This window comes from Myotis lucifugus, unplaced genomic scaffold, assembly GCF_000147115.1.
Source record: "Myotis lucifugus unplaced genomic scaffold, Myoluc2.0 scaffold_0, whole genome shotgun sequence".
Classification (NCBI taxonomy): Eukaryota; Metazoa; Chordata; class Mammalia; order Chiroptera; family Vespertilionidae; genus Myotis; species Myotis lucifugus.
The window spans coordinates 5,327,135-5,399,223 of record NW_005871048.1 but is presented as its reverse complement, the minus strand read 5'-3'; positions in this window follow the sequence as shown (position 1 = coordinate 5,399,223).

Below are 72,089 nucleotides of genomic sequence, written 5' to 3'. Positions count from 1 at the left end.
TTCTGGAAAATATTAAGCTAAAATAAGACAAAATATAGCCAAAGCCAAGTAATGTTTACCAAGAGAATGTGTTCAAGCTAGAAAGTCCCTGCATGGGGTGGCATATTGGGAGGAGAGGGTTGATGTAAAAGTGTGTGACTGGGTCATCTGGCCTTTGAAATGGACACCAATCAGGTTAGCAGCAGCCAGACTCTAAACATCACCCCTCCCACCTGCAAAATCCCATGTGAAAGAGGCAGGCGCACCTTCTTACAAGTTAGGAGCTGAAATCTTATTCCCTAAAGACACAGAACACTATTTTGGTCACTACTACACAAAAATCCTCCTTTAGGACATATCCATGATAAAGGAACAAGAACATTAATTTTTAAAAAGTGCTTACCCTTCTCTCAAGATTTTATTAATTTACTAGTGGCCTGGTGCATGAAATTCATGCAGGGGGGGGGGGTGGTCCTGTACCCTCTCCAATCTGGAACCCTTGGGGGATGTCCGACTGCAGGTTTAGGCCAGATCCTGTTGGCTCCTAACGGCTCACCTGCCTGCCTGCCTGATTGCCCCTAACCACTCTGCCTGCCAGCCTTCTTGCCCCCTACTGCCCCCCCACTGGCCTGCTCGCCCCCAACTGTCCCCCACTGCTGGCCTGCTCGCCCCCAACTGCCCAGATATTTTAATTAAACATTAAAATCTTGGCATAAACAACTCATCCCTCTCAGGCTCCTAGAAGATATGCTGTCCTTCCTTCCCCTTGGGTAACTGCAATCCCAAAACAAAACTTGGAGATGTGGAGGCATATCAGATGTTTAGGTTTTTGCCCCCACTTGTAAAGCCTAGCTTGCCCATAGCTTGCTATTACTGGCAACTGGAAACTTCGCTATCTGGTTAAAATATATCTTTTCTAAAAAGAACTGTACTTGGAAATCAAATTACCAACCTTTTGATAATACATTATGATAGAAAATTATTATCCAAATGGGATAATAATACTTCACTTATTTATGTAAGTCAAAAAATAAGATTCTTTTGTCAATAATAACTTTAGTAAAGGAGCTTTTTTATTGTTTGAAAATTTGGTGGGAGGTTTAGTAAGTCAATTACTAGTGGTAGCCACTTCCCACCATTCCTTCCCTCTCCTGTGATATCATCCTATATAATAAAAGCCTAATATGCTAAGAATCCAGTCATCTGGTCATCCGTTAAACCAATCAAAGCGTAACATGCTAATGATATACTAAGGCTGCTCAACTGCGGGCTATGACGTGCACTGACCACCAGGGGGCAGACACTCAGACTGGTAGGTTAGCTTGCTGCTAGAGTTTGGCCGATTAGGACTGAGCGAGATAGGCCAAACACTCCCTGGAGCCCTCCCGTTGTCCCTCCCTGACTGGCCAACCTCCCGCGTCCCTCCCTGGCCCTGAATGTGCACTGGTGGGATCCTTTGGTCTGGCCTGTGCCCTTATACAATCTGGGACCCCTCGGGGATGTCAGAGAGCCAGTTTCAACCCGATCCTGCAGGCCAGGCCGAGGGACCCCACTTGTGCATGAATTCGTGCACCGGGCCTCTAGTTACATATATACTGGATTCACTTAACTTCTGTAGAAAGAAGCATCCTTATAATAAAATCATTAAACCATAATGACAGATAAAATGAGAAAGTTGCAGAAGGAAACAGGTGTTTGAAAGACATTTATGAAGCTTTGTAGAAAGGTTGGTGGCAGTTGCTACGTTACAATTAGCTAGAGGGTCTTATTATGCCTCCAATTTAATACCTAGTCATATGTTTCTCTCAGTCATGCACAGGCAAAAAAGAAAAGTGGGGCAATGGAGCCTGGGAAGTTCTGGGAGTGGTTTTATCTGAAAGGCTGTATACATGTATGTGTGTGTGTGTGTGTGTGTCTGCTTTGAGTGAGTACCTCCAGTATGGACAAGCCAGACAGTGAGACCTGATAACTACATGCACATCAGGGTGTATGTTTTCTTAGTTTCAGCATTAGGGAATAGAGAGCATGTATTCCACTAGCTCCTGCCCCGTGATGTCATTTAGGCTTTAAATCATTCCCTTTACATTTTTATTTGAAAGCAGAGGAGCCTAAGAATGATAATGCATCAATGACTTCACCATTAGACTTTAGGGATTTGGCTGCTATAATGCCATATGCCTTTTCCAAAGAATGAAGTGGGTTTTTTCTCTTCTTTTCTTTTTACTTGGATAGTTCCATTAAACTGGGGCTGCTTTATTGAAAGGGATTCAAGTTTTTTTTGTGTTTTTCTTTTAAAGAAACAGTACTTAGGGACATAAGATTATCACAATAAGAGGCTGATTTCCCCTAAAGATAGAATGGCGATGAGATGAAAAAAGAAACAGTGGTGATGTAGAGAATAAAAAGCTCAAGTTAAAAGGGCAAAACTAGCCCATGCTTCTTAAGATGAAAGTGACTGTAGGAGGATTGCTATTTTGACCTAATGGGAACTGCAAAGGGAACAATGAGGTTACCTGACCCCTCACTAGTTTGTAAATGACTACTTTCTTAGAGAACAATTCCATTTTCAGCAGTTGTCTACAAATTACATTCTCAAAAACACACATACAACACACACACACACACACACACACACACACACACACAGTGGCTGTACCTCTCTTCTTTTCTAAATCCAGAAATACTTGATTTCCTCTCAAGTGCTGTTTCAATGGTTTTAGAAGAAGTTAATTCAAAATAATCCTACATTATTCAGCCAAAGGTTTTGCCTTTCTCTTTAATTATCCTTGTGCAAGCTCCTATCAAAGCATGTCTAATGTAGGCATTTGTCTTTCCTTTGCTGCTTTATGCAAATTTTAAAAAGACATGCGGGTACAGAAACTTGAGCCACTATTTTGTCTCTTTAGGGACCCACTTGGGGAGAGATAAAAAACTGTTCATGCATTACAAATGCCAGCCGAAGCAGATTTTAACCACGCAGCCCTGTCAGAGATCCCTCTTACTTTTGTAAAGCAAACAGCTTTCCGTCTTGCCTGTCACCATTTGATCAATGTCTTGATGACAACACAATAGCGTTATGAAAACAGTACAAGGAAATATGAAGATGATTAACACAAATGAGAACTCGGCAACCTGAAAAGTGGGGTAAAGTAAGAGGATGGGGGGAGAGGAAGAAAGGAAACCAAATGGATGCTGCTCCCTATACCATTTGATTGGCTTTATTGATTCCTCACCCTCTCATCACTTCTACCTCCAAAACAGTCAGCCAACTCAAGACTTAATTATTTTCTTTCTAAGAAAAAGAGAGGGAGAGAGCGAGAGAAAAGAGGCTGAATCTGTTCAGAAGGGAAGCAGTCCTTGCTGCTCATGGTTTTTAAAGCACTTAAGGGTCATTAGTCTAACACTGCAGCAAATGTATTATTCATTTTGCCATAGCCCAATTTCTCAGCTAAGAATTTTGCAAGAAAACGATACACAGTTCAGTAGAGAGGTGATTGATCAAGCCAGAAGGAACAGAATTTGGGCATCCTGATAAAATTTTTTCTCAGTCTTCTCAGTTAGCATAAATCAATTTTATTTATGTAGTAACACTTGAATACTAACTACCCAATGCCATCCGTCAGGACAAAATTGATGACTATACCTTTAGGTTAATATTACTTGAACATTTCATTCTGAATAATTTATACACATTTCTGTCTGACTGTCAATTTGAGATTGTTTATTTGGTTTCAGCAAGTGTAGCTGAACCACGGCTTTTATTAGGAAAAGGTTCTCATCTCTGTTTATTTTGTGCATTAAAGGAGCTTGTCCTATTTATGGGGCCTTGATATTATTCCATAGGCATTGAAACATGGAACAATGCTGGACCTAATCTAGGATTGCCTATAGCTTCTTTTTTAAGGACCTTTTTCCCCAAATGCTTTGTAGTTTTCAGTGGTGAAAACATCTAGGATTATACATAACCAGACAAAAAACAGAGGTGAGCAGATATTTAATAACAACACATACATGTTGTTTGTGAAGAGGGTGTGAGTACATAGCATTAACAGCCCCGATTACCATTTTCACTCTTCGGCAAATAATCTAATCTGTCCACCAAGACTGCTGCTAACACCACTCTCTCCTTTGGGGTGACTTTCAATGTGTGTATTATTATTCATCTCATAAAGAATGTGATGCATTTTATAATCACTCTATTTACTTTTTCTGTAGTTTTATGGTAATCACCTTCCTGCTGGGCAGATAACACGAAAATGTGTGCATGTTAAGACTGTGACTGAAATGAATGGTCGATTATGAAATGCTAGTAAGTTTTATGCAATAAGAAGACAGAAAGTCTTCTTCAACATAATTACTGAGGATCTTGACCTCAGGCAACTTTGTGTCAGATGGTGATCCTTCTTATCAGAAATGCACCCATAATATCAGTACTGTGTGAATGCAGCTCACAGGTTTTGCCTAATTGTGTGTTTTTACAATAAACAAAGAGAGTCTTCCATTTAATTAGAAAGATTCCGCTAGATAAGTTCTCTCTTGTTCTCCACCTTCTCCCCACTCTCTTTTACACACACATTCCTCTACTTTTGGGAAACTTTCTCTCAACAATTATCAGAGAGTTCAGTCTCATGAGAATGTCTGACAGTCAATGGGAAGAAGCAGCATCTTACAAAAGGCAATGCCTTCAATAGTAGAGGAAAAGAATCAAAACACGGCATGAATTCCAAATAAATCACTCTCCAGTGTGATTTATAGGAACAGCATTTCTTCTGTATTCAGAGCCCTCATTAGCAGAAACCAGCAGAGCTGCTGGACTTTATAGATGTGCACAGACACACCAAACACACACACACACACACACACACACACACACACACACACACACTTTTGGAAATGAATCAGGGCTGCCATTAGGAGGCAGGCCTCAGATATGTCTCAGATGCAATTATGATGTTAAAGGAATCATAAAATCTACCCATGAAAGACACATGTATTTAGGCACTGATTAAATAGTAGCCAGTGCTTAGCTCTGCTTGGACAGTCACATGTGTATGTAGCTTTATCTCTTAAACTAGAGGCCCAATGCATAAAATTCATGCACTTTTAGGGTCCCTAGTGGCTGCCGGCTGCTGGCCAGGTACTCCTTCCCTTCCCTTAGCCAGCCCCGTCCCTGGCCGAACTCCTGGCCAAACTCCTGGTCAAGCATACTACACTTTTATTATATAGGATACTTTGAATCATTTATTCAACTCAATAACTACTTGTTGAACTCCAATTGTTTGGAAGACACTGTTCTAAAAACCATACAGTTGCCAAGCAGAGTAAGTCTGAATCCCTAAATGACCTTTAAGAAAGGTTGAGAGTACAGTATTATGATAAATATATTGTATAAATAAAACAAAGCCAAATTTCATAAGAACAACATAAAATACTTTTGAATTACTATCGCTTGATATATTTTAGTGGAAACATTTATTTTTGTTGTACTATATCCATTATGCATAATGCTATGTGTTGTTTACATAACAAGATTTTAATTAAGAAATTTTAAAAACTACTTTGTATATTCTGTATTGCTATGCAAGGATTATCAGTTATTAGTGTGACATGAGCTTATTGGCCAAGGGAAGAAAGGTACTGTGCTGTGCATTTTTAAGGGCTCAATTGAGACAGACTCCTAAAGCATCGTGCTAAAACTATACCAGCTGGCCCCAGCAGGTTTGGCTCAGTGGATAGAGCATCAGCCTGCGGACTGAAGGGTCCCAGGTTCGATTCCAGTCAAGGGCACATGCCTGGGTTGCAGGTTCGATCCCCAGTAGGGGGTGTGCAGGAGGCAGCCGATCAATGATTCTCTCTCATCATTGATGTTTCTCTCTCTCTCTCCCTCTCCCTTCTTATCTGAAATCAATAAAAATATATTTAAAACAAACAAACAAAAACACTATACCAGCTGTACATAACATCTAATAAGTTCAAACACTCTGTTGTTATTTATTGTTTAAAAGGTGAGTTTCATTACTTTTTGCATAGATCAGTTATCCACTCACTACCTATGCAATCTAAATCTTATTAATATTATAATATCATATCAGTAAAAATCTATTTATTGTTAATATTAGCAATATTGCTTCATGGCATTAATTTGCCTCTGTCTTGTTAAATTAAACATGCCTAAAAAAAGCATACAATTATTATTAATAGGTGTGATTATACATTTATTGCTTGTATAGTTTTACTAAAGGGATAGCCCTATATACAATACTTGTTAATGTTCAACAATATTCTTTTTTAAATTATGTTTTTATTTATTTTTAGAGAGAGAAGAAGGGGAAGGGAGAGGGAGAGGGAGAGAGAGAGAGAGAGAGAGAGAGAGAGAGAGACAGACAGACATTGATGAGAAAGAAACATTGACTGGCTGCCTCCTACACACCCCCTCCTGGGGATGGAGTCCAATCAAAAAATGGGCCAAGGACCTAAATAGAATCTTTTCAAAAGAGGACACACTCAGAAAGCCAAGAGACACATGAAAACATGCTCAAAGTTACTAATCATCTGAGAGATGCAAATCAAAATGACAATGAGGTAACACCTCACACCTGTTAGAATGGCTGTCATCAACAAATCAACAAATGACAAGTGCTGGAGAGGATGCGGTGATAAAGAACCCTCATGCACTGCTGGTGAGAATGCAGACTGGTGCAGCCACCGTGGAGAACAGTATGGCATTTCCTCAAAAATTTAAAAATGGAACTGCCATTTGACCCAGTAATACCACTTCTAGGAATATATCCCAAGAAAACAGAAACACCAATCAGAAAGGATATATGCACCCCTATGTTCATAGCAGCACAATTTACAATAGCTAAGATTTGGAAACAGCCTAAATGCCCATCAGCAGATGAGTGGATTAGAAAACTATGGTACATCTACATAATGGAATACTACACTGCTATAAAAAAGGAATTCTTACCATTTCCAGCCGCATGGATGGAACTGGAGAGCATTATGCTAAGTGAAATAAGCCAGGCAGTAAAAGAAAAATACTACATGATCTCACTCATTTATGGATAATAAAGAACATTATAACCTGATGAACAAAAAGATAGATACAGAGGCAGAGAAGCATCAAACAAACTGTCAAATTACAGCGGGAAGCCTGGGGAGTGTGTGTGTGTGGGGGGTAAGAGATCAACCGAAGGACTTATATGCATGCATATAAGCATAACCAATGGATACAAGACATTGGTGGTGGTGGGGGGGAGCGGTGAGGGCATGTGCCGGGGGGTAGGGGAGGCCGGGGGAAGGTCAATGGGGGAAAAAAGGAGACATATGTACTATTTGTAATACTTTAAACAATAAAATAAAATTTTAAAAAAGAGGTGTTTATTGAGTTTCTCAAAACTAAAATATTGCTGATATAAATATGGTTAATGTTTTCAGATGAATCTATATTGCAGAGACATATGGGTTTATTTATGGACTAGTGAATATCAAGGTAAACTAATGACACAAGTCGCTGAGGGTGACCATTTTCAACTTTTTGTTGCTGGGTGGGCTTGGCATGGGACTGCTATAGGGTTCTTTGGCTACCATGTGTTCTTGCAGCCTGGGGAGTGCTGAGAACAAGAGCACAAATCTTAAATTTCACACTCATTGTCCAAGGATCTTCAAAGCTTCTCAGGGTTATGTAAATGCTTACAATAAACCTATGAGATATGCCACCACTTCCATGTTATAGGACGAGAAATTGAAGCTCAGAAGCTACATATGTAATAAACAGTGCACCCTGAATTAGAATCTAGACTCCTCTAAATGACAGGGCTTTGGTCTAGCCAGCGCAGAGAGCTGCATCCTAATTGAGAAAAAATCCAGAATTTTTCAGGTTGCATCCCAATTAGAGACTACAGTGGGGCCTTGACTTACGAGTTTAATTCGTTCCGTGACGGAGCTCGTAACTCAAATTACTCGTATGTCAAATCAAAAGTGAACGAGTGAGACACGTGATGCTGGGCTGATGTTGTGGCGTTCACTGTGACGTTCGCTGCGCCAACTTGCAGTGGGGTATCTAAAGCTGGCTCATAACCCGAATTTTAGCTCGCAACTCAAAGCAAAAAATCGGCCAAGAGATGGCTCGTATCTCGAAAAACTCATTAGTCGGGACATTCGTAAGTCAAGGCCCCACTGTATTCCTATATTGGTCCACCATTAAAATGAACACCTGAGAATGGTTTGTTAGGGGCAAAATATATAATAAAAAAGGAATTAGGTAGGCTTTAATTTTGTCCTATATAATAAAGAGGCAATATGAAAATTGACCATCACTCCAACAAACAAGATGGCTGCCCCCACGTGGTCAAAGATGGCCACCACAAGATGGCCAGCAGGGGAGGGAAGTTGTGGGCAATTAGGCCAGCAGGGGAGGGTAGTTGGGAGGAACCAGGCTGCAGCAGTTGGGAGGGACCAGGCTTGCAGGGGAGCGCAGTTGGGGGGGACCAGGCCTATAGGGGAGGGCAGTTAGGGGCAACCAGGCTGGCAAGGGAGGGCAGTTAGGGGCAATCAGGCCAGCAAAGGAGCAGTTAGGCATTGATCAGGCTGGGAGGGGAGTGGTTAAGGGCAATCAAGCAGGCAGGCAGGCGAGCAGTTGGGAGCCAGCAGTCCTGAATTGTGAGAGAGATGTCCCAGATTGGAGAGGGTGCAGGCTTGGCTGATGGACACCCCCCTTCCCCTGCGCATGAATTTTGTGCACTGGGTCTCTAGTAAGCAATAAGTGGCCTAATTGATTGTACTGTCCATCAATTGAAGTGGCCATATAATGTTAAAACTAGAGGGGATTGGGAATATAATGAAACCCACCCCTTCTTATAAGTGGTTCCCACAGTCATCTTAAAATAAAACTGTGAGAAATCATGTTTATTTGCTTTTCCCATATTTCTTTTTGCCAGTGCCGATTTAGAAAAAGAAAATACTGTCTCGTTAAACTTTTACAAATGAGTAAGAGAAAACAGAAAGATATCTGGCATTTTACATTAATCTGGGAGACATTCATATTGTTAAAATGTGAAATCCTTCAAGCATAAAGTAACCAATCTAAGATGATTTGTAAGGTCTAATAATTTCTGGCAGTGGGAGGTACTGCTCATCTTGTCTACTCTCTCTGGGTATGAGAATTCGCTTTACACTTCTCCCTTTGAAATACCTGAGAGAGCTATCTTCAACACTACCTAAAGGAATTCTTTAACAGGTGTTTTTTTTTTAAGACAATACATATGAAAGAAACTATATACAGTTCACCTAGCATAGTAAACTAATATGTCTTCAGTTACATATGAACTAATATGTATATGTTTATTGAATTATATTCCACAAATAAATTTGTTTAACGTTCTATTATTCACCTCTTCCCATACATTCAGTTTTTCATTAATTTAGCATGTATTCAACATATTTGTTATGTATCTACTAGGCACCAGAGAGACAATGATGAATAATACATCTGATCTACATTTATTAAAATATACTATTATGGAGAATTCTTAAAACAATCAGCAGCACCATGTAGAAATGACACAGCTGGAAATAGGACAGACAGCAAAACGTGATAACTAATTTTAAGTAAAATATACCTAAGCACCTTGTCCTTGGTAAGATATAACCTGCATCTTTGCACTGAGGGAAAACTTGAAACACCTGGAAAATCCCTACATAAAGACCCTTGGTTTAGACATGCTTGTTTGCTCATTTGGTATACATGTCTCTTTTACTAAATTGGGCAGAAAATTATTACTTTGCAATTAATAAGTCCAAAAAAAGTTATCAGTGGATGTTAACACAAATCCATAATTTCCACAGTAATGGAGTTGTCAGAGAGAGACACACAACCTTCTCACTCCCCAACTCCACCACCTAGCTGGAATAGTCTTAGCTTTACTACAGGCTACGGAGAAATTGTCCTTTATGCTAGTTTTGGAGTAAAGGGCTTTGTGGAGAACATTTAGTAAGTTATATTAGGCATAAATTATAGAAATATCCTCTCCCCATGAGAGTTTTGAACATAATAGCACCCTTCACACCTCTCTCCATCAACCTAATGCTTTCGGTTGCCATGTCTTTTCTGAAGTCACTTTTATACAAAAGCTTCACCATTAAAAAAAAATGTAATCATACCATAGACATTTTGTCAATTAAATTTTAATATCATTGTTGTCTTTTTATATCAGCACATATAAATCAATGTCATTATTTTAATGGTGAAATGTTATTATTAGAAATATTTGAATGTATTTAACCCCCACTGATATATTTATAATTTTTCCAATTCTTTGCCAATGTGAGTGGTTTCTGAATACACAAGTGATGTCACCTGAATAGCCTTGTGGATATGCTCATAGTGCATGGTTTTCCATAGAGGAGGTTGTTAGAAGAAAAATTTCTGGGTCAGGATCTCCAACTGTTAATAGATACCACTGATTTTCTTTTAAAATGGCTCTGTTAATTGTATCTATAGAGATGTGGAGCTGCCTGTTGTCTCACATTATCATTAGCTCATGATTCCATCAATCAATATGATAGTGGTCATTAACTCATTATTGTTTTAATTTGCATTTCAGTGATTACTAGAAACAATGGCACTTCCCTATCCTTATATTTCTGTTTTTAGCTATATGTTAGAAGCTAACAGAAACCATATATTTAACAATAACAATAATGATAAACATATAAAATTTATAGAACATGAGGCACTATTCTAAGATAGATACAGATATTAATTTAGAATATGTAAAAATATAATATATATCCAATTAAATGTGTATATTTTATAGGAGGCAATATATAAATATGTAATATATATGTATAGGTAAACATATATAATAACATATAGTCACATAGTCCTCACAATAGTTGGATGAAGTTGGTATTATTTTTTAAAATATATTTTTATTGATTTCAGAGAGGAAGGGAGAGGGAGAGAGAGATGGAAACATCAATGATGAGAGAGAATCATTGATCTGCTGCCTCCTGCATGCCCCCCACTGGAAATCGAGCCCGCAACCCAGGCATGTGCCCTTGACTCAGAATCGAATCCGGGACCCTTCAGGCCAACGCTCTATCCACTGAGCCAAACCAGCCAGGGCTGAAGTTGGTATTATTATCCAATATTACAGATGAGAAACCCAGGTAGAGAGAGTTAAATAACAGACTCCACATCAAAAGCTAGTAGCAGCAGATTCTGGATCTGAGCTCAATCAGGTTGGCTGTCAAGTTCATACTTAGCCACTATTCACTGTTTTTAAATCTGCTGTCTTGATGATGACATTTGTTTTAATTTTAAAAGCCATTACATTATCACATGTAAGATACTGTAGTGCTGTGTGATAGGAAGAGAAGCCAGAAACTTAAAGATCAAAACCTTCCAAGCTGCATTTTCAATCAGATGCATACAGATTTCTGTTGAACTCAAGCTGAGAACATTTGGAATATCTCATAAATTAAAAAGGTGGGCTGCATTCTTAATTAAGTGATTATTATGGGAAGTATTTATCAATGTCTCGGACGTAAGCTGTCTGTATCCTTATTGATAGAATGCCAATGTAAGTCATTATTGGCTAAAGGAGTGACATCATTCAGCAATGATTACAAAACCTTGCGGTGCAGCCTTGGCCTTGAACCTGATTGAAATGACAGATGTTAAAATGGCATTATTCTGATTACTCTGGGATATGCATGTGAAAGAGGTCAGGAGTCCAGACAATTTTAACTTTCATCATCATTAGTGGGTTTATAGAAATGCCTTCAGACATATTCAAAAGAATTAACATGGGTCTGCATGAATTCCCTCAACTTTAGATTATATTGGCTTTTTTTTGTCTTTGGCAAGAAAATGGGTAGGACAGTAGGTATAGGGTGGGGAATGTAATTCCAAATGCAGATCCAAAATACTTTATTTTTTTAAAATATATTTTATTGATTTTTCAGAGAGAGGAAGGGAGAGGGGTAGAGAGTTAGAAACATCGATGAGAGAGGAACATCGATCAGCTGCCTTCTGCATACCTCCTACTGGGGATGTGCCCGCAACCAAGGTACATGCCCATGGCCAGAATTGAATCTGGGACCTTTCAGTCCGCAGGCCAATGCTCTATCCACTGAGCCAAACCGGTTAGGGCCAAAATACTTTATATTTTGAAAAAATTTTAGCTTGGAAAGTGGCAAGCTGCTACTTGTGGAGTCCAAAGGCAGCACTCTAATCACTTTACAGTTTTTGTTGTTGTTTGTAATTCAAGAGCACAGAATAAATAATTATCATTCTTAATTCACAACATATTCTTATTGTATGAGCCTGGACATGGCTGGCTTTTACCTATTTGATGGGTTATTTACTTTTAATAATAAAATAAGCACCAATAACTCCACTATTCAAAACAAAAGCGAATTTCTGGACAATAACAATAACAAAAAATAGCTATGTGATCTCCTAGCTCATTACCCTAACTCCCTGAAACCAAGGTAAACATCACCTTGAACTCTTTGATCATCAGTCCCTCAATTTCCCATTATATGATTTTTATTCCAACCTTATTTCTTAAAAAAATAGTATTTTTATATTTTGGTTTTCACATTATGAACAAATATGGTGTATGTAATCTTTTGGAACTTGTTTTACCTAACATATTACTAAAATATGTTTTTATTTTTTCTATTGAACATATACTTCTTGTCATCATATTGTAGTATATCACTATATTATAAAATGAATTTATTACAAGGTTGTTTCCTTGTAAATAGCAAGAAAACAGCTCTTCCAATGATAACTTCAAGTCCAACAAATAAATCAAATCTGTATAATGCTAGCTGTCTGTTTTTTCCAATAACTCAGTAAGGGAGATATTATTTTGCCCAAGTTAGAGGTGAAGAACTGAGGTTAAGATAATTCAAGTGACTTGCTCATGGTTACCCAGTGAGTAAATAGCAAAAATTAGTATTTTAACTTGTATTTTCCTGGTACTAATGCTTGTATTTCTTCAATTGAAGTATCCCCCAGTGTGTCCAGGGTAGTTTTTACTTCTGGAACTACAGTTACCACTGCTAACATTTATTGAAAGTTTTTAAAAAATATACCAACACTGTGACAAGTCCTTTGCATGCAGTATCTTATGTCATCCTTATTAAATTATTTAACACTAAATTTCTAATATTGATTTTATACTATCCCATTATACACATAAAGAAATTATAGCTTGTAGAGGTCTAAGTCACATAGCTAATATTTCACTGAATCAAAAATCATGCAGGAGCATCAAAGCTGGTGCCCTGGGCACCCCACCTCACTGCCTTCCACCTGACCAGATGAACATACAGTGGGCGAGGAACTCCTCTGGGGAAATTGCAGACATTTCCTTCAAAATACCGGCCATGTAATTGCCTGGCAATGAGTTGTTATCATAGACCTTGTCACGGGTCACATTTTTCTGCAATGTATACTTTTCCTCCAGAGCGATAAAAATATCTTGTGTTTTAATGTCCTTGATTTCCTTAATCCAGGATAGTCCTTTTTCAGAAATATTGCTACTATTTCCTCTGAAGGGCAGAAAGAAACTGCTTTCTGAGAGAGGATCATTTCTGGCATGATTGTCAAAATACTGCTGAAAAGAAATACGCAAAAATTTGCTTTGAGAGAAGGTGTGCTTGTTTGACTGAATTGAGAGGCATACATAACCACCTGCTTTTCTCCTTCCCTCCCGCCCTCCCTCCCTCCCTCCCTTCCTCCCTCCCTCCCTCCCTCCCTCCTTTCATCCATCCCTAGCTCACTCAATCACTCACCATGCTTTTTTTTTTCATTTATGTAAAACTTAGTGGGTGACTACTATGTGCTAAGCATTGAATTTAAATAAAAAGATAACTATAGTGTGGTCACTGTTTGTAAAAAGTATACAGGAAAACAAAGAGAGGTAAGTATAAGAACAAGTAAATACATTGAAGTCTTGTTACCCAATGTGTGGGTCACCTTGTTAAAAATGCAGATGGCAGGCACCACCCCAGACCTACTGAATCACAATCTGAATTTATCAAGTGTGCATCTGTGTGCTCACTAAAGCTTGAGCAACCCTGCAAGATATTGTCATAGATGTGGAGCCAGCCAGTATCATCATGGGATACAAAGGTAGCAGAGGTCACTGCTCAGGAGTGAGAGCAGGTTTCTCAGAAATGCTTCATAGGGGAGGAGCTAGGTCTTATGACAGCGGTGGGCAACCCCTGGCACACATGCCAAACATGGCACGCCAGTAACTTTTGCTGGCACGCGAAACCCTCTCTTATAATCTTCCATTTACAATTTTTTCTTAATATCGACTTTTTTATTTTTCAGATAAATTCAGTGTAGGTGCATCTTAGATAAATAAATAATTTTACATAACAAGTTATCTTAAAGACCATAGACATGGATTGACGAGAGAGGGGAAGAGCAATTTCTATGCCTCTGCCTTAACTCTCCCTGCCTTCCTAGATCCGACCAGTGTTTTGGTTTCATCCACATATGCTTGTGAATCTTAGTTGTCAGTGATGAATTTTGTTAAATCTCATAATAGGAGTAGCCTGATGGATGAAAGTAGTAGCTTGTGCATATCTCTGAAGGTCACGAAATATAAACCTGATGTAAAATCTCTGTCATCAGTGATGCAACAGCAAAAGTCCCACTGATAATATCAAACGGAGGCATAAAGTTTTCTGTCAGACTATCAGTGTACATGTATACATTAAAAAATAAATGTATTTTTCATCATCATATACTGTGTTTTTGTCGTTCAAATGAATTTTATCTTCAAGGTTCTTCAAATACATACACCTTAAGAGATATCAAGTAGGCGTAACATGTTCTCAAAAAATTAGGGTTGGCACGCAGAAGAATTTTGAGTCAGAGATTTTGCTGGTTTTGGCACACACTCACAAAAAGGTTGCCCACCCCTGTCTTATGACATGTATTGATGTCATAAGGGAGACAAGAAGTAAAGGTAATATAGGGAGAAGGGAAGCATGAACTGTGACCTGGCTAGAGGCCTGACACAATGTAGTGCTCCTGGGAACCACAGGGAAGTCAGTGTGGGTGAGGGCAATCCCAACACAATATTAGAACCTATGTGTGGGTGAGCCTGGCCAATCAGTAGGTCAGTTAAGAAATTGGGAGTCAATTTTATGGGCCAGTGATTTAGCCCTGGCTGAAAATGAGAATAACTTTGAACACTTAATACAGATACCTAAACTCCATCCTCAGAGATTCTAATTTAATTGGTCTGGGTGAGATTATTTTTTTAAGTTCCCCAGATAATTCAGATGGGCAGAGTGGGCTGAGACGATTGTTTAGGGCACTGGGAAGCCTATGGCAGGTTTTAAATAGGAGAGTAGGGTGACCTGATCACTTTGTTGGTGTCCAGAAGTCTATTTAAGAGACCGTTCAGTGATAGTGTGAGTATAAGCCAGGGGAAATAAAAAGAAACCAGGTAGATGACATCACTGCAGGTAGTGGGCTGGGGCCACTCAACAAAGAGCGACCGGGCCAGTGGCAAGCTGGAGAGTATATGCCCACCTGAATGCATTACATCCAAATTTTAAAATGAACTTGTCTATGAGCCAGATCTAGCTAGAGGGTCACCAGTTTATCTCCCCTGGATAATAAAGCAGTAATAAAATTAAAATGTTCAGGAATTAGAATCAATGGTTTTTTGTGTAGCATATGAGAAAAAACAAATAAGTTAAATGAATACTGCTCCCATTCACAAAAAATAGGACACCGAATAAGGAGAGAAATTCTAGGGAGACATGAAAGTTTACTTTATGGTATGTTGAGTTTGAGGAGCTTGTGAGACATGCAAGTAAAGACTTGACATAGACAGTTAAATATCTATGGTGTGCTTTGCTGGATATTTGGGGTTGGGATTAGGTTAAAGGGTTGCCAGTGTGTAAGTGTCAGCTGAAGCCAGAAGAATGGCTGAGAACCTATTGAAGTAGGAGGTATATTGAACAGAGGGGATAGCATTTCAGAGGCTGGAAGAAGCCCACTAACGGCTGAAACAGGAAGATCAATGGGTTGAAGAGCTACCGAGGGCTGTGATGGAAGATCGGCCAACAAGGGAAAGGGAGAGAGGGTCCACTTTCTTCTTCTTTTGTAAGTACTTTCTTTGATATTCGCTTTCTTAATATCATTCTTAAAGTGAAAGATACAGACTAATTGGTTGATTATATATCCTCCAATTTTCAATATTCTAAGACAATAGAATCTTAGGGTGGGAAAGCTCAGAAATTAATCTTCCTTAAACTTCTCTAATCCACCCCATGTTGCTTAGAAGTGGATGTCAGATTCTAATTGAACAGAACTGATGAGATGCTGCTTCCTTACAAGAGAGCTCTTATACTAGTATTATGCAAAAGTCTGCAGACCTAAGAATTTCAATAATTACTAAACACAAACTCACATACTACACTAGACTCTGTGAATAGGAAACCTGATTCATTTCAACACTCATTTAGTAACTCCACATACTCGGCACTGGAGATACAGAAAGGAATAAAACTGGCTTCCAGGGCCTTAAAGAGTGGTATCACCTAATGGTGGAGACAGATCTATCACCAGGTACCTTTGATATAATGTGTCAAGTGCAGCCAATGGCATGCACTTGTGTGATGAAAGCTGCATAACCTGACCTCACCTGACCTGGACTGGAGTTCTGGGAGAGGTAAACAGCAAAAGCTTTCTAGAAGACATAATCAAGCTGGGCAATGAAGGGGAGTAGAAATTAAGCAAAGAAAAACAGTAAGGGTCTTCTAGGCAGTGAAATGAGAATGTGTAAACTGTCTGTCTTGGGGGCTGTGTGTGGAATTACAGGCAATTTGTATAGCTGGGAGGTTCACTTGTCTAGCTAGGAACCTGGACGGATAGTCCATTGGACAATTTGGTGTGCCATTTCAAGAAGATGGGATTATAAAGTGCCTTGAGCTCAACAACCATTGTTCACACAAAAGCTAATGCAGAAACCCATTAAGTAAAAACAAATATTGAATGTTCAAGTAATTGCTATCCATAGGTGTATTTTACAATTTGCATCATAGATCAGTGTCTGGGTTATCTGTGGAAGATGAAGGTCAACAGAAGCAAGGAAATCATTTAGGATGAGAAAAATGATGAAGTACTTAACTAAAATGGTTGTTAGAAGAATGAAAGGGGAGAGAGAAGGTGGCCAATTTTTTTTTTAAATGAGCAGAACTTTGTGATTGGATATAGGAACCGAGGAGCAAAGAGGAGTCCAAAAGGACTTCCAGGTTTGACTCAAGTGAGTAGCTAGATATAAGAACCATTGCCATGGTTCCTGCCTTAGAGAAACTTGTGAGTTAAGTCAGTAAGATCAATATGCATAGAAATAACACAAAGCAGTATACTAGTATCGCAGGACAAAGGTGGCAAAAGTGAGGAGAGAATCATTTCCCTCCATAGACAAAAATAGAAATACTCTTCATTTGCTCAGAAGGCCTGAATAAAAGCAAAATAAAAATCTCTGAAACAGAGTTCTCTAGTTTTATTTTACAATTATGCAGTTACCAAACTCTACACTCTAATGAAGAGGGTGAAATAGGTTCAAATACTGAGACTGTTGGCTTGAAACTGTCATGTGAAAACTTTCATTTTGATTAATATAATTGAAGTGTTGAATGTGTATCTGCTAAACTGCAATCAAATCAGTCAAATGTTATTCATTTTTTAAATGAGTCTGTCAGAAGTTCTATGGGTATCCTGCCAACAGTGAATTGGATTTGCACAGCTAAACTGCAGATAATACTATTTTATAAATGGGTAAACTGAGACATTGAAAATTCAAGCCCTTGATGAGGTAGAGTCAATAGTTGACTTGCAAATAGACCACCAAGGTTCCCAATAAACCAAATGAATGGTGTCCCTGGTGAGTCCTTTGCAAAGTGGAACAGATTTAATTAAGGTTCTAAATCAATGTATTGAGAGGCACCCAGGTAGGTAATGAAAAATTCACCAACTTCATTCTATCCTGATTCACCACAGACATACCAACTCTGAAAGTCTTGGAGACTCTCCGCGGGGTTCATTGTGCTGAGTATAAAACATGGTTTCCAGCACAATAAATTAATAAATAATTCATGCCCATGTCTCTATTTTTCTAAGTTAGACACATCAGCATGAGCTGCCCCCACCCTCTTCCCCCCATGGCTGCCACTGCAGGTGCTCCTCCTCTCCTCCCCATCCCATCCCCAGCTTTGCCTCTCCTTCACTCTCTTTGGTATCCGGTCTTTGAACATCCTCACACAAAAAATATTTGAAGACATGAGGAAGTACTTAGACCCCTTTGAGAAAAATACACTGACAGAGTGATTCAACAATAAACGTCAATAAGTAGTTATGCCAGGAAGATGATAGTGAAAGACAGTCCTGCTCCTGCCTTTGTGGAGCTTGCAGTCTAGTGTGGGGCTAAACAACCACAGTAAATATAACACCTGCTATGAAAGGGGAGGTGCAGGGTCCTAGGAAAGCACAGAGCACAGGTATCTAGCCAGTCCCATTGGGAGGGGAGTGTGAAAGGGGACATCGATTATCTGGGAAGCAAGAGATATGAGAGTTTAATCAGCTACAAACATATATGGCAGTGGTTCCAATCCTGGCTATGCACCAGAAACTTCTGAAGAGCTTTTAAATCTTAAAATGCCCTGGTTCCATACCATTTATATCAGAATCCCTGGGGAGAGCACTCAGGCATCAGCATTCTTCAAAGGGCCCCTGGGTGACTCTAATGTGCAGCCAAGGTTGACATCTACAGTGGATCCATATGCACAGATCAGTACTGAAGCAAATAAGAAGTTCTAAATAAAGTATTGCCACCCAGTCACTCCTGTATTATCTTTCCTCTTCAGAATGCTGCTAGAATTATCTAAAATTTCCAAATTCTTCAGACATATAAAATACACAACAGAGAGAGGGGGGATAGTGGAGGAGACAGTGAGAGAAGTTCGGGGAGGAGGAGAGAGAGAGAAAGAGAGGAAGAGAAGAGAAAGAGAGAGAGAGAGAGAGAGAGAGAGAGAGAGAGAGAGAGAACAAACCCAAGGACTCTACCTCATGTGGAGCAACACATATAAAGTTCACACAAAAAAATAGAATAAAATTTCATCGTTTTATTGCTACGGTGTGTCTTTCTTCACTACTCATATAAGTTTTTCACTCTATTGTGCTAACTAGTTCACATTTCTAATGGAAGAGATTAGTTATACTATCAAACCTGAACACTTTCTCCACAAATTTGATGACACTCTCAAAAGAGGCTTTTTGAGTTTTGTTTGTTTTTTGATAATTTAGTTCTTAATTAAAATCTCTTCACAACAGAATCACAGTATTAGGTGTAAATCAAGTTGCCGAGGAGTTAGTTTGAGCACCTATGTGCCAGAAATGTAGAGGGTAGATTTTTAAAATATGTTACTTAATTCAGTCCTCACAACTCTCTGAGGTACATGTTATTATCCCCATTTACAGATTAAGAAACCAAGGCTCAGAGGGTAAAGTGATTGGAACTTGTTCACAGGGCTGTGTGCCTTGGTTCGCCTGGGCATGACGGGGGCGCGCGCTTCTGGTGAGGAGTGTTGTAACCATCCCCATGATGAGGCAGGTGGAATTAGACTAAATGACAACATTCGCAAAAGGTTGCTTCTTCAGAGTTGAGTAATTTTTCCGTAAGTCAATACAACTTTTAACTGACAGCTCCTTAAACACAAGGCAATAGTTGCCTAAGACTTGGCAACTGTCATCTTTAAGTTACGGGATTCTGAGGCGGGGAAGGCTGTGTTAGTCAATTAGACTCTCCAAAACCTCAGAGAGAGCTAACCAAACGGGACTGAATGACTGTGAAAGAACAGTGGAACAACACATTTTAATTCATGATTTTTAAAGTTATTTCTAGTCACTACCATTAAATCATCAAATAGTTTAGAAAGCTAAAGATTACAGGGCTGAAAAATGCTCAGACAATGTTGAGGGCTGGTAGTGATTAGATATCTAGTTGTAGGGGAGAGAAAACAAATTGCCCAGTCTATTTAAGGAAACGTCTATTACTCTTCAAATTGATTTTGATAGGTTAATATATATATCACGCTATGCCTTGTTCTATAAGAGCGACTTGCAGAACTCACGGCTCACTTCTAGTAAATATCAGATTTCTTGGCATATAATTTGTGTCCCAATTTCATGCCTGTGTACATTTTTCCTTAAGTTCATTTTTCTTATTTCAAATTAATTTTATTTTTATGGAGTGTATGCATCTTTTCTGTCACAATGGGAGTATATAGAAATAAAATTATTTTATACAGAACATCACTTGGGTGCCATTGTAAATAAGATATTCCAGCCAAATTTGGGGTAAATATTTTCTAACTAATCAACCCTGAAAAAAAGAATTATTTTCTATTAATGACATACTCTAATGTCTTTGGGGACCTCAAATTAAATCTCCCTATTACATCATCCAAAAACAATATGTGGCTTTCAGTGGAAAAAAATACAGAAGTTTCTCTCTCATATACGGGAGGGAGGGAGGCAGTGAGGAATAACTTTCTTGGAAATCTCTGTGACTGGCACAGAAAGACAGCCTTCTGTCTCCTTCTGTGTAGATGTTCCTCCTACTCCCCAAAGACTTGCAAGAACAGGGCTGGGCCCAGGAGGAAAGAGGCAATAAGCAGGCAGTGTAGGCCTGTCTTCAGCTAATTATCAGCCAGAATTCTTGGGGGCAAGATCACAAACTTAACATATCCGGTTATCTTAAGAGCAAAGTAATTTATTAAGGAAGTGTCAGGATTTACAGAGTGGATGGGCAGGGAGAAACAAGATTGGAAAATGGCAGGAATGAAGGCAGCTGTGGAGAACCAAGAGGCAGGAAACACTGAGATGGTTTTTTTCAACAAGAATAGGTTGGCCTGGACAGACAGATGTTGGGCCTGGTACAGTGGCTGCAGGATCACTGTCCACCACTGGATACGATCCCCACTGGACACTGAGGCTATGCTTGGATAAATCTGAACTAGCCCTCTGCCTTTTTATCATTCACTCCAAACAGAAAGTGCTGGGCAGGAAGACCCAGGTGGCTGACCAAAATCATGTACTCACTTTTCAGTTGCCTCATGTGGGAGAAGTAGGGAGCCCCTGCCCCAAGGCTGGACTCCTGCCGTGAACACTGGTGCAGCAGACCGCCAGGGTGTTTTTGCACTGGGAGAGCTGCCTGTGCTATATGAGTTGGTTAGCATTTTGAATATTACCCCAGAATTCCAACTCCCTTTTACTGGAGTCAGCATTCTGAATTGCATTAAAACCCACCCATGATAACATTCTCTCAAATAGATATATGCTGGGCAGTGCAGTCAAAAGTTGACAAATATCACTGCAAGACTTGAATGAGATAAGCCAAAAAGTCCTCTTAGCTCACATATAATCCAGCCTAAATCGGCAGGATAGGCGATTTATCATTCTTTTTACATTAGACTCTCTTAAAACATTTTCTCCCTTAACTTGGAAGAAGCTATGGTCAAAACTACTGTAGAAACAAGTTTTAACTTGAAAAATGGGTTATTTTTGCAACATCTAAGATTCAGAAAATATGAATAAGCCTGGTCATTTTGAAGGGGAAAGAAAGAATACATAAAAAGCATTTAACTTTTTCGATTCCTGTACCTCTAGTGTTATTTGATCAAAAAGGTTTCCCTTAAAACACCTTCTAAAGGAGAGTTTCAATGCCTTCACCTATTATGAAACATGTTTGCAATTGCTTTAAAATCGGCAAATTCTATGGTCTTCTCTTAGAACCACTGAGGGCTTTTTCTGAGTGTCATCTGAGGACATAAGAACAGAGTGGCTGCTATATTTGAAGGTTGCTGTCCATTACTGAGCAATGGGTTACGACCTAAGAGCAGTATAGCTTCTATGTCAGAAAGTTGCTGTCCAGTAGTGAGTAATAACAGACCCTGGGAAAGTGTTCAAGGAAACTACTGTTCTTGGGTGTTTAGTTTGGAATGTGTATATAGTCACTGTAACCTACAAACAATAAAGGCCAGACCCAACATGGCCGTCTTAGGAGACATGTATACATTTTATGAGTCTCTTTTATACTCACTGCAAAGAAGCCCAGAGCTCTACCTGGAAGTTGGATTGGCATAAGTCCAGCAACATTTGCAAGAAACAAGGGCCAACTGATAAGCATTAAATGCAGAAGGGTCACCCTGGATGTTTATCTCCAACTGTGTATTTTGTCAACATATAAATTATTCATCTAATAGTGCTTTCATTGTTTCATTTAGGAAAAGGGAAAACATGAAATAAATCCTACCTCAACTATTTCAGGGTTTAGGATTCAGAAAGGATTTGCAAATTTTATTTTATTTATTTATTTATTTATTTATTTAAATATATTTTATTGATTTTTTACAGAGAGGAAGAGAGAGGGATAGAGAGTTAGAAACATCAATGGGAGAGAAACATCGATCAGCTGCCTCCTGCACACCTCCCACTGAGGATGTGCCCGCAACCAAGGTACATGCCCTTGACCGGAATCGAACCTGGGACCCTTCAGTCCGCAGACTGACGCTCTATCCACTGAGCCAAACTGGTTAGGGCGGATTTGCAAATTTTAGAAAATTTGTTCTACATTATTAATGTCTCCTTAATATCATAGAACATAAAACCTTTACATGCTTAGGACACACAGAAGGAATAAAGGGAAAGAAAAAAGAAACACAACTTGGTTGAAGGCATCTTATGCCTGGCAGACCAGGTACAACAAATATAATGGAAAATCCTGGTTAAAAATCTGTTTCCAGTAATGATCCCGTCTTTCAACTTCCAAAAATAAAATTTTAAAAAATCTTCCAAGGTAGTTCACCTGAAGGGATTTCATGAGAGAAGAAATCCATTTACCAATTCTAAAACAGTAATAAGAAATGTCCAATTGTAGTTGGAATAGACTTTCCAGCTTCTGTACAAACTTATTATGTATAATCAAAAATCAATTAAGAAAGGAATATCATACAAAAACTGAGCATGTTCACAAGGACAAGAATGATTTTTTTAATGTAGAAGAAAATATTAACTAAGAATAGAGGCCTTGGAGTTAAAATTCCTGGATTCGAATTTAGCTCTAATATAATGCTCCTCAACTGTGGTCCAGATCAAGAGCAACAGCAACATCTGGGAACTTGCTTAAAATGCAAACTCTCAAGCCTGACCCCAAACCTATTAATTAGAAACCCTGAGGATGGTGTCCAGTAATCAAACCCTCCAGCTGATTCCCAGTGCTTATGAAAGTTTAAGAACCACTGTTCTAGCATTAACCACCTGTATGACCTTGACTATGATAATTTTGAGTCTTTATTTTCTCATCTGTAAAATGGAGGGAAGGAGGGAATAACAGTCTCTCTCCCTTTCAAAGAGTTTTTGAAAAGATTTTTAAAAAGCAAGTCAAATGAATGTAAAGTCCTTAGAAGCGTGCTTGGCATAGCATAAGTGGCCAATGAGTGTTAGTTCTTGGTAAGTTATTCTAGGCTTAAGGTAATGATGCTGTGAAATGATTAGTTACTGTGTGTGTTTTGGTGTGATAACATATTCCTTTTCTGCACTTGCAAAGTGATTTCACATACATTGTGTCATTTTATTCTCACAAAATGCCCTAGAGATAAGAGGGGTAGGAATTATAGTACTCTTTCTATCTCTATCTAATAAATATGTATTAGTTGCCTTGCTCCCATGTTCTCAGCCCTGTGCTCAGATGCTGGGATAGAATGTGACCAAGATAAAGAAGGTCCCCATCCTCCAGGAGCTGACATTCTCATTTAATTCAACTCAACCAGTGAGGTATATGGTTCCCCATGAAACATATAATATCAGTGAGAAGGCTTATTGAAAATATAGATTCTTTGGCCAGACTCCTAAGAGTTTGATTCACTAGTATTGGGTTGGGGCCCTGGGATCTGATTTTTTATAACCTTCCCAGATGATACAGATACAGGTGGTCCAGAGAAAAACACAGAGTAAAGCCAACAAGACCACATATCCATATGTGTAAGAACGAGTCCTTACAATACAGTGTGAGTCTCCTGATAGGAGCTCAGGATGTGGGGGCAAAGGGGACTGTTCCTTGACTAAGGGATCTCTATCAGGCTGACCTCCAAGGATTAGATTTCAGTGATTTAAAAATAACAAACATTTCTTTCTTTCTTTTTCCCCCCTCCAGAGAAGTCCTGATTACTCCCTAAACCAATGATTCCGTGTGCTAGTCCCTAGGGTTTCCTCAGATGATTTAGGGGTATTCTAAAAATCGCTCTATTAACATAACAAAAGACACTTTGACTGTTCTCACTCAGAAATTCCAAGGGTTTTAAGAGCTCTGTGCCTGAAATGGGGACAAAGGCGAAATACATATTTCTTATTATAAGTCACAATATCACAACTTTCAACCTATAAATGTTAGGAACATATAAATGTTGAAGGGACACAATTCAGTCCATAGAACTCAGGGGTAAAAAGCAAAGGATGTTTCAGCTCAACTAGCGTGTGATGGTTGGGAGCCCAGACTCTGGGTCTAGGGAGCCTGGGTTTAAATCCTGACCCTGTCACTTTTTAGTTAGTTAACCTTGAGCAAGTCATCTTTATTTTGCCTCAGTAGACTTTAAACCAAAATTAATTTTAGCCTGTAAGAAAGAATAATAAGCATTTATTTGAGCAAAAGGAGCCGCTGCCTGGGAGATGTAGATACAAGTAGCAACCTAAACTGTGTTCCCCAAAGATTTATTTCTCGCTCCTGCTGTATGTGCATGTGGTTAACAGAAAGTGGTTATTTTATTTATTCAGAGTCCCAGATCTGAATACTACCAGTCGCTGTGACAGAAGAAAAGGAAAGCTTCGCGGGTTTTGCATCAACAATCAAATGCTTTGGGGGTTTTGCACCAACAATAAAATGGAAACAACACATGCACCTTCCTTCACAGATTGTTGTCCAGAATTCGTCACATGACTCCACTGACCTACACAGGGGCTAATTAAGTACAATTATACCCATAGAATTAGAGAAGAATCAGAAAATCAGTGAACAACAACAATCATTAGCCTGAAATTATTTTACACATGATTAAACTGAACTTTAGCAATAAATAACGTGCACAAAATAACAGAATTAGTTAAGTACCCCAAGAAAGATAAATCCTCCAGCTTTCCTGTGGCATCCATTAAAAATGAGAATAAAATGCCAGCCCCATCTCTAAGTGCTCTTTTAGATACCTGAACTAATTCAATACAGTTGCTTTTGGTGAGCCCTGTTTGGTGAAGACATCAATCCTGTCTCCGAAGAGGTCATACTCCACTGGAAGAGACAGTCATGGCACAGTGAGTATAAGACAGCTCCGACTGTGATACATTATGGACCAGAGGGATGAACATAGGAACGAAGTGATATCCAGCTGCAGAAGGGGAAAGTAATCTGCAGGGTGAGCAAGGAAAGGTTCCAGAAGAGACAATGTTTGAGGGGAACCTGGAAGAAGCGGAGTTTTGCTTGTAGGACATGAACAGAAGAACAGTCCAGGCAGAGCCTGAAGAATGGACGTACAGCTAAGGGCCTTATTTGGGAAACTGAGAAGCCCAGTGTAGTTTGTCCCTAAGGGTTCCTAAAGTCAAGAGTGTCAGAAACTTAGAGAGTACATTGGAATTTGAGAGTGAAGGACTTAGGATGACCTGCCAAGAATTTTCTCATTTTCTTTTCCCAAGTTGAGATGCTGATTAAAGTTTTTGAGTAGAATAATAATATTTGGGTTAGAGAGAAAATTGAGACAGTATGGAAAGAATGGAGCCAGAAAGAAGAATAAAAATGTTTCCAGGCTACATCAACTAATCAGAGCAAAGAATGGCAACTATGGTTATCTTAGCCAATCATCCTAAAATCTTAAAATTACAATTGATCTTCCAAGTTGGAAATTAATATCAACCAAAAAGACCATGAACATGGTTAGTTAGGGACATAATGGGCCAATTCAGCTACCAGTTGCACAAATGTTTGAGGACAAAGATGATTAGACAGGAGCATAAACAAGAGCAGGTAGGTTGGTCTACAATATCCATGAGGTCATTAGAATGTTCCAACTATCCTCCACATTTGAGTCTTTGCATTGGACTACATCAAGACCGGAAGGGTCTTTTGAACAAAACCCATCATGTGACAGACAAAAACACAAACAGAAATGATGTGTAAGAACCCAATTCACACAGTTTTCAGCAGACCCAGCTCTAAAATCCAGGTCCAATAAAACTGTATCATAGACTGGGCTTGGTGTATGTAAAAGTGACTCTTAATGTTCTCATACAGCACTAGTTCTTTTGATGCCCTTGGCCTCCATTCATAAAGAATCTGCTCCCTGTGACCAATGAGGCGTTCTCTATTTGCTTCTGCACAGGATCCTCATAGGAGCCTTCACCTCCGTGTGAGTCTGTGTACAGAAGAGAGTGTATGTACTGAAAAGCTCAGAGAATAAGAATTTTGAATGGGTAATGATGTATAAAATCCTTAATATTTGCTTATACAGTCACCTCTTGATTATCCTGTAATGGATTATATAATTTTCAGATTATCCATGCTCTCCGTTTCTGTTTTATAAAGAAGGATGCAGCAGCGAGGAAAAGAGATACTTTTTTTCCTAGTCAATTCTTTAATGTTAGCAGTTCTCATATTGTATGAAATAGGACCCTTGCATATACTAGTTTCTAAATCCCACATTTAAAAGGTCTTATGGCAGCTGTGGCATCTATATGCTTCCTCTTCTTCATTGAAATGGGAGACCAAAGTATAAAAATATGTATTTTGATAAAATACATAAATAGTTTGATGCTTTTTATAAAATACCAATAAAGCTATTAAGCTAGCAACAACTTAAGTAACTGGTAAAATTCAAAATGTGGTGCCAACAGCTTAAGTAACTGGTAAAATTCAAAATGGAAACCTTATGTCTAGGGGTTAAAAGTTGTCAGTAGTCTCTTTTTTAGGCTATTTCATCTATGGCCACAGCTTCAATTACCACCTATATACAAGTGATTTAAAACATTATGTCTCTTTTGAGCTCAAGACCTGATTTGCTTTAGAATTTAAATATAAATTTAAATAAAAGGAGACCTTCACCATCCAAAAGTCCTATGACTATCATACCTCAGTTTCTTTAAAATGACAGATTCTATTTTATCAGGTAAAAGCCATACTCTGAAAAATGCTTGAGGTAAGCAAGGGAAGACAGAGGGTTGTGAAACTCAAGTTGAAGAGAAAAATTTGATAAAACACAGTAGTGAGGGAAAGAAAGGCAGAACATTAGCAAACTTCAAAAGAGCTACTTGAAAGGGGAGCTGATATGCATTTGAAAACATCCAAAGGACTGGTCAAAAATTAGGGTTTGTGTCCTTTGGAGAATTTTTCTTTATGTGCCTAGCATGTTGATGATGTGTAGCTCTGTGTGTCATGCGGATCGATAGACTCCATTATTTTCCAACTGCTTCCTTGACATCTCTATGTGGATACTCCGAAGCTATCCATTTCCTCCAAAACCAACGTCATGATCTTTATTTGAAAGCTTACTTTAGGTTTTCTATTGTATCATAAAGATACCATACATATAGGTAACGAAGCAGAAATATCTCTCTCCCTCATCTCCATATTGAATCCATCACCAAGTACTATCAGTATGTACCTACTTTCCAACCCAGGCTTAAAATCCTTTCAATACTTTCTCATTGCTATTAAAAGTCTAGTTTGGACTTTTCAAGGTCTTGACATGCCTGTTGTTCAAATCTCAACTTTTGTCCTTCTGTCTAGAATCTCTATTCCATATTGCTCCCTTTCAATTCTTCCAATATACCATGTTACTTACTTCCCTCTCCTGGAATACTTCTATATAGAGGTGGATCTTGCAATCTGTAGCAATACCTAGAAGGGGCCTCCAACTCAGAATTTTATAAAGACAGCATCATTATTTAAGAGTGATTAAATTATATCTTGAAAAGAGTAAACTACATCCATTTAATGAATAGTTAATATAAGTATGAATATAGGATATAGCTTTATTTGCCACTACTACCAATAATAGTAATCTCTCACCCAGTAAAGTGTTGCTACTGGTGGTTTTCAGATAATGTAGTTTTACATCAAAATTTTTAAATGTGCAAGTTATCCTATTCGTGAACACTTGAAGAAGTGGTTTAGCCTGCATAGAGCATAAAAGGGGAGAGGGCTGATGGCACCACAGTGCCACAGTTCCTGAACAGCTGAAGGAGAGTGGGAGATTCACATGCTCTGAAGCTCTTCGATTTTGTATTGGATGCCTTCCAGGACCTTTGTATGTGTTTTTGTTTTTCTCTCAATCTACTAATTTCTAAGAGAGCCTGAACTTGTCAAGGTGATTTTGCCAACCAGAATACTTTCAGGGATATAATTCCTTAGACAGAAGCGTAGTGAAGCTGGGATACCTTTTCAAATGTAACAGCATTTTTTTCAAAATCAACGGAACAAAAATTAAACAAGGCAGATGTGATGTGAAGACTATGATAACCAAAATACCACAAGGCAGAATCAAATGCACCATTGAAAGTTCAAATCTAAAGGCAATGCAAAGGATGGTGTCTTTTTTTATGCTTAGGTACCTCCATAATGTCAAGCAAATGATACTGGCCCTCGTCCCTGATAGCTCTGTCACCCCTTCCCCCTGCCCAGTCTTACTTCCCCTGATATTGAGACAAAGCTAAGTTTCTGCTCTGGTTGGCAAGAGACTGTTGGCAAGACGCCTTCTCGTTGTGGAAAAGTTTCTCCCTGCTATGACTAGGGGAATGTCTATCCCATGCCAGTGTTGTCTGTCACCCACACATCACCAGCTTCTGTTGCACACCATCTGCCTTCCAGGTACAAGCTCTACATTGGGAAGACTGAGGGCAACGAATTTGGTCTTTCCACCTGAAGTTGTTCTAAATTGACTCAAGGTCATAGTCTAAGGGACTGTGCTTTTAAGTAATGCTTTCTGCAGAGATTTCTGCAATGACAGCAGTTAAAAAGCTGAGTTTTATTTATTATCCCCTTAAAAATTCTGGCTGAGACTCCATGACCAGGGAAATGCCTCTTCAGTTTCATGATTTCTGGGCTCAGTATCTCTGAGTGACACAGGATCTATGAGAAAATCCTATCTTAAACTCTGGCTTTTAGATAAGGGTACAACTTCCTAGTTGTTTATCCTGAAACCCGCCCCCCTCAATTTCCCAGAATCATAAACTTTATACTACTTTGTTTCTAACATATTTAAACTGCATTTCCTCTTCTACTTTTATTCCACAACCAAAATAACATACAAGTTTTTATTTTGGGTGTTTTGAACCATCCATACCCAGATCTGAACACTGGCATGCATAAGTCACTGAAATAACTGGATTTATAATATTTAACAATCTATCATTTGTCCTGAAGCTGTGCCTGGATCCAAAGCAAAAGGGAATTCATAGCATTGCAGTGGTAGATATCCGTGTCTCCTTGGTTGCACAGATGGATAATTAACCAGGAATTTCTGGGTGGAAAGATATTGTTGTACTATCTGTGAATTTTGTTTACCCCATCCCAGCTCTTCCTCTTAGCATGGATTTCTAAAACCTAGCATTTGTGAGAAGGGAAATCTGATATGGTGATGATAAGGTAATGGAAAAACCATTCTTCATGCTAACTCTCCTCTTACTAGGAAGCCATTTATTCACATTAAAGTTTAAGATGTATAATGTCATGTGAAAGGGATCAAAACCCTTTTTGGCCATAGGATTATGAAGATAGCATTAAAAACTCATTACTGTTTGTCCATAATTTGCATTAGCAAATGATTCCCCTTGTTAAGCCTCTCAGATAAAACCTGCTTGTGATTAGGCTCCATGCCAATGTGAATGAATGACCTCCTAGAAAAGTAAAAGCTTTATAACAGAAAATAAGGAAGAGTCTGAATAATAATAGCCCAAGGAGTAGGTGTGTGATAAATCTAGTCCCAGAAACTGATCATCAACTTTGCCTCTGTAGTCATGACTGAGTCTTGCAACTGCCACTATGAGTCCAGGTCTCAGAATATCTGTAGGAGGATCATACGAAGAGGATCCAGTCAGAAGTTTGTATCACTGGGCATGAGACCCTCTGCGTTTCCCTGGAGTCACCAAGGCAAGTCACTAATACAAGGGGGAGACATACCAGCACTTCAAGCCTTGTTTAGCTTGAACAGTCACAAAGGAGTATTTGTACTTTGTCTTCTAATAGGCTTTGCTCTGAAAATCTTCCACCATCACTCTGCCAAACCCTGGCTCATGCCATATGTCATGCGCAGCAATTACATCAGGTAATAAACTCGTGTTCCTGTGATGTGCCCTTCTCTGCCCCTGGTCACTGACATTGCCCACAGAGAAGGGCTAGGCCCTTCTATTTGGTGAAAGGCCCTCTGCCCAGAAAGATGATTCATGTAATTCCAGCAACTGGCTATTGCAGCTACAGAAACACACCTCTTGGGTTTTCCAAATATGCATGGCCCACCTTTACCTCTTCCTATTTTCTCCAGGATAGAGAAGGCTAACTCTAAAAAAGAAAAGCCAATGAGTTCATATGAATAAACAAATAGATGTAATAGTACACGTGTATATACACATATATAGGCAGACATATATGATAACAGAAATGTTAGCCCTCTCCCTTAAGATGTTAGGAATATAAAAGAGAGAAATTGGAAACAAGTGAAAATCCCTGGGAAAGCTGGGGGCAGGGGGTGTTCACACATGAAGCTGCTGGTCCCAGGAGGCTATGCGTTCATGGAGTGGAGGCCCCACAACCCTCACCAGGTGGTGGGAGCTCCTGCACCGCCTGCTCTGAGCTGAGCGCAGGCTGCCTGCTAGCGCTCCCTGGCCCGCGCCCGCCTCACTGAAGACTGCAGTGGGCAGAGCCTTGTGGATTTTGTGTTCCCCTGAGTTTACTCAGGTGTAAGTATAAAACTGACGGCAGTTGGAAAAGGTCAACATTACATATTCATTTTATTTTAAATAATTGATGATGTTTCCTGTCTCTGCTTACATTAATTGCTCTCAGGTGTTAGAAAATGGCTCAGTGAGTTGCCTTTTAATGTGTTTCTTTGGAAAGACGGTGCGGCTGCTCTTTGGAATACTAAACGCAGCAAGTACTGTGCAGGACTTTCTAACTGGAGGTTAGCGAAGGGGGCTTGCACCTGTGCACGGAGGCTGCCTGCCGTGTGGAGAAAAGGGATGTCGCTCACTATGCAGCCCAGGGTGTGAGCAATGACTTTATCCCATCTCAGAATAAGACTCATGTTTACCCAGATTCTTCTGCTTGGATGTGGCAGTAGAAACCAATTTGATATTTTCTGGTAGTGACACTAATAATGGAGCATGAAATACAAAGTCATTTTTCACCATCCGTCCGTGGGGAGATATTTTCTCTCAAGTACAACGCATGAGGATCTTTTCAAAGAATGCGGAGCCTTCCAGAGGAATGAAATGTTATCTTTTAAAAAATCTGATCATACATATGGAGGAGCCAGTTTCTCAAAACAATGTTGATGCTGCTGCTTTTAAAAATATGAATTGCCTCACTCACAGCCATATATAAAAAGGTTTGTTCTTTTTGTTCTGAACACTATTTTTAAGGAGAAGTTGGGCAAACAACACAGCTGATTCTAAGGCACTGCTCTATTTGTACCTTCCACATTGGTGCTTCTAGGAATCTATTTACTAGTTACTAGTAAATAGATTAAATAAGTAAATAATGTATATTTACTTAGAGGAGATGAAGAAACTTACTTTTAGAACACGTTTCTGTGCTGCGTACTTCCAGAGTGGGACACTAATCAAATCCAAGCTGGATCAACTCCGAGGCAAGCTGAATCTTAGAAACAAAACAATTGGCTTGTGAGAAGGGGCTGGTGGCTTTGGGAAATATCTTCAGGCGGAAGCAGGCTATACTTGGGGTGTCGTCATCCAATCATTCTATGTACAGCTGGCTAGGTCTGTCCTTAGCAAACCTCAGATCCCACTGCGAAGGAAGGACTCGTGGGTCATCCATTTCCCTCTTGCCTCTTTTCAGTTTGTGAGTTACATAGAAGGAAGACCAAGAGAGCCCTAAATAATGTTCAAATTTAAGGTCTTTAGTTTTTACATTTTCAGTAAAACAGTAACTTAAAGAGCTTTGTTCTCCATCTAAATTTTGATTGATTAGGAAACAGATTTCCTAGCCATTGTAAGCCATAACCTGATCATTAACCTGATCGTTAACCTAATCATTCCATTAACATTGCCTGCAGACATGCACCAAATATTATGTGTGCAATATTCAAAGATACAGCTAGGTGTGTGACTACACACACACACACACACACACACACACACACACACATCAATACAACAGCTGTTCAGCATTATTTACAATATATTGGCATCACAGCTGACCTAAAGAGCTGAAGAAAATAACAGGCCATATTTTCAGCTTAATAAAACCCTGCAGTAGGAAACCCTTTATGAACAATTACAAGCATTTGCTGGAAATACATTTGCTGATTTAACAAACTGGAGAGGACAAATGTTTAACATGCTGTCATAATGATGTTCAGATGCTTTGCCTAGTATTCGTTGATCTGAGATAATGCGTTCTTGCCCAATCATTCTACAAAGCGGCAGCAGAAATAAATAAATAAATAGATGTAATGTGATGCGCTCTCACAAAAGCAGAGCTGCCGACTGCCCCTGACAGATGGAAAAAAAAAAAGTCAATATGATGTCTGAGACAGCCCAGGCTCGGCGCTGCAGAATAAATTACATGATTCGCTGAATGCCTGGGCTTCGCTCAGACATACAAAAAAAATTGGAAAGATAAAAGCTTGCATTGGCTTCAGATGATATTTACTGCTTGATGGATTTACTAGCAGCCCCAGTACAGTCATACTGTATTGAATTATTGGCCTCTATTTAGCTGTGTGTCCGTCGGAGCTTGAGTGTCCATTTAAGCGTAAGTGAGCTGGAGGCCCGCCAAGCCTCTCAGAGGCTCTGGGTACAGAGGAAGACGCGAGCTAATGGCCACCAGCGCCAAGACAGGGAGCGTGAGGACACTGGGGGAGGCAACGAAGCCCAGCTACAAAGTACTTTCTTATCAATATTAATGCCAAAATAAATATTAATGGAGGCTGGCCTGCACACCATTTTCGAATGTGCCTTGTTTTCTTTGTATTTTAACACAAATGGCCAGAAATGACTGTGATTTTTCTGTCTTTCTTGCTCTGAATGGAAGAAGGAATTGGGAAAAGACCATTAGTTTTACTACTACCCATTGTCACAGCAGCAGGGTTTCTATAAGGCAAAGGAGGCTAATAAAATGCTGGCTTTAAGAGGTATATGGCTGCCAATAAAATATATGATTAGAATAGTAATGTAGAGTTCAACAGCTATTGTTATGGATCCTTTATCACACTGCACTATGGTGGTTCGAGAAGTAGCATTTCATGTACCAGAAGCCCATGAGGGAAGTTGCATTATCTTAGCCTCAAAAAAAGAAGGTGGTGTGTGGGACAAAGTGTATGTGAGAATGCTCTGTACTTTCTGGTCAATTTTGCTGTGATTCTAAACTGCTCTAAAAAATAAAGTTTATTAATTAAATGAACATACACACATACAACAGAGGGGGAGATGTGTTGGGTGGAGGAGGGACAAAGAAGTGCATAGAGAATTAGATTGAGTCTAAAATGCAAGTGAACTGAAATTGTGCACAATGTGTGTACAACAGGGAAGAGAGGGCACTGGGGGAGACGGAGCCATTAAAGACAGGCCAGGTCTGGGGCTATTATTCCCAGGTTAATGGCTATTGATGGGAGAGGTCAGGGGAGGGTTACTGAGCAGGGCTCCAGAGCCATATCCATGGTGAGAGTTCTCAGACATCTGTGCATGCCAGATGACTGTGCAAAGTCAGCCTTTTCAGGAGGAATTTTTCTAAAAGCCCCACATGGTTTGGTGGCGTGTCAAGGATGTACATTAGGACCAAACTGGCTAGATGTCCAGGACCAGCCCCACCGAGGGGTCATTTTCAGACTTTGAACAAGTTATTAAGCATTCCTGGGCCTCACTGTAGCCAACTTTAAGTAATGAGAATAACAGTACTTTGCTAATAAGGTTGTTATTAGGAATATTGCAATAATGTATAGAAGCACTTAGCCCATAGGCATCAATACCTGATGTTTATTATTATCATTAACATCATTGACTTTATAGCGGTATAACTATAAGGCCTAGCCAGCTAGTGTCATGAAATAAGCAGACCAAGACGAAGAAAGTACTTTATTACTCCCAATAACTACCAAAGATGATACTGTTAGTAGCTAGAATAATCTGCACACTACAGGCAAGTCAGAGCTGTAGACACAGTGGGGCAACGGTCACCCTTCCAAAAATTACTATGTTGCTGAGAGAAGGGCATGAGTGACTTTGAATTTGGCAGTCACTGTCATTTGCCTGGGGAAGTGACCCTAAGAGACCCTTAGTTTCTTGACCAGGTGGCCTGGTTTGTTAATTTGCACCCTGTGTCATGTCAGGATTCAGTAAGCAGGAGCCTTTCTGCAGGGGAAACACATGGCATTGTCATGACAGAAACCCGCTCTGCTACCTGGTGACAAGAGAATTTCATGTGATAGCAGAAACATATATACCATCCCTGGAATTGATAAGGAAAAGTGGTTTTGCATTTTTTATTAATACATATATTTGTCCAGTCTATAATTTTGTGTTACTAATACTACAGTGAATGGCTTCTTAAAAAATGACAAATTGAACCACTTTAATAAACACTTGTAAAAAGTGAACTATTACATCTAAGTCCCACATTCTGACATCAAAACCAGCAACAACAAAGCTTTAATTTCATGTTCTTATATCACTATCATGCATATATATTTAGAACCTTCAGATTTTTTCTTTAATACATTTTTATTGATTTCAGAGAGGAAGAGAGAGAGAGATGGAAACATCAATGATGAAAGAGAATCATTGATTGGTTGCCTCCTGCACACCCCCTACTGGGGACTGAGCCCACAACCCCAGCACATGCCCTTGACCGGAATTGAACCTGGGACCCTTCAGTCCACAGGCCAACGCTCTATCCACTGAGCCAAACCGGCTAGGGCGAACCTTCAGCTTTTTATCAGTAGCTGTGTGAAGGTTGACCGAGGATTAGAATCTTCAGCGTGTATGATGTATGTCCAATCAAATATATTAACATTTACTAATAGTCACTGATAGATAGGACAGCTCGGTTGAACTCTATCAGTAATTAGAGTTAACACTGGAGGTGTTAACAGGACCCAATTAATGGCTGTGCTAATTATTCTTCTCTGTGACAGACCCTGGCACTTGTTTGGTTTCTAGTTGGGACAAAGATAGATCAGAGAATATTAGAGTAAGGAGGTCATCCAGTCCAGCCCCCTCATTACACACAGGTATAGATTCACAAGATCCAAGAAAATTATGGAATTGCTGGACAACTGTTGATGAGAAATGCTGAGAATATAGTAAAATTAAACTAGTATGGTGTGAATATTTAAAAACTGAACATAGAATAATGGCGAGAACATAAAGAGTAAGAAAAAAAATGGCTAACATCGAGATTGAAGTGATTAATAGGAAAGCTCCCTTGGGATCAATCAATACTAGACCACTATTCTCCAATATATTTATTAACAGCCCAGAAGATGGATGAGGTGAGAAGCAGTTGAATTTGTTGATGACAAAATTGAAAGAAGATAGTGAACTATTGTAGGAAAAAAAATTAAGGAAACCACTACTGAACTAAAGAACAAGCCAAAAAGATTGGAGTCTCTCAGAAAAAAAGAAGAAAAGGATGAGAGAAACTGTATTATTCAGGAAGAACCTTTTCTGAATATTCAAGAGCAGACTAAATTTGATTAAGGACTCAGACAATGGCTGTGAATAACTTTGTTAATAGATAAGCACAAACAGAACTAGTAGGCATTCGTTCTGTACAAGATGAAAGTAAATCAATTCCAGTCTTTGAGAACTGGTCCACCACATTGGACTTCCCTGAAACTCTTATTCTATTCCCCCCAGTTGGCTAATTTGTGCCTTAATGAGACACCCGGAACCAAGTGAAGCTAAAAATCTCCAAAGGGGTGCACCGCCGCTATGCCCTTCACATGCAAGACATGTTGAAGAAATTTGGGATCAGAGAATGGACCTCCTTCGCTCTGAATGATCAAGACAGGTAAGAAAACGTGTTTGGTGCACTGAATGTACAGCTGCCTTGCATTTTGAAAAATTTCTTGGAAAATTTAAGTTGTGAGTGACTGTGGAGCCTCCTGAAATTGCTCATATTCCCAGCAGTAGAATTTGCTAGCAGGGATGGAGTTATTCCTTCCCTTTTTAGCCATAGTGACCACTGGGTCTCGAAGCCATCTTTCCCTCTTGGTCCCTCTGTTGTCACTGGTAACTATGATCCCCAGGGATGGCTGCTGACACAGGACTGTGGGGTCTAGCCGCTCTCTTATATTTTAAGAGAACGTGAAAGCATGGGAAGAGAGACATAGCACGAAGGGTCATTCAGGAGTGATTGAGAATTTCTTCCTGTAACTCACCCTGATTTGCAGGGAACTTTTGTGGCTTATGGGAAAATTATTTGATTTTGTCCACCTCCATTGCTTCTTCAAATTTAGTGAACTAGTGCTCCCTACTGATATGCTGATGCCCCAGAGAGCCTGTCGAGGCAGGGTTTCCACTTTTTTCTGGAGAATACCTATCATTTTTTGGATGGGAGCCCAAAAGATTAATGTCCATTAAGAAGGAGTCAGAAGATAATAGAATTTTAATACCCTAAGCTAGTCATCTTCTGGCTATTACAAATATATATATTTACACACACACAAATGTATACATATGCATATGTACACAAATATACACATATATACAAATATATATGTGTATATATGTATACACACATATTTCTCTAGGAGATGAGTAAGAAGGAAGCTTCTATAAATGCAGAGAGATCACATAAACTTGAATCCTTCTAAAATAAGATTTATAAAATTTAATTCTACTAAAGGCCATTGTAGAAAGTAACTAGAGTTAGAGTCTAAATTTTTACAACAATAATTGACCTTTGGGGAAAATAATGTACTCTGAATGACAACCTGTTCTCTCAAAGCCAACTTGCAGCACTTAAAGCCATGTGGATAAACCCTGGTATGCATGATGTTCAGTTCTGGCACCCAGGTTTCAACCCTTTCACTAAACTCTGTGATATTCATCATGGATGCCCTCAAGGTGTTAGGAAAACAAAATGGACCATAATCATAAAAATTGATTCTTCAACTTCATTATATCAAGGTATCCATAGCAGTAATATGCATATGCATGTCTGTTACTTAGAGAAAAAAAGAAGTGTTTTTACATCTCCTGATATTATGTTTCTAATTAAATGCCTCCAGATAAAGTTAGATATTGATCATTGTTGAAAATTACATAGAATGGCTTCACCATCTAAGAGCTTCTTTGACTTACTGAGTCTTCAAATATAGCTGACCTTGAAATTTCCACCTCTGTTAGATAGGAAATATAATTACTTTACAATCTTATTAGGAGAATAAAATGAGGAAACAGATACACATAAGCACTTGATAAGTTATAATATCCTATATACATATAAATACTATTTCTACATCCTTGTTAAAATTGTATGTGCAACAGTGGAAATTCAATATAACTACATCCTACTGAAAAAATTTTATCTGAAGAACTAAAAGGATTTTGCTAGGCAAGGAAACCCTGAATGGGAGATCTCTACCTTATAAGAACCTCAAGAGTAACACTATAATGTGAGGCTCCAACATGAAAGGGAGAGCTATGATCATATGCAAGGCAGACGTATATTTTAAATGGGATATTGTAAAGGGAGAAATATTCCCCAGTAGAATCATTCATACGTAGGGAACTAATGAGATCATCCGCCAAAGATAATGAATCCATTAGTTGAAAAAGAAATCAAATTGTAAATCTATGTCCTATATTTACACTCTTATGTATAAATATTGAATGAAATATGAACAAAAAAATACCTCATCTTATCACCCATGTGTCCAACTGAGCCATTTCCAAAGTAAATCAAAAATCTGATTGAAATTGTTTCTCGTTTTCATGATCTCACTGGGAAGAGAAAGGATTTTCTTCAATAGTCTGTTGTAACTCTGTCATTATGCTGTAGTGAGGTAATTTGCTAAAACAGCTGCCTCTAATGAGTAAACCTTTCCATCTGGCACATCCACTATAGACACAAACAACCTCATTAGTTAAGAAAAAAAGTAAAGAAGAACTCAATTTCATGAAGAATTTCATTTTAAGAAGTGTCTCCTAAAACTTATAAAAGCTGAAATGCCTTTTGAGGGGTTGACCATCACTGTTTCTCTTGGTGGAGTCATTCTGTCTATTCCCAGGCTAAGTACGTACAAACTTGGCCCAAACTTTTGCCATGTTGATAATGTGTTATCTCTGGATGGATTACAAAATGATTCAGGACATGTTTATAATAGAAACATCTAACCAAAAAATAATTAGACAAAAAGAATGCTGTTATAATATGTTAACTCTGGAAACTGGAAGGAATAGATAAACATGTTTTCTTTATCTATATTTTTGTCTCCTTTTTATTCTGAGAAATGATTCATCTCTTAGTGATAAGTGTTATGGTCCATTCAGAAATCCATGACACCTCACACAGGACTTTTACTAACAGACACTCAAAGAGAGCTTTGTCAGTTGAATAATTAGTGGAAAACTGCAGAATGCTACAATCTTCTCAACTGTTAATTGTTTTGGTTCAGTTCTTGTAAAATATTAACTATTTCCCTTTACCATGTATGCATTACTATTTTTTAGCAAATATCTAGGCTTAGATTTGAATTTCTCCATTGTCTATTTTACTTCATTTTTAACTATAGACATTTTGGCTGGTGAATCAATGAAGCATAGGATACTCAATTTTTCTATTTCATGAAGTTGACTTATTTAGTCTTAGAAATCCAATCATAGCTATTTCTCAATCTCCCCAATACTGTATGATTCCTAGGTAAAAATTAAATCTAGACATAAGAAATCGTGTCAAATAAGTCAGAATTTATTTTAGGGTCAATTTCATAGCTCTGATCTCCTGAAGACACTTTCTGACCAAAGTCTAAATAAATGCTCATTAAAATGGAAGCCAGAGTTCTGGATATGAAAGGGATTTTTCAGTCCAAATGCTGGCATTTTGGTTGACAGATCATAATGAGATGAATGAGATAGGCATAGTCTTGGCAAGCCTGAGCCTCCTGCCAGAAGGTTATCAGCTCTTTTGGGGAGATAATAACAGAAGCTTTAATTTTCTCCCTGACTCCTGGGTATAATGTAAAATTAATGTGCACCATGTCAAGGTTATGGCAAGGCATTGTTGTCTAGAATAGAAAACGGTTTGCTCCCCACCCTCCAGACACTTCCACATACTGTGATAATGCATGATTGAAAAGCAAATTTCTTTGTCATTGTCAATAATGGCAAGCTGGTAAAGGTTATTTTTTAGCACTAATTATGCAGGAGGAAGTTAACAGTCCTCAAACTCCATCTGAAAGCAAAGAACGTTTATTCATAAAACAAAAATAGCTCCCCCTTATCTAACATTAATGTAGTAAAAGGAAATTCAAACAAAAACATTTGTTCAGCAACTGTCCTGTGTATAGTATTGTTTCCAATATCAGGAGGTATAAGGAACAGTAAACAAATGCACCTGCCTTCCCAGAATGAGAATTTTAAATCAGTGATTCTTGGACTCTTATCTGAACCTTCAGTCCACTGACCAGTTCAGAAATCTGTTTTTGGTGTGTGTGTTTTTATCAAGAACCTTGCAGATGAATTTTAAAATAAACAGTTAATAGACATTTATAGTTCTACTAAAAAAGATAAAGAAATCTTAACACCAACAACATGTCACATATGCCATTATCATCCAAATTTCTGATAGGTGTGACTTTATATACAAACCCACAGGTGGAGAGAAATCCTGGTATTTGCATGACAATGTGACATGTTCTTTGGGGACAGAATGTAGGGTTAACATTTTCCTAATGTATGGGATCTAAAAAGATATTTCCCCCTCATAAGTACAGAAAGAAAGAACCAAAGGGAAATAAATGTTGTTGAATGAATTTTAAAAGAACAGAATTAAAAAGTGGGTTGCAAAGAGAAAATTATGGCAAAACAGTAGCTATAAAAACCTGTGTCCAAACTAAAAAATTTTAGCAGAGATGAAGACAAAAGGACAGTAGGCCTTGTTATTTGATTTTAAATTTTGCGAGATGAATATAGATCTTTTTTCTTTAACGTATTAAATGCAAATCCAAGTAGTCCTCCAAAGGTAAATTGATTTTAGCTGTCCACATTCTCTCTACTTCTCTCTTCAGTAATGGATAATGCATAATATTACATGTGGATCAGGCATAATACTAGAGTTCTGTACAAAAGACAGAACTCTAGGAATATGACGTGTAAGAGCCTGCTTGATCTTTATCTAGATATTTGAGAAAATCAGAATAAAAGGAGACATAAAATTGAGCTTAAAGAATTAGCTCAATGCATTAATAAGGAAAAGTCAGGGTAATTTTAAGAGCGGTCTCAGCTTGCCACATTTATATGTGCCAGGTGCTCAAGCTATGGATATTTTGGGGGAATCCCTCCCAGGGTCATTCTACCTTGCCTCCATATGGTAGCAAGAGTATATTAGTCTCTTCCAGCTTCCATGAAAAAATAGCCCAGACTAGGTGACTTAAGCAATAAATACTTATTTTTACAAAATACTGGATGCTAGAAAGCCATGATCAAGATGCTAGTAAAGTAAGTTTCTGGTGACAAGTGTCTTCCTGGCTTGTAGATAATTACCTTCTCATTGTATCCTCATATGGGTTTTTCTTTGTGCATGGAGAGAGAGAGAGAGAGAGAGAGAGAGAGAAGAGAAGAGGAGAGAGAGAAGAGAGAGAGAGAAGAAGAAGAAGAAGAAGAAGAAGAAGAAGAAGAAGAAGAGAGAAGAGAGAAGAGAGAAGAGAGAAGAGAGAAGAGAGAAGAGAGAAGAGAGAAGAGAGAAGAGAGAAGAGAGAAGAGAGAAGAGAAGAGAAGAGAAAAGAGAAGAGAAGAGAAAGAGAGAGAGATTCCAGATATCTCTCCCTCTGCCTATAAGGACAACAGTTCTATCATAATAGGGCCCCACTCTTATAACTTCATTTGACCTTAATTGCCTCCATAAAGGCCCTATCTACAAATGCAGTCTCATTTTGGTTGGGGCTTTAACATTATGAATTTTGTGGGGGACACAATTCAATCCATCACAGGTTTAGAAAACCATTGAGGCAGGACCACATGTAGTTCATGGATCACCTGTACATGCACTAGAACAAGGCACTCCTTCATCGCAGCAGATGTGGTCTTAATGTTGTGCATTAGGGTGGGCAGCCACCAAATTTGTGGAGTGAGACACAGTTTCAATTACAGCCCCCCCTTTGTTTTAATTTCTTTATTGATTACGTTATTAGATATGTGTCCTTATCTTCACATTACCCCCATCCCCCCATTCATGCCCTCACCCCCCTGGTGTCTGTGTCCATTGGTTAGGCCTATATGCTTGCATATAAGTCCTTTGGTTGATCTCTCCCCCTTACCACCACCCTCCCCTACCTTCTCTCTGAAGTTTGATGGTCTGATCAATGCTTCTCTGTCTCTGGATCTGTTTTTGTTCATCAGTTTATGTTGTTAAATATATTCCATAAATGAGTGAGATCATGTGATATTTATCTTTCTCTGACTGGCTTATTTCACTTAGCATAATGCTCTCCAGTTCCATCTATGCTGTTGCAAATGGTAAGAACTCTGTCTTTTTTACTGCAGTGTAGTATTCCATTGTGTAGATGTACCATTTTTTTAATCCACTCATCTACTGATGGGCACTCAGGCTGTTTCCAAATCTTAGCTATGGTGAATTGTGCTGCTATGAACATAGGGGTGCATATATCCTTTCTGATTGGTGTTTCTAGTTTCTTGGGATATATTCCTAGAAGTACCTCTTAGTTTTCTACAGGGCACAATTTGTATAACCAAAAACTGGATATGACGAATCTACAAGAGCCTGTGGCACCTTGGGACATCAGTAATAACAAGCGAGCCTCAGCAAAGATAATCAGAAGCTAACTTTCAAATACTGATACAATAAAAACCAACCTTAAAAAATCTAACTTTCATGTTAGACAGCTAGTGGGTAATCTGTCATGCTCTATGTTATATGTTCTATATAAACATAGAACTCAGATTACACCAGACTCAGGTTCGGATCAGCACCCGGATGTATGTGTGAGGGAATGCAGGAGCCTCCTTAAGGTAATCGAGAGTGTGCCTAGGATCCGAGCTAACTACACACATACCCTTAGATCATGGTAGCACAAAGTGTGCCTCCTCGTAAAGATTAATCTAGCCTCCAAGAAACGTTTGTCTTGAAAAATACTGGGGTTCAGGCTTGACTTTCAGGATTGCCCTGACTGGAGGCTCCCTGAGGAGTGGGCAGTAATGAATAATGGATAAGACCCCAGATTCTGAGGTCAATATATCTGGATTTGAATCTTGGATCTACCCCTTTCTGGCTATATGACTTTGAACAGTTTACTCCCTATGCTTCATTTGTAAAATGGTCATAAGTGTACTGCCTAGTTCAAAGATTGATTATGAGGATTAAATAAATTAGTACATGCATATAATCCTTCATCCAAAATACATGTATATAATCCGTCACCCAAAATTGTCAAACCAGACAGCTAAAAACCTGAAGAACTGTCAAACTTATTTGGCAGTAAAACTTGACCCAAACTGAAATTAGGCTAATATATAATCCTTATTTGTCCCACTGCATGTTGATATTCATATTTTTGCCTCAGATATATGAATGTATTTGCCTCAGATTCAGCTTGCTATATACAGTTATATGGGGGTATGCTGACCTTTCTAAAATAGGAGAACACAAAATTAGCTCCAAGGGTTGCAGATAAGGGATTGTGAACTTAGAACACAACTAGCACTTAGCAAGTCTATTTTAAGTATGGGTTTTTTTTTAAAGTCTATCCTGTGACTGGGAATCCCACATATAGAAAGGGAGAGCAATGATCCTAGCCATTCCATAGACTTGAACTTCAAACTATAGCATCATAGGATAATAAAGCTAAAAGCAGGCTGAGAGGTGATTTATTCCAGTCACACATTTTGCAAATGTCAAAAACAGATATTGAGCTCTTGGCCATAAAGGAGTAATAAGAACCAGATTTAACCTCTCATCTGAAATAACTAAAAAATATATAAAACAACAGTTTTCACTATGACATTAGTCAATCAAAACCAGTGATCCCACAGAGATGGGAACAAATAAGATGAGCCCTATGATTGCCACAGGGAGGAGAATCCTAAGCAGAGCCCAGCAGGATCCTTGAGTTATGGGTATGGAGCTGCGAGGCCTGTGAATTCAAGGCAGCTAGGGTTTTCAAGTCAGAGTACCAGAGAGAAGAGAGGAGCATAGAGACAGGATTTTGGAAATCAACTGAGGGCCCCTGAAGTATTACATGGATGTGAAGAAACTTTCCAAGGCTGGGGAAAGGAACACTCAAAAGAATAAGAGGAAACAGTACCCAGCACTTACCCTGGACTGGGAATGATGCCTGTTCCCATGAGCCAGAATGGAAAAAAAAATCAAGATTTATGGGGCATTGGGTAAAGTGACACAAAAGGGACTGTCTTTAATAGTAGGGAATAATCAGTCCTAGACTGAACACTGCTCTGGCCCTGCCTAAAATATCTTAAATGCAAGAGCCAAAAGGCTGAAGTTGTTTCCAAGTAACTTAAATGAGTCCCAGAACAAAGTTCAAGACTATATATAGAAATAAAAAATTATCATGTATGCAAAAAGAAACAATGACCCATAATAATTAAAAGGAAGCAATCAATCAAAACTGACCCAGACATTTTCCAATTCCTTTTGCGAAGCACAACTAAAAAGTCTGCACATTATGTATAGCACAAACATAAGAAGACTCTAGAAGGCAGGAAAAAAAAGGCAGACTAGCTAGAGAACTCAAGATCCAAGGAACAATATGGTGATGAGTTCCCTGGGTTTTCTTTTTGCCTCACAAATCCCAGACTTGGTGCTGAACAATAGTGCAATAGACTTGAACTTCAAACTATAGCATCATAGGATAATGATAGCAACCAAAAAAATAGCAACATCTGCAGACAAAAAAATCTTCAGCAAAAATCTCTTTTTTTCTAACCAAAGGACCATAAAAGGAGCAACATAACAAGGGAGAAAACTTTAGACAACAGCCTCTCTACTCCAAGCAGACATCGCAGATAAAAACTGCAGTTCCATCCCATCCTTGCCAGTAAAGGGCCAGTGAGAGCCTAGGTTTGCACCCTTTTGAGGCCCTCATGGGGCACCATAGCACCACTTCTGGGTATGGGAAATCACAGACGGCCAAGAAGGAAGCCAGGTCTTTTATCACCACCAACTAGTAACAAGTCTCCCCTCTCCCATGGTGTCACCGGAGACCAGGTGGGAAGTTAAAATTCCATCTCCCACCTTAATGAAGCAACATTGCCATTTCTCCTACCTGAGTGGTGTCAAAGAAAGATACCCAACCCAAAAGTTTAAATAATATCCAAATTCCAATAGTATAATATAAAAACATCCAGATTTCAATGAAAATCAATAATTATAACAAGAACCAGGGAAGTATTAAACTAAATTTTAAAAGATAATCAATAAATGTCAATACTGAGATTACACATATCTTAAAATTATCTGCCAAAGATTTTAAAGCAGCCCTAATAAAAATGCTTTTTTCTAAGAAGAATTAAGAACACACTTGAAACAAATGAAGAAAAAGGTTCACTAAAAAAAGTTTCAACAAAAATATTATAAGATATAAAGAATAATTAAATAGGAACTTTAGAAGTGAAAATATAATAATTGAAATAAAAGCTTAGTGGCTAAACAGCAGAATGGAGGGGGCATCTGAAGTAATCAGTGAACTGGAAGATAGAACAATTGAAATTACCCAGTTTGAACAACAGAGAGAAAACGAACTGAATAACAAAAATAAAGAGAGCATCACAACTTATAGGTCTTTAACAATAAATCTGACATTCATGTCATTGAGTCCCAGAAGGACAAGAGAAAGTCTGGAAGGGCAAGACTAGAAAAATGCTCAAAATAAATAATAATGGCTGAAAATACAAAAATACATGAACAGACATTCAAGGAGAGTGAACTCCAAAAAGGTTAAAATCAATCCAGGCAAAGATCCATCATAATTAAACTTCAAAAAAATAAAGGCAAAAATTCTGGAAAGCAGCCATCGAAAAACGATATCTCATCTATAGGGGGGAAAAACTATTCAAATGACAGCAAAATTTTTTATCAGAAACTATGGAGGCCAGAAGGAAGTGGCACAATATTTTTCAAGTGCTAAAAGAAAATACTTATCAACCTAGAATCCTATACCCAGGACAAATATACTAAGGAAATAAGGTAAAAATCAAGGCATTCTCAGATGAAAAAAAATGAAGATAATTTGTCACCAAGCAGACCTACCCTAAAAGAGTGACTAAGAAAATTCACTGAACAAAAAATTCACCAAATAAAAGAAGGAAGCTTGGAACACCAGGAAGAAGAAAAAACATGATATGCAAAGCTATAGGTAAATACAAGAGGTTTTGCTTCACTTCTTGAGTTTTCTAAAGTATTCTTCATGATGGAAGCAAAACTTATAGTACTGTCTGATGTGGTACTAAATGCATATAGAGGAAATATTTAAGATAATTCTATTATAAATGGAAAAAAGTAGAGGGGCATAAAGGGAGGTAAGATTTCTATACTTTACTCTAAATGATAAAATGACAACACTAGTAAACTGCAACAAGATAGATATAAAGATATATTTATAGATCTATAGACCAATCACCAAAAAAAAGCCCAATAAAAAGATGGGCTCCAAAACAAAGAAATCAAGAGAAAATCATAAGAAACTGTTAAGTAACCCATGAAAAGGCAAGGTAAAAATAAAGCAGAAAAATGAAACAGAAAACCAACAAAAAAGAAAATATAAAATGGCAGACTTAAGCCCGGACATATGGATAATTACATTAAATGATCTAAATATATCAATTAAAAGACAGATGTTGGCAGAGTAGATTTCTTTAAAATCACCTAACTATATGCTATCTACAGGAAACTTAGTACAAATAAAATGACATAGTCAGGTTGGAAATAAAAGGATATAAGAATATATCTTACAAATATTAATAAAAATAAAGCAAGAATGGCTATATTGATATCAAATAAAGTTCACTTCAGAGCAAAGAAAATCACTAGCCCCAAAGAGGAATATTTATAGTGATAAAAGGGTCAGTCTACCAAGAAGATATAGCACTCTTTAATGTGTATGCACCAAACAACAGAGCTCCAAAATATATAAAGCAAGCTGATAAAACTAAACAGAAATAGTCAAATCAACACCATTTCAACACCACTCTCTCAACAATTAATACAGCAACAACACAGAAAATGAGCAAGGAACTAGAAAATTTCAACATCAACTAACAGAATCTAATCAACTTTTATAGAACACGACACCCAACAAAAATAGATTACACATATTTCTCAAGTGTCCATGGAATATATACCCGGATCCAAAAATGTAAAGGAATTTAAATTACATAGCATGCATTCTCCAACCACAATAGAATAAAACTAGAAATCAATAACAAAAAGATAATAGAAAAATCTTTAAACACGTGAGAACTAAACAATACAGTACTAAATAATCTATGGGTCAAAAAAGAAGACTCAAGGAAAAATTTAAAAATCTGGAAATGGTTAAATTATACTTTTTCTTATTTAAATTTCTAGCTGATAGTTGTTCAAAAATAAAAGGAATATAGTGTAGGGTTTATAACATGTATAAGTATATGAGAAGAGTTGCTTAGTAAAAGAAGTCAGGCAAAAGGGAGCATATATTGTATAATTCCAGTCCTATAAATTTTCCAGAAATATAAATTACTGTGTACAGACAGAAAGCAGGTTAGTGCTTGTTTGAGGATGAACAGAGAAGTGGAGGACAAGGAAAAGGGGAAAAGATTAGAAAAGGGCAAGTGGAAATGATGACTATGTTCATTACTTTACTAGTGGTGGTAGTGTCACAGGTGTACACAGATGTCAAAACATAAAATTATTTATTCTAAATATGTGCAGTTTATTGTATGTCAATTAGATTGCAATTAAAAATTTAAGAATATAAAAGTGAAACACAAAAATCACCTAAGGTCACATCATTTTATATTTTTATATGTATTCGCTTACTTGCTACTTTTAAATTCGAGCAATTATATATATTGTGTACTTAAGAATATTTCAGTGTTTACTTGCAGAGATTTTTGTTTTTATACTTCTCTATAATTAGATTGTAGTCTGTGCGGCTCCTCTAAGTATGTCCAAAGGCTGTAGACGTGATAATGGGCACAGCCAAGACAGAGCGTAAACAAACTAAATGCCGCCAGGGATCAACATCAGCTGCACATTCTTTAGCTGTTATTTTTAGGTGAATGAAATTAATGTGAATACCAAAGTGTCTCTGTCTTTCAATGTGGATGTGAAACTTTTATCCAGTGCCAAATACTGAAGTGGGAACTGGCCTCCCAAAGTTGTTTTTACTTGTAAGATTTCAAGTAGATATATTTCCATGGTTGTTAAATATCAGCTTCTGGGCATTCTTCCATAATTTTAAGACAGCTGTGAAAAGTGATTCTTAAAGTGTGGTCTTGGAAATCTTCATATAGCTTCGTATGGTTCATAAAGTCATTGAAAGGACAAATCACAGGACACTGTGAGCACTTACATGTCCTTCTAACTGCAGATTTGGATCTATGTTACAAGTCACAAAAGACAAACAACATTGCTCTTCTCCTATAGCATTAATGAATAAAAAACTCAAAGTGGATATAACGAGGCTGGTTAATTATGAGTTGCCACTCTTGCACTTTTTTCCTCAAAGTGTTCTGCAAACCAACTGTACCAAACCATCTGGGGAAGTTGTAAGAGAATTAAAATGCAGATTCCTACTTGCTACCCTAATCCACCGTACTGTATGCATTAGGATGAGGCTGGAAGCCTACAGGTTTGACCAATATCCTAATGATTCTTATGAATACCAAGATTTGAAAGCTATGGGTTTTTCCATCTTTATTTAGCCCCACCTGAGCAGCAAAATATATTTCATGACATTAAGAAACTACTTTGGCATTGTTTGACTCTAGAAACGTTGTGGGCAACATTTTATACTCTGTTTATCTTTGTCTGTGTGAATTGAGCAATAAACAGAATTGTAAGGTCACATTCAAAGATGACCAAGAAAACCAAGGGACTTCTGAGAAGTGGTATGAAGGATGAATGAAAAAGCATCCAGGTGTGTTTTTTTCAGTTTTAATGAACCAAAGTATTATTTTTACATGGCAATAACAAAATGTACGTCTAGTGATAAAAATATTTTTTAGTAAAGCATTGTGGTGGAAAAAAGTGTAATGATCATAATCCTGAATCCTTCCTATTTTGTCTTTGAAACAATTGTTTTTATAATGTAATGTTTGTTTGTGTGAGTAACACATTGAACAGAAAAATCCCCAAAGATTACTGGGCCTTTATGAACCTCAAATTGTGAGGATTAAAGAAAGGTGGCAATGACCAAGATCAAAGAATCTAGCTGCATCTGTCCAACTCTCCAAAGACTATTTAATTTTTATACCAAGTTTCTCAGTCATCAGAAATTAAATTAAATTAGTATTATAATAACCTAATGGGTATTTATAATTTTATGTTATCTATAGGTTAAATAGAAATGTTGGACTCTTTGGACTAAGTAAGAGATTGTGTAGATAAAGGCCAAGTTTACAAAAATAGCCGAATTAAAATCTTCTGTAAATGGAGCACATCTTCAGCACAAGGAGGAAGTGGATAGGGTCAAAATATGTCCCTCTTTCAATGCCAAAGTGGGTTCTACCTCCACCACACTTTCATTCTGACTCACTAGTATAACACTGCCAGTTAAGGGAGAACAGTTGAGAGTTTGAAGGAAATAATCTTGGATTTAGAAGCTTGGACTGTATCCACTTCAGGTGTCAAGATGTGAAGACCTCCAGCTGTGAGACTCCAATTCTAGCCACATGATGCTAACAACTAAACTAAAAACTGCCCTTGCATTATTGAGTCATGTCTACAAGGAATGGCAAGCAATAATGGCAGACAGTTTCTCTGTTACACTGAGTGCTTGCTTCATCTCCGTTTTTCAATATCAGAAGAGGAGGCTTGGAGACATTAGTAAGCCAAATAAAACAAAATCTATTTACTGTGATTTAAAGAAGTCATAGAAAGGAGTCAAATAGTAGGTGCTGTAAGTAAAATCACACAAGAAGAAATTGCTGATATGTGGGCCCCCTATATTAGTCCAGACTGTTGTTAATCTGTACACCATGTGACCCCTCATCATCTCTAGAAGATCTTTGGAGTTCATATGAAAAGATATCACATTCCTGGGAAGTCCTCATCACCACCTCTTTCCACGTCAAAATCTTTGCCAAATGTTACTACTTCCCTGAAGGCACCCTGTCTTCAGTCCATCAGAATAATTACTTTCTGCCTCTTCTTTGCTCCTAATAGAGTTTGCACCTTTTTTTTTTTTGGCACATAGACATTTCCTCATGATGAGATTTTACCTGTCTGTTCCCTTGATTAAACTCCTAAAGATAAGGTCCATGTCTGATTATCTTTGTATCTTCATAGCACAAAGTACACCATCCTGCACAAAATTGGCATTTTACAAAGTTTAGTCCATGGAAATTAAAGGAGCTATAAAAATGCATAAAGTTTTCAGAGTATAGTTAGCCAGATAAAATAATGTGTAGTTTGATTTTTTAAAATATATTTTATTGATTTCAGAGAGGAAGGGAGAGGGAGAGAGAGATAGAAACATCAATGATGAGAGAGAATCACTGATCAACTGCCTCCTGCACACCCCCTACTGGGGATCGAGCCCACAACTCAGGCATGTGACCTTGACTGGAATTAAACCCAGGACCCTTCAGTCTGCAGGCCAATGCTATATCCACTGAGCCAAACCAGCTAGGGCTGTAGTCTGATTTTTTGAAGTCATAAAAATATCCCCAAAGTGGATGTTAGAACTATCCCAGTTTCAGCATGGATCTACCCAGATTATAAGCTCAACAAATGATGACTACATAGTACTGTCAGTATAGTTAAAGGTATTTGAAATGCATGATTCAAGAGCATCATCATCTTCTTCATCCTAAGAGTTCAGAATATATTACTTTATATTTGTACACAGTCGCCATAACATCTGTTTACAATTACTGTCTCTTTTTGTGTGTGCTTCCATTTTGGCTCATAGCTGGGAATTGTGTGATGAAATAATTTGCGTTTAGATAAACAGACTTAATTGATGTTTAATCTCCAAATGATCAGAGATCTATTCGAAGTCCCACTGTTCTACCACATCTTACAGGTAAGAATGAATAATTAAACATCTGTCCTTAAATACATACAATGAGGAAATAAAATAGAAATAGATAGAAATATTTTGGAAACTTGATAAAAAGCTATGTATATAGGGAAACACTTAATAATACCATTATTAGAATCAACTTTACCATGGTAAAAGCTTCTGATTTCTTCCCTCAAATTTAGCTAAATACATAGACTTATAATCAAATATATCCATATAAACATAGTGCAGTGGCTTTTATTCTACAGCAATCTGTGTCTTAAATGTATAGACAAGTGTAGAAAGCATACCTGCCCTGTATATAATCTACCTCTGGGGAAGTTATATTTATTGTTTTTATCAAATGCAAAAATCAACTAGACAATTCAGAGGTCAGTAATGAGCAGTTGGTAATTTAAGAATGATTAACAGCATCTTCAGCTATAATTTTAAAATCTGAAAACTGCTAGGCTCTAGGGAGCAGTTTCCTTGGCCATTAAAATGTTCTTAAGCTGTAGAATAACATATAAAGGCTTTACTGATGAGTGAAGCTATTAATGGTCAGCTTAATTTTAAACAAATTTAAATATATTAATTTTACTAATAAATATTTAACTATGTATGCTGATGATAGTAATATAATTCTGCAGACTGGAGTTATCTTAAGATAATCAAAGCTGCAGGAGAATGGAGAATAACTAGGGGTGGGAGGTGTTGCAATTTATTTTTCATAACACAAAAGGCCTGTTTTCTTGCTAGCCAAAGCACAAAGTAAATTCAACAATTTCAGTTCAGTTCAACAAATATGTGTTAGATACCTTCTATAAGAGGAGTCAGCATAACACAATAATTAACAGTGTGGCCTTAGGAGCGAAGAACCTGAGCAAATCCTTGCTTTATCACATTATACCTGGGTGACTGCTAAAGTTACTTCATAGCTTTGCCCCCCAGTTTCCTAATCTGTAAAATGGGGGGCAGGGGTTGATAATAACAGTACCCATCTCACAGTTTAAACAAAATAATGTGCATGAAGTCTTTAAAAGTCCTAAATTAGGAAGTGCTTAATAAATTTTATTAGTCAAGTTTCTCCAGAGAAACAGGAATAATAGGATACATAGAGAGAGACATTTCTCTATATAAATGGAGATATATGTATATCAATAGATATAGATCTGTGGAGATCTATTAGGAGGAATCTGCTCATATGATTATGGAGGCTGGAAAATACCCCCATACTCCAGTTGGAGACTCAGGAAAGCCAGTAGTGTAACTCAATACAAGTGCAAAGGCCTGAGAACCAGGGGAGCAGTGGTACAACTTCCAGTCCAAGGGGAAGATAAGATGAGATGTCTAGCTCAAGCAGACAGGATAAAAGGGCAAATGCCTCCTTCCTCTGCCTTTTGTTCTGTTCAGGACCTCAACAGATTGCACGATGCCCACCCACATTGGGAGGACAGTCTTCCTCACGGGGTCCACTAATTCAAATGCTAATCTCATCGAAAAACACCTTCACAGACACACCCAGAAATAATATTTAATCTGGGTACCTGGTGGCTAGTTGAGTTGACACATGAAATTAACCACCACATAAATGGTAGTTGTGGTGGTGGACAAGGCACTGTGTTTGATGCTGGGATGAGGCATAAATACAACACAATTCCCTCTCATAAAACAAGGCAAGTCTGCAAAACTCAGACAAGTAGTCATCATTGTGATCTTCTCCATAATCCCAAGGCTGTGTTCTGGGTAGAGTACTAAGAGGAAACAATGAGATAATTCATTTTCTACTTCCAACATATCTCATTTGCATACAGTTAGTAAGAAATAGGGAGAGTTTGGTCTTGAGCAAAGAGCTCATTTGAATGAAAGCCCAAGGAGAAATAACTCCCTTCTGTTCGTGCCCACCAGACCTCCAGAGAAAGATGTTCGCTGGCAATTGCCTTTTCTGGTCTGTGTTGTAATTGGTTTCCAAGTGTCATTGATTCCTTTCACCAAAAAGTGTATGGGAAACATTAATTCATTTTTAGTCCTGTTACACTTGAGATAAAATTAAAATTTAGAAGTTCAAATTTAAAAGATCAATACACATTTCCAGGTCAACATATCTTCTCATTTCAAAAAGGTTCTTTGTAAGCATTGAGTGGCTTAGTGGAGTGGCCCCTATCATTCTTTGCAGGGCTACTTTGGATTTGAATATGGCCCTGAGGGCTAGAGCAGGTATCAGTAGAGGGGGAGCACCCAGCATCATTTGGGAATTTTTGGAACTTCTCCTTTTCCCCTCTATCACTCCATAACCTTTCTTCTCTCAGTGAGAGAAATCCAAATGTAGTTGGCTTAAGCAAACAAAAGGAACTTAGTGGCCCACATTAAAGCAAAATCCAGAAACATCCTAGGCAAACTGAATTCAGGGGCAGCTGGACCAGCACTCAATACATATCATTAGAGCTCCATCTTTGCATGTGTCAGGCCTGATGTCCCCTATCAGTCCAGGTGTCCCATCCTGCTGGCTGTGTAACTCCTGAGACAGACCTCTCTACCTGAACCATCTCCCTCCTCCTGGGCTGCAAGCCCAGCCCTGCACAAATCTCTGTGTCCTGGGCTCATCTGCCACCCTTAGAGCAGCACTAGAGTTTGCTAGATACGAGCAGAAGTCTAGACACCCAGGTTTGGATCTCAGTTCCACCACTTACTAGCTGTGTGACGTTAGTCAAATTGTGTAGCCATATGCAAGCTGTGCCTTTGTTTCTTCATCTGGAGAATGGAAGCAATAAATTGTACCTATCTCACCATTTTGTTGCATGAGTAACTGAGGTAATACATGTAAGGCATACAGAACAGTGACTGTAACCACGCAGCAAGCATCAGCAGCGATGCTAACTGGAAGGAAGATGACAGGAAAGAGGAGGAGAAGAAGGAAGAATCAGCGACTGAAGCCCCCATCAGATTCACAAGGCATAGAGGGAGGAAAGTCTTGAAAGGAATTGGTTCAAGGCCCCAAAGATATCCCCCCAAATTAGCAGGTTCTTGTTTCTAGCCCCTTCATCAAGCTGTTGTCCTCTGCTTTGTTCCCTGACAGACTCCTACATGGTCCAAGTGCTAGAAAGATAACATCTAGCAAGTGAATCTCTGGGGATGCCCTGCCCTGGTGATAGAAACACAAACATGTTGCTTCTCTGCTTTTAAAAATGAAGCACTTTGACAAGGTGGAGATATGATTTAAGGCTCCTGCAAGTAAATTGCAATTTGTAAATCTTGTCAATATGTATATGACTAAAGCAATGATGCTACCTATGACTGAATTATAGGCTGAAAAAAAAACAAACACCCACATCAGACATATCTTTATTAAAAACAATGTTACTCCCTAAAAAGTTCTTTCTTACAGAAAATGGACTGCACCTTAGTTGTGCATGCAGGGAGGGAGGAATGAGGGGGAAGAGGCAAGGGAGCAAGAAAGGGAGGAGAGAACCAAAATAAACCCACTCCCGCTAGCGCTTGGAACTGTGGCAGTAACAAAGACTTCCTGTTCCGCACAGAATTCCGCGCTGGCAGAGGCAGCGTGCAGGGCTGTGGGTGTGCTCAGCTGTGCAGAGCTGATTATAGAAGATGAAAGGCCTTGGCAATTTATTTCATCTCACACTGAAGCACTGCTGACAACTGAAAGTGAGGACAGAAGGATTCATTTGTTCAACTTCTGTTTTAAAAAGCAGACTTCAAATGATACCACAGAGAAAAAGGAGGAAATGCCATGGTGTAATAAAATGGCCATTTTTTAAAGACACTAGCTGCAGCATTTGTATTTTGTAGATGGGTTTGGAAGGCAAAGGGGTTGGCTTTTTTGTGGTCGTTATCAATTCCAGGGAATGAAATGTATGTACTCAGGATCAATTACTAATAAGAAAGGCCAAGTTCACCTAACCTGACCAAAGCACTCATGTCCATTCATCCTTGAGTCCAAAGATCAGGCAGAATGAAAAAAAACCTCACCCTGCAGTGTTTAAATAACACTTAGAAAACTGAAAATGGAAAAGGAAAAGATTTTATGCATGATCTTTATGCTAAATGTGAATAAATATATTCTACATGATAGAGAATATATTTTAAAATTTATAATCCTGGTCTTTTTAAAAGTTAATTCACAAATCCAGATCTTGTTCATTTAACTATATCACTGTGTTTGCTTGACATTTTGGAGGGAAAATGTTCTATTTCCTTTTAAATAAAATGTGGTATTACTTTTCATCAACATATTTAGTGTTTGAGAATGAGGAATATTTTTCAGTTCAAAGACTCATATAAATTATTATGAAATCTAATCTACCTCGCAAAGTAGTCTTATCCCAAAAGATTTATAACGATGGGTAATCTCCCATTCTGGTAGCACATTAGTTATTTATGGTTAATACACAAATACAGATCCAAATGTTAATGACAAAGATAAAGAAATACATTCTACCTGTAATCACTAATATTAAACTAAAATATCAGCAACATGTGCACATAATTTTTAAGCAATATCTTTCTTAAGCAATTCAGTTAAGTAACTGATTCTTTTCTTTGTAATTTATATTAGAAATTTGTGTTTTCAATTTAGGGGTGGGGTTTTTTTTGCAAGAAATCAGCAAAGCAATAAAAATGGAAAAGAGTGTGGCTCAAATAAACTCAGTAGCTCCTTTAGCCTCTCAAAACCGCTAAATTAAGTAGTCCATTTTCCAATAAGTATTTTTGGAGCAACTGCTGTACCAGGCACTATTTTAGGGACTAGGAATAAAAGCATTCAGAACACCCCTAAAGGTGTGCAATGCTCAGTCCTGCTTCCAGTCCAACAGAGGGAGACTGAAAATGTACAAGGAAACTAACGGGCAAATTAGATAAGAGTATAAGTTCAATAACTATAAGAACACAGGTAATACTCTCAAAACTGACTGGGGGGGCAGGGAAAGAGAATCACATATGGGAATTTCAGGGAAGGTCTTTCCAAAAATAGAAAAGGTATACCACCATTTGCAACAATGTGGATGAACCTGGAAGATATTATACTAAGTGAAATAAGCCAGATACAGAAAGACAAACACTGCATGATCTCACTTATGTGTGGAATCTAAAAAAGTGAAACTCATAAAAGTGGAGCACAGAATGGTAAAGGCTGGGAGTTGGAAGAAATGGAGAGATATCAGTAAGAGTACAAACTTTCAGTTATGCAGGAAGAATACAGGAAGAATAAGTCCTGGGGATCTAATGCACAGTATGACTATCGTTAAAATACCCTATTGTACAACTGAAATTTGCTAAGAGAGTACACACACACACACACACACACACACACACACACACACACACACATGGTAACCATGTAAGGTAATGGATATGTTAATCAGATTGATTGTGGTGTTTACTTCACAATGTATACATATAATAAAACATCATATTGGATACCTTAAATATTAATTTTATTTGTTACTTATACTTCAATAAAGCTGAAAAACTAAAAAGAAGTAACATGTAAGCTGGATTGAATGATAAGAAAGATCCAGCCATAACCGGTTTGGCTCAGTGGATAGAGCGTTGGCCTGCGGACTGAAAGGTCCCAGGTTTGATTCCGGTCAAGGGCATGTACCTTGGTTGCGGGCACATCCCCAGTAGGAGATGTGCAGGAGGAAGCTGATCGATGTTTCTCTCTCATCAATGTTTCTAACTCTCTATCCCTCTCCCTTCCTCTCTGTTAAAAAAAATTAATAAAATATATTAAAAAAAGAAGAAAGATCCAGACTCTCAAAGCTCTAAGGAAGAATGTTCTAAATACCCAGACAGAATGACTGGCACTCTCCAGGGTTAGCAAGAAGGCCTGGCAACCAACGGAGTGGTGAGCAACAGGGAAAGAGGCAGATCCAGGTCAGGGTACATGCAGAGGGCCTGATGGGCCCAGGAGTTTGAAATTTTTCCAGAGACAAATGGAGAGTTCCTTCCATTCAGGAAAATGAGTTAAAGTTCTGAGTAGCAAGAGAATAGCCAGCTCAGATTGAGGCTCCTGCTCTCATCCTAGATGATGCAGAGCATCAGATGATGGAATTTGAAAGTAAAAAGAACAAGTATAAAGATAAATTATAATTCAATGATGATTATTGTACTGATGTTCTAACTTTAAAGTCATAGTGATCCAAACCCTACAGGGGTGGAACTCAGGCCTGGAACACTATAGATTTGTTTGTCTGGCTGAGTAATTATTTTCCAAAGACACTTGAACACTAAATTGTACATTTTTGCTCTGCCATAATGAATGATATTTAAACTAAATAGAAGACTGAACATAGTCAGAAAAGGGTCTGTTACAGGAGATGGTCTAGGCACCAGTAGGCTCTGATATACTTGTGTTACATATAACTTAATTTTGAGTGCAGTATTGAGTACTGAGTATATTCAATACTATTCCCATATTGAGTATAGCCTTATTACATACAACCTAATATTGACTTTTGTATACCACATCATATAAAAATGCAATCACTTTTCTATTTAAGCTAATATTTATTACTGAGAAGACAAAAGATATTCAGAAGTAGGTAACGCACATAAAATCTTACACCTACTGTTATAGTAAGTAGTTAATAAATGATGAATGAATAAATGAACACCTAGACTTCAATCATTTATCACTCAATAAAAATGTGCTATTTAATTGAAATTATTCGAGTTACAAATTAGTTTGAATAATGTCTCTTAATTTTATGACAAAATCTAAGTCTATATGATATAAGGGATGTGTGATATTTTATTATACTTATTGATAAAGAAGAAATTATAAAAATGAGGCTTTAACATTAGCAACTCCATTCTAATATATAATATGTTGGGCATTATTATAGTTACTAGTGGCCTGGTGCACGAAATTCATGCACATTAAAATGGGATTAATTAGAGGAAATATTTTAATATTGCTATTTGCCCTTTCTCTATAATAGAAGTGTCAGAGATGAAAGAAAATTACTAAAATGTATATGAAGATCTTCCTCCTGTCAGAGTCTAAGGCACACCACGGGATCCCGAGTCAAGTCCCTGCCCACGCACGTGCGCCTCAAAAATCACGCGAGACCCAGATCCGGCTGGCCCCCCCGCATGGGGCTAGATCCAGACCCGGCTGGTCCCACCCTTGTCAAGCCCTGCCAGGTGGGGGGCACAGCCTCAGGTCCCCTGGCCCAGCACTAGAGGCGGGGGATGCGGCCTGAGGTCCCCCAGCCTGGACCAGGGCAGGGAGCGCGCCTTGAGGTCCCCCGTCAAGCCCTGCCGGGCAGGGAGCACAGCCTCAGGTCCCCCATCAAGCCCCACTGGGAGGGGGTCTCAGCCTCAGGTCCCCCATCAAGCCCCACCGGGCAGGGGGACATGGCCTGAGGTCCCCCGGCCTGGCACCAGGGTGGGGGGCGTGGCCTGAGGTCCCCTGTCAAGCCCCATAGGGGCAGGTGGGGGGTGCAGCCTCAGGTCCCTGCTGATTGCTCATCAAGGCTTGTTACGGGAACTTGGCCTCCACTGTGGTGCAGCCATCTTGTGTTATGGAAACCCTGTCTCCGCTGTGGGCGCAGCCATCTTTGTGGCAGAGTGATGGTCAATTTGCATATTCCCTCTTTATTATATAGGATACTTAGCTTGGGGCAGAGATTTTACTTCCATAAAGTCAACTTTGGGGAAGTAATGATTGATTTAGAGAGTTTTGATAAAGCCTATCATAAAATACACTTTCCTTCAATTCGCCTTCACAGAAGAATTAAATCAGAGGGAAATGCTTTAAAAATATGTCTGAAGATGGTACTTCTGAATAACCAGAAACATAAACAAATCACTGACTCAAGCACATGAGAATATCAACAAATTAGGATGGCAATTGGATAGTATTCCTGATTATTTTTCAGATTCTGCCTTTGTTTCTTTTCATAAGGTATAAATTACTCACAAAGAAGTGCACATTATTTTAACAATATATTCCAATGGGTTTTGACAAATGTGTACACCCTATAAACAGCACCGTATCACAGAAACTTCTTTTCAGGAGATTTCCAATAAATCTCCTCACCCTTCTATTTAAGGCAATAATTTTTCTCTCACATACATTTTTTTACCAGGTTTAATAATTCATTAGAGAAAAATTATATTATTTAGCAACAAAAAGGAATAAATTATTGATAGATACAACATGAATAATCCCCAAAATAATTATATGCTAACAAAGGAAAGCCAAACAAAAAAGAAGTGCATATTGTATGATTCCACTTACATAAACTTCTAGAAAATGCAAACTAAACATTAGTGACATAACTCAGATCACTGGTTGTCTGGGAGTAGGGAGAGGATCAGGAAGAGAATTTACAAATGGACATAAGGAAATTTTGCAGGTATATTCATATGTCAAAACTTACCAAAGTGTACACTTTAAATATGTGCAGTTAATTTTTTCAATTATATCTCAGTAAAATTTAAAATCATAACTCAAATGGCAAAGCAGTTTGCTGGAGAAGAAAAGTTTACTTTGCAAGTCACACTGAGCTTTTATATTCAATAAGTCATTAAGCTTTCATATTTTTTATTTGGAAAACTTTTTCTGTAAATATTTTTCTCTAATACATTTTTCTCCCCCTCTTATGATATCAATTCTATGCATATTGGATGTCTTCATATTGTCTCACAATATAATGGTCAATACAGCTCTTTGTATTTTTCTCACTCTGAACTATGGTTTGGCTTATTTCTATTGAGTTATCTGCAAGTTCACTGATCTTGCCTACTGTCCAATCTGTTGTCATGACCTCCAGTGAAAAATGTCCTCTTGCTTCTCAAATTTCCATTTTACCCTTTTTTAGTTTGCATTTCTCTACTGTGAACTCCTATCTGCTCATAAATTGCATCTATCTTTACCTTAAATATTTGAAAGTATTTATATTATCTTAAATTCTTTTTAGCCAAAAGTCTCTAGTTAAAATTTTTTCAGTTCCAATTACAAAACAAATCTAAATACACATTTTTTCAGTCTGAGTAGATGACTCCTTCACTTAATGTTTTATGGAGTTTTGATGTACTATTCAAAGCACAAACACTCTAGTCTTCAAACCCAAACCTTTTCCATCCCATTTATCTATTAACTAGAGGCCCATTGCACGAGATTCGTGCAAAAGGCCTTCCCTTCCCCTGGCTGCTGGCACTGATTTTCCTCCGGCACCCGGGACCCAGGCCTTCACTCCAGATGGAGCCTTCAGTCTTCGCTCCGCCGCTTCGCCCCCTATGTATGCAAATTAACCTCCATGTTTGTTGGGTTAATTTGCATACTCTCCTGATTGGCTGGTGAGCATAGCAGAGGGACAGTCAATTTACATGTTTGTCTATTATTAGGTAAGAAGATTTGAACATATGAGATGCACCACGCTTAAAGTTAAAAGTTTTGCGAGAACCACCACCATTGGAAGAAGAAACTCACTGATATACTAAATATTTCAATGTGGTTTCGAACATATATTCAATTATATGTTACTGATTAACCCACTAAAATAAGAAAGCCTCACTCTACCTTCAGAATTTTATTTTCTTTTTTTATGCAAGTTGCATATACCTGTTATCTTCTGTTACAAAAAAACAAAATAATGTCTTAGTCCAGATTTGTTTTGAAGTGATGCTGCATTTTAAATTTTTGTTGAGGTATAAGTCACGTGATATACAATGCATTTGTCTTAAGTGTGCAGTTCCATGACTTTGACAATTCTATATCTCCATATAACAACCATCCAAATTAATATAGAGAATATATTCATCACCCCTAGGAGTTCCCTCTTTCATCCTTTCCAATTAGTTTGCTTTTCCCCAGAGATAATCTAATTTCTATTAAAATGGACTAGATTTGCCTGTTCTTGGAACTCATGTAAAATGAGTACATATGTACTCTTTTGAATTTGATTTATTCACACAAATAATATTTTTGAGATTTATCCATACTATTTCATCAATTAAAAGTTTATTCTTTCTGCGCTAGCTAGTGGATAGAGCATCAGCCTGCAGACCAAAGGGTCCCAGAATCGATTCTGGTCAAGGGCATGTAACTTGGTTGCAGGCTCCTCCCCGGCCTGAGCCCTGGCCTGGGCACATGCAGGAGGCAACCAATCGATGTTTCTCTCAAATCGATGTTTCTATCTGTCTTTCCCTCTCCCACTCTCTCTAAAAAAATCAATGGAAAAATATCCACAGGTGAAGTTAACAACAACAACAAAAGTTTATCCTTTCTCATTGCTAAGTAGTATTCATTGTATAAATATACTACAATTTCTTTATCCATTTTTATATTGATGGACCTTTGCATTGTTTTCAAATTTTGGCTGTTACAAATAAAGTCTGCCATGAACATTATTGTATACATGTTTCTATGTACATATGTTTTCATTTCTCTTGGTTTAATACCTAGAAATGGAATTGCTGTGTCATAGGATAGATTTATATTTCATTTTATCACCAGCTTACTTATGCTTAGTATTTTTGTGACATATCTTTTTCCATTCTTTTAAATTTAACTTGTGATTTTAGATCTTATAGGATGTAGGTGGATCTTGCTTTTTATCCAGTCTTCTAATTTATTTATTTCTGGTGGAGTGTTTAGTCCATTTGCATTTAATGTAATTATGGTTTTGATCAGATCAGTTTAATTCTACTATCTTTTTTATTTATTTATTTTTAATTTGTTTTATATTTGTCCCATCTGTTAGTTATACCATTGTTTCTTTATTCCTCTTATCTTTTGGGTAATTTTTATCATTCAATATTATCCAGTTTATTGACATTTTAGCAATCTGTGTGTGTGTGTGTGTGTGTGTGTGTGTTTCTCTGCTTATGTGTGTTTTAGTGGTTACCCTAAAGATTGAAATATGCACACTTAATATACCACAGTCTCAACTCAAATAATATGATTCTACTTAAGGAAAAATCCAAGAACTACATAATGGTGTAATTTCATTTAATTCCCACTGATTTTTTTTGTATCCTAGCCATATATTTCAGTTCAACATATTCTAGTATTATTGTTTTTGCTTTAAACAGTGAATAATCTTTTAAAGAACTTCATTGGCCTGGGAAGACTAAAATTAGAGTTTAAGGGCATCAACACAGCCAAGACCTAAGAGGTCAAGATTCTAAAGAGAAGAGTTCAAATAATTGAGCTCAACATCTGAGCCTCTTTTCTTCTTGAGGTGTTTGCCAATTTGTAAGTAGTGCAGGCCAAGAAGTATAGAAGCATGACAGAACGTAGCTGCTATGAGTTTGAGAATCTATGCAGGATTTTTGTCAGTTTCATGGTTCTCGGAGATTTAAAAAATGGGATTAAAGGACCATCAAAAGGATGGGGTTCTGATTAAAACCTTCAAGTATTCAATTGGACACCAGAAGGGCTACAGTCTAAGAGTGAGGTTAAGCTAAAAAGAGAGCAGCCTTACAAAGAGTGAAATCCAGCTGAGAGTCAGTGCAGTCTGTCTGGATTAAAGTAATCCATGCCTATTCTAATTGCCTGCCAGAAGCTAAAGAAATCCTGTCTAGAGAATGATAACATTTTCCAGGACCTCTATCATCTTTATACATAATTTCCATAAGTCAGTTAAAAAAAGTTACCAAGCCCTAAGCGGTTTGGCTCAGTGGATAGAGTGTCGGCCTGCAGACTGAAAGGTCCCAGGTTCGATTCTGGCTAAGGGCACATGCCTGGGTTGCGGGCTTGATCCCCAGTAGGGGGTGTGCAGGAGGCAGCCAATCAATGATTCTCACCATTGATGTTTCTATCTCTTTCTCCCTCTCCTTTCCTCTCTAAAATCAATAAAATATATATTTTTTAAAAAGATAAGAAAAATAAAAGCAATAGAAATTATGCACAGGTGATCTGGATATTGGTTTTCAGACAGACTTTAAAATAGCTGTGATTAATAAAGGTAATTATAGACAAGATGGAGAAATAAACCAGAAAACAGGATTTTATATCAAATTAATAAAATGGCAATTCTGAAACTAAAAAATAATAATATCTGAAATAAAACGTGCAATAGAGGTCACCTGACATCACCAGGATAAACAAAATCACAAAATATGGTGGTGGTTCTGCTGAGGGCTGCAAGCAGAGGGCAGCTCCCAGGGGCTTGGCGGGAGCAGAGGCAGAGGCATAGGCCCTGGCCCATGGCTGGCTCTCCGGTGAGGGGAGGAGCAGGCAGGCCTGAGTTCTACCTGGAGGCACCAGGAGCGTGGAGATGCAAGAGCTCAGCTCCCAGATGCTCATGTTTCTGGACACGGAGGAGGCTGAGCGGCTCAGCCCCAACAAGCAGGGCTCTGAGTTTGGTTCACTGATTTCACACACACACACACACACACACACACTGGCATGCTACCCATGTCCCTGATCTGCTGGTGCGAGGTCAGAATGACATATACTTATGACATGAAGGATCTCCTTTTCATGCCTGTAGTTACTGCAGAATGCACAAGCCGGCTTGCATCATGTACTGTATCACCAACAAGAGCAGTCCTTTACCAAAGTGGATATACTTCGGCCAGCCACGTTCTGAATCGCCCAGTGAGGGCAAAATGCACATGGAGGGCTCCTGGGGGAGACAGCTCTGAAGTGTTCCAGTGGCGGCTGCCACAATAGTCTCCTCCTTGACTTTATTCCTGTCCAGGCCAACTTGGTCACGGTGCTGCTGTGCAGGCAGCCCCGCTCCAGTCAGAGCAACTGCAAGGACGTCAACTGGGGCAGCTCCTAGTGGCAGCCCCTGAGCCAGGACCAATGCATCTTGGCTGGTCAAAGTAGATAAAAGATTTCGAGCCACATATTCAGTTAATGCAATGAATACAAGCATTTCCTTTGAATACAAAGGAAAACACAACTAGATACATCTAGTTAAACTGTTGAAAAACAAAACCAAAAACCTCTTAAAGCAGGCAGAGGAGCAACATTAATACCGAGAACTGACTTCTCGACAGAATGACATCTTTAAAGTGAGATACATGGATAAAGCTAGCATCTATTAGGCTCCTGTTATGTGCCAGGCTCTAGGTTCAACCATTTACAAACACTCTCCCAATGAATTAGAATTAATATCCCATTTTAATAAAAGGAAATCATGGCTTTGAAAGTTAATTATGTGCATAAAATCAGACAGCTAACCAGTGATAAAGATTTCAATTATTTGTGACAGACTCCAAATATACATATTCTGCTTTCTCCTATATAATAAATGTTCTGCTTTTTTTTTCTCCATTGCTGTGCATCTGCCTAGGCTCAAGGTCTCAGCATTCCCTCATTTGGTAAATCCTCCCGCTAAGTCTTGTAATAGTTTTGACAGTATGCTTGGAGTTAATATTTAAGAGAGAGAGAGAGAGAGAGAGAGAGAGAGAGAGGGAGAGTAAATGTGGTAGAACACTAGTATCTAATATTGGATATCAGGAATACAGATCACATATTGTATGGTACTGGAACACTGACTGTAGAGAGTACATTTAGTTGGCATCTCTCTTTGAATGCAGTGTATCTAGTTTCCTTTGACACTATAGTGGATGACTGAAATGCTACCTTGTGTCTTGTTAGCACCGTATTGTAAAGTATATATTATTATAGAGAATTGACAAGGTGATGAGCTGTCACTTTAGCTAAAAGAATACCCTATTTTAATGAATATTATTTCAGAGGAAATGTGCTGATGACAGCTTATTTCAGTGGAAACTGTTGATGCATAACCTTTTTGCTAGACAACATTATACCAGTAGTGACTATACCTAAAAGTATCATACTAGAAATGTTTGCAAGAAAAATTTTGAGAAATGAGTACATAAGAGTAAGCAAAAATATTTTTAATATAGCATATATAATGAGAGATTTTATGGGGGTATGTTTTTTATGATAAAATAGTGTTTTAAACCCCAATAATATTTTGTTTATATTTTATTTTTCTTTAAGTTTGTGATAAGGTGTAAGACTATGTCTTCAGAAAAAAATTACATGTGTGGATAAGTGCACAAAAATGTATTGGTATATGGTGATATGCATATAGATAAAAACTCTAAAGCCAATACTTATATATCATATAAACACATCCAACCTGGCATATAAGCACTGATCTTACACTGGTTATTGGAATTAGGAGAGTTAAGTTCAAGTTCTGGTTCTATCACTTTCATTTTATAATCTTGGGAAAGCCCCTTAATCTCTTATTTAAGATGATTTTACTTCTCAGTTAAAATGAAGAAAATAATATTGTCCTACATACTTTACAGGGTGGTCAGGAAGCCTTTTAAAGAAATAATGTGGATGAAAGAAATTTGATATTGCACAAAGGTAATATAATTGTATGTTATAGTATAAATATATAATATAAATGAAATATAATTATACGTACAAATATAAGTATTATATGGCCTGAAGTTTTCTAGGAATAACTAACCTATGGGTTTAAATAAGGTCATGTTAATAATAATTAACAAATTTCATCATTCCATTGCCCACATGCTAATTAAACCACCTCAAAATCTGACCCAGCTTATTCTAGGACAGGGAAGGGGAGTGAAGTTTTGTGAGTTCATAGAGAATCTTCTCATTCCTGCTCTCTAATACTTTCATGAAGTTAGCTAAGGAGCCTGGCCACCATGTCACAGCCCACCACACATGGCAAGAATGACTTCTGCAGGCGGTGCTATCCTCCAACACCAAAAAGCAGTCCAAGTCCAAAGAGCCAGAGTGCTGCTCTGCTCCTGTCCTGCACTCAAAGCTAGAGAATGCCTGTCCAATTGGCACAATTTCCAACTTACTCTGTTATACTGGCAGCAGGCTGGGTTTCTAAGTGCCCTCTGTTTCCCCTCTGTTTCCTCTTGTAACCCTCTGTGTCCACAGGACCTTGTCAGGAGTCCAAGTTTACAACCCAAAGTCTGGGTCAGACAGTGCTGTATTATGTGTGTGTGTGTGGGGGGGGGGGGGGGGCGACATTCTTTCCAGCCTCTCTCTTTGTTTTCTCCCTATATTGCAAACCCCTGGTCTGATTTTCTTTTAACCAAAGAGTATTTTTAAAATGGCATCATGTTAGGTGTATTTCACCAGTTTCCCAAACTTTCTGAAAATATCTGAAATCTAGTTGGGAACACTTAGTGTTCCAGTTACTCATTGCTGTGTAGCCTACTGCTCCAAAATTTAATGACCTAAAACAATGATGATGTTTTACTTTTCACAGTTCTGGTTGGGTGCTTCTTTTGCTGGCCTCCCTGAGCTTACTCATGTAGCTGAATTCATGTAGCTGGGAGACTGGAATGGCTGGGCCTCTGTTTCCTACAGTTTCTCATCATTCAGTAGACTAGGCTACGATCCCTTTAAGAGTAGCAATAATATACCAAATAAACAAAGACAGAAGATCCCAGGGCTTTTAAATTCCAGGTTCTCAAATGCATAGTGTCATTTTCATAGCATTCTATTGATCAAAGTAAGTCAAAAGGCCAGCCCAAATCCAAGAAGAAATGGACTGTACTTCTTGATGGAGGAGCATGCAAATAGAGAGATAATAAGAATTGTTGGAGGGTCATCTTTGAAGATAAACAACTGTAATTCAGCCTCTGGCCACAACAATGCATATCTCTTGCACATGCAAAATACACTATCTCCCTCCAGAGGTTCCAAAAGTCTCATTCAATTACAGTATTAGCTCAAAGTCCAGAAGTCTAGATTTTCATCATTAAATCATTCAAGATGTGGAAAAGGCTTCATAGGTTCAGTTATTCACATGCAGCTTCTCAGGCACAGCTCTTCTTTATTTGTGAACTAAAATGACAAGTCATCTCACCTCAACTCACCCACATACATGCATACAAAATACAATAGTGAGACAGGGATAGGATAACTATAATAGATTCCCCTGTTCAAGAAATGGAAGGTGTATAGAACCACTGATCCATAGCAATTCTGAAATCTGGTTAGGTACATCTTTCCAGGGACCCCTACTCTGTGAATAGGGAATGTTACCTGATAAGGGAACAGCACTTTCCTCTGGGAATAATGTTCTGCTTCATGGCTCTCTTAGCTCTTGGCTCATACACTGGGCTCTTTGCTCTGCCCTCTGAGCCATTATTTGTTCTCATCACAAATAAAGACATACACACCATTTCACAATTAGTGTACCATTTTTGCTTTCTAACAATGCACTCTGTATGTCAACAGCTGACCAGGACTTATTAAAAGTTAAAAATGAGGTATGTAACCTTGATGGAGTAGGCATACAAATAGAGAGATGAAAGGAATTGTTGGATATTATTCTGTAAATGTACCCAACAGTGTGTGTGGAATGCTTTAAGTCATTTGTATAAACTCACCAATATGATTATATAATGAATACATAAGTAATCTATATATTGCATGTACTAAATTACACTGTCTTCTAATGCAATTAAGCTGTGAAGAAATATTTCCTGTGACCTAAGAAATGAATTATTTTAATGTCTCTTAAATCTGCTCTTTTACTTAGTTCTAGAAAGGGAAGGAGAATATGGCTTTATCAAGAGGCAGAGGAGAACTAGGTGGTGGTGTCACTGACTTCCAGAAGTAAATTAAAAAAAAACCAAGAAATATTTGTCAGAACTCTATTATCTCTTAGATCGTGCAGTAGAAAGGTGTGAAACCTAATTGAACATGGCCTAGTCATCATTGAGAATAATACTAACAGTACTTCAGTTCTCCAGCTCTTTAATACTTCTCAGGAGCTTTGTCATGAAAGTTTTAGCTGAAAATTCCAGAATCTGAGACACTGGTGCATTCCTAACATATCGCTATGTACCCTTGTAGTGGACCTGCATTACCTGCTTCTCCACTGCTGAATAGGGTTCCAATTTTCAAACCCCCCCGACTCCAGTAATTTATTTATTAATTAGACATTTTTTCTTATGCAAATTGGGGTCATTATCACAGGCAACATTTTAATACGAGCATGATAAAGACTGAGTTCTTCCTTTATAATAGGGTCTCTTCTATTATGTTTTTAAAAACTGCCCCCACCCCTCCCGTGTTTCCTAGGAAAGTGCAGTGAACACTGTAAGTGCCCCTTCTGTAACTACCACTCTTACTAGACCAGTGCCTCCACACCGGGGCTGCCATGAGCATAGACACCTCACCACTGACCACTTTCTCTGAAGAATTCTCCTTTACCAAATAGGAAGAGCTTTGCCCAGTTACAATTCCCTCCTCCTATGGCATCCTGCCATCAATGACTGAATTGCACACAGTACTACCACCTGGCCCCATTGCCTCAATTCGTGATCAACACAAGAGTTCAGTCCATACACTGGGTTTCCCAGAGATCAGCAACTTGAGACTTGAGCTGATTCCACAAACTTCCTCAGCATTGTCCCCTGCCATAACCTATTACTTCTCTTGCCCTGAGAGCATGCTTTCAATCATGTGCACCTGATTCTATTGCAGGCATAGTTCCTGGGGAACCAGCCCTCAGAGAAACATAAAACACAATGTTAAAAATAGTTCCACAGATACTGGGAATAAATATCATTTAGTTTATTGTCATGCTTTTCTCTAATTAAAATAAAATGTTTGTATTGCAAGAAAAATAAATTATAAAAAGTTTTAAAATACTAATGTTTCTAAATTGTGTTTTATAGGCTTTTGTTTGGTAGAACATGGAAGTTACATTTAAAAATATACAAAGTAGCCTGGCTGGCGTGGCTCAGTGGTTGAGCATCAACCTATGAACCAGGAGGTCACAGTTGGATTCCCCGTCAGGGCACATGCCCGGGTTGTGGGCTCCATCTCCAGTTGGGGGCATGCAGGAGGCAGCCAATCAATGATTCTTTCTCATCATTGATGTTTTTCTCTCTCCCCCCTCCTTTCCTCTCTGAAATCAATAAAAATATATTTATATATGTATATACAAAATAGGAAGTTTAAAGGAAACATTGAATGTATTTGTTTTAATAAAATCATAGGTGTTTATTTAAATAACATTAAAATTATTTTATATGCTTCAGGTGAAATAATTTTGAATATGGCTCCTTGTGAATTTCCAAATTATTAATAATAAATTATTTCCTAACACTAGTTCAGGCCTTTTATTAGAATTAATTCTAGGATTTTATATTAGATGAAGTATAAATATTAATTGGAATATTATTGATATTTTTCACCTTTTTTTCTATACTTGCTTAAATAAACATATATTCATTTCTAGATATACTAAGAGCTTCCTATATAATAAAGAGCTAATATGCTAATTAGACCAGATGGCTACTTTCTCCTACAGTGTATTTTATACCTTTCTTCATTATGTCTAATAACCAAAAATGATTGTTTCCCTAAATAAAATGGTAAGTCCTTATCTAAAATAACCAAAATTCAAATATCTTGTAAGGAAAAGCTTAATAAAGGATAACTTATTATTTTAAGGGCATCCCTCAGAGCTACAATGATAAATGAAACTATATTACATTTCTCAATAAAGAGGAAACTATGTTATCCAAAGTGCATAAAATTAGTTCCGAAATTAAAAATTCAGAAGTTAGAATTAAATGAATGCCATCAATTAATTTTTATAAAAGAACTAGAACCATTTTGGAAAAGTTCAATTGTCTTCTAAATGAAAATTAGATAAATAACTTCATTTTAATGAGAAAAATTATTATGATCTGAGAGATAGAAGTAGCTGGATTTTCAGCCTTCAATTAAAAATATCAATCCTCCAGTGTAGCCCCCCAAATCATTCATCCACAAATGAGAACTCAGAGGATTTCACCTAGAAAACAAAGGAACAGTAGTTGACAGAAATGCTGCTTTTTATTTGATTCTATTGTTTTCTATGATAATGAGATTTTTAAAAATACCCTGACATGATCAAATAAATGCTTATGTTCTTAAAAACTCCAGATACTATCTTGTAAGTTCTGGCCTACAATCTAATAGAATCTTAAAACAGTAAACATATTTTCCGTGTATCTTAGACTTTTTTTATATTTCAGTGCAATCTTATAGCTGCTTCAAAAGTCTCTGCCTGTTCAATTCTTCATAAAGTGAATAAAGAATGAAAAGAACTTAGCCCTTTGTTTTTGGCAAGAGATCTATAAAGATATTGCGTGAGTTCTTAATCACTCAGTGAGAATCTGACCAGTGCCTTGGAAAAACCCAGAATTTTGGTCTTTTTATAGTGTTCCACATTTTCATTGTCACTATTTTTCTTTGAAGTACATTTTAGGAAAAAAAAAATTTTCTGTGTTTCTGGTCATCCTGTTCATTGACCCTGTTTTTTCGCTGCTGAAAAAAGCATTTGTCAGTGTGTTGAACTAACATAGAAAACTAGAAACACCTATGAACTCTACAGAATTTTATGATAGAGTTAAAAGTGGCCAACCCATTTGTTACCATCTTCTCAAAAATGGCACAAATAGCCTAAATCCCAATGTAATTGAAACAAGACAAAATGGACCATTTTCTGTGCAGTATCACTTTTTCTTTCTTCCTTGTTCTTTCTTTCTTTTCTTTTCTTTTTTTTTAAGGCATGGAAGCATTTGCCGAAATGTGAGATCTGTAATAACAAGCCACAGGGAAAAGAAAAAAAAAAAAAGCAAAACATCCTTGCACAGTGATGCCATACTCTTACATTTAGCCTACCCACACAAATTGGTCCCAGCAGTTTTCTCTTTAATTCAGGATTTATGGAAACATCTGAGATTATAAAATTAACCAAACAAAAACAGATGCTATAATTGTGAGGGACTCGATTCTTGGATGAATATCAGAGCTCAACATTAGTATATGGAATGGAAACATTTTAACTTAAGTTCTTATATATCAGTTTACAAGCTGATGTGGCTATTGCACATGAAAATAACTATCTTAAACAGCTTGGAGAAATGAAATTATGTTCACATAAGTGGCTCATTTTTCTCCCTTTCAAAAAGAAGACAAGGACTATTAAAATGATAATTTCCTCAAGTTTCTTAATTAATAATATAAAATCTCCCATCTATATTTACAGTTCCTATGAAGGACTGGGGGAGAGTCATGTCTTAGATATAGCTTCCACATTGTGCTTTTATAATCCTCTGGGGCGATACGGAATAAGTCCATTGTCATCTAGTTTGCATATGTATTGTGCAAGGCCAATTTTGAGCAGTACTTAGCATTTGGTCAAAGGTAGCTTCCACCAAAAGGAAAAAGAACATCTTTATATTCAAAGTAAGAGTAACTATTTAAAGGTTGAAGAAAATACCCTTCTAGACTAGGCTATACTTAGACCTTGTAAAGGACATGGAAATTATCCTTTGGAAAAGGAGACATAAAAAAATTGAACTTTGCTAGTCATAGTTCCATTTAAGGACTGAATGAGGTTGTAGCAACTGACTCCTTGTGGCTATGCCTTTTGCCCAGACTGTTTTTTAAGGTAAAAATACAAAGAAAATTAGAGACTTCTGTCTTCTTTTTAGGAATGAAGGGCCTTTAAGTGATCTAAGATGCTTTTTCTGAAAAATAGTGGGTTTCAAGAACACATGGCAAAGCTATGGTTCGAAGAGTGAGTAAAAGGGCTTTGTAAACACACTTAGAGAAATGGCAGGAAAATACCTCCGAGGGACCTTGGCCAAGACTTGTTTATTGGATTTACACAATTGAACCAATCATGATTAAATGGCCTCAGGGCAAAAGTTCAAAGGCATAACAATCAGAATGCATAAAAGCTAGAGCAACAACTGGCATATATTAAAATAAATAAGATGTCAATGCAAAGAGACGTGTCTTTTAGTTCCTCACAGTCTTGTAGAATCTGGTCATTAGACAAGGGTTGGACCAAACTATGGTGAACAAAGAATCCCACAAACAAGGGCCTAGAAATCTAATTTCTTCTTGAGTTCCTTATGGATGAAATGTGGTAACTGTTAGCTGGAGCCCTCCAATTGATTTATAAGCTCTATGCTGTTGAATAAGCAGTGTTCCCACTGTGTATTCCAAGGAACACAAAACTCATGGGATGTTAATAAGTATTAGCCAAATGCTCAACTTTCCCACCAAAGTGAATCATCTGGGAAGCATGGATGTAAATAGGATTTTCCAAATTGTCCATTTTCCTGGAATCCAGGTTTCCCAAACTTATTTGACTTCAGAGTCCCTTTTTCTGTGGCAGATCTTGCAGGAACACTGTTATTTTGGAATACACTTTGAAAAACCCAAATTCAAGTTAACTAATGTACAAGCTCTGTACACAGTGCTAGGCCCAAAGGTGGAAAAGCCTGTTGGTTAGTCCATGCTGTCTTCTAAGTCCCCTTCCCACTTAAGAATTTAGCTCCTTCCTGTTCTTCTCAATCAAATTTTCTTCCTGTTCTTCTCAATCAAATTTTGATCTGACTCTTTAAAATAAGGT